We start from the raw sequence: 71,459 nt of genomic DNA on the forward strand, positions 1-71,459 counted from the left end.
ATCTCCTGCTCTGCATACCTGGCTCCAGCAATAGAGGATGGTATCTTGTGCTTTCTTATCTACGTTCATTCCCCCAGAGGCTATAGATGGAGCAGAAGGCTGTCCACTGCTCAGCAAGTATCAGGCTGTGCTATAGTTGCAATGACTGAGATTGAATCCTACGCTTCTGAGCTTCTCCTGGCTTCCTGCAAGTGCTAGGAGGAGATTCCTCTCATGCAAAATTGTGATGATTTTTCCCATTTCCCTGCTGGCACTGCTAGCTGACCTCCTCCCTGGAAATGTAGGTGAGTCTGTACATGAGGTGTAGATGCAAAATTGGGAGTCTCTTGTGCTCCAGACTAGCTGGGCTGAGAAAGCATCGCCTTCTCCCATGCCAGCAGCGAAGGAATTTGCCTTCCTCTGAAAGACAGACACTCCTCCGAGTGTATTTCCCCTAACTGGTTCCCTCTTGTCCCAAGAGCTCTAGGCAGCAGCGTTTTCCCAGTTTCTTGCCTATGACACAGGTCTAAAAGGTGTAAGATCAAGCTCTTGTGTTAGCAGAAAAAACCTGGGAAGAAATATGGGCGGGGGGGGAGTCCTGACTCTGAGCACATACATGAAAGTTCTGGGCATCAATCCAGAAGAGGGAACCAAAGAACTTGTAAGTCTGGGAGGGGCATCAAAGAAACCTGCAGCAGCCGTCTGTCAGAACAGGCGGAAGACTTAGACACCTCTAATAAAGACTCTTGGGTGTGAGTGTTGCCACCGGTGCCCGCACCTTTGGGGGCAGCTGCTTACCTTCACTCCTGCCAGCCGAGCTCCTGGCTGCCTCCAAAGAGTTCCTGTCCAGCTGTAGGTGTGCACTTCTGGGGTAGGGTGAAAGCAAGAGGAGCTGTTGGAGGGCAGGCTCTTACCTGCAGGGTCCTGGGGCAGGAGCCATCCTGAGCAGCCTGGCTTTGCAATTCCATGGAAACGGAGAAATCCTTTTGCACCCAGCCTCCAGGCACGCCACGCAGGGCTGCGCTGGGCCCTGCCTGGGTGGCACCCAGGAAAAAATCACCCCACCAGCCATTTCCCGATTTTTCTTTGCTTTGCCCAAGAGCCAGGAAAAGGATAAGAAGAAAATTAGCTGCAGGTATGATACGTTCCTACAAGCAGCTGGGAAGACCACTGGGGAGACAGACCTTGCCCTGCTTTTTTGCCTTACCAGCCACAATCCCTAGCAGAGTGCTTGCTGCAGGTAATGATAGCTTGCCCCAGAAGTGAAATAACGTGTTTCTCTTTCCCAGAATAAGGAGAAACTGTCTTTTTCTGTGGTGCCTAAGAAAGCTGCAGCCCCCAGGCCTCTTCATAGCCCGCGGCAGGCACAGCTGTGTCTCCCTAGGCACTTCTGACCTGAAGTTTCTCAACAGTTTGGCAGAGCCTGTGCTGGCACCTGGTTGGCATACAGGGCCCCAGGCAGTAGGTTTCCTGAACCTGCTCTTTTTTTTTTTTTTGGTGGACAAGGGATCACCTTCTGGCTGGGTGTGCAGGATGAAACTGCAAGAACGCTACAGGGTGTTTGCACAACATCACAGGGCATCATCTGCTCCTGCAGCCAGGATAGCTCATCTTCGAAGAGAAGGAGCTGTCAAGGCCGAGGAGTGCTGCTCCTGTTGCGTGCATCGACAAGGAGAGCTTGCCATCTGCTGGAAGGCGATCAGCATTGACAGGCAACAGTGTGGCAAGAGCTCTTGAGTGTAGGTAGGAACAGGAGAAAGGCCTGTGTCAGCAGTCCCTGGAGAGCTGGATGGCATTTGGGCTTGCAGAGAGAGCAGGAAGAGCATCCTCTGGGGGAAAGAAGCAGCGATCTCAGGCACATGAGGTATGACAAAATTCACTGCAGGGTTTTAACGTGCCACCACCCACCCTGAGCCCTCCTTGGAGGTACCCATCCCCATTGCAGAGGTATCAGAAGGGAACATGTGTTTGTGCAACTAATGCATCTTGGCCTGTTCATTAGTAGGACAGAGCGGAGAGCTGGTGTGGTGGCATCTCGCATCTCCGCCGCATGGTTTGCCAACGTGCCTGTCAAGATGTCTGTGTGCTGTTCATGGCTTCCCCCACCACTCCCTGCACTGCTGAGATACTTCCCTCCCCTTGACATATTCTCAGGATTCAGCCTTTTGTTACGCCACCAGCACATCTAGCCCCACTGCCATCAAGTACCCCGCTCCCGACCACATGAGCTCCCTGGAACACACAACCAGCTGGAGGGTTCTCAGTTTTCCCAATCAGATTTTATTAATGTCTAGGAGGATAAAAGCAGATCTTCAGCACAAGGGATTGAAGAGCTGGTCTACCAATAGATGGACGAAACCTTCCCTAGCTCTACAAGTATTGGTACCTCTGGGTATAAGTCCTACAAATACACTGTATAACATTGCATATGTTATCAAAAGCCACATGGACCTTGTTGGCCTGTTACCCCATTGCTGCACTGAATGAGATGGTGCACAACAGCAGCAGAACCAGGGAAAGCTCTGGGACGTTGTTCTCCTAGTGTGGCAACCACCATGGGAACCTGACAGCGTACAGACCAGGTTCTTGCCATTTTAATTCAAAAAGGTAAGAAATGACAGTGGCAGCACCAAATGACTTGAATTCCCTGTATTTCAGGGCCCAAACTCATATTAAGTATCCACCTATTTCTAGAAGGTGGCATTTTCACACAATCATTTTTTCCCTAGCAGAGCCAGGCTGCAAGCCTGCATGCAGTGAGCAATTTTGGCACAGCTGCAGAAAAACGGGGTGCAGGACCTTCTCCTGCTCTGGCTCAAGTTGCACAAGCATTTCCTCAGCAGCAGTATCATTTTAAGCAGCATTTGGTTCCAAGCACTTACTTCCAACCCTGCTGTACCTATTAGACCATCTGGTCCAAGCATTCATGTAGCTTTGTGATAAGGCAGACGGAGAAAATGAACCAGGTTAAAATGAACCCAGCAATATGCCCCCAAAAGAACAATGTCTCAGGAGAGTGAGCATGGGTGGTGGGAAGGGGTAGGAGGAAGCAGGAAAGCCCCTTTCTACAGTATGGATTCATAGAAACATAGAATAGCTTTGGTTGGAAGGGATCGTTAAAGGTCATCTAGTCCAACCCCCTGCAGTGAGCAGGGACACCTTCAACTACATCAGGTTGCTCAGAGACCCGTCCAACTCAACATTGAATGTTTCCAGGGATGAGGCTTCTACCACCTCTCTGGGCAACCTGTTCCGGTGTTTCACCACCCTCATCATAAAAAATGTCTTGCTTATCTCTAGTCTAAATCTACCCTCCTTTAGTTAAAACCATTGCTCCTTGTCCTATTGCAACACACCATGCTAAAAAGATGGCCCCCATCTTTCTTTTAGGCCCTCTTTAAGTACTGGAAGGCCACTATAAATTCTCTCTGGAGCCTTCTCTGCTCCAGGCTGAACAACCCCAACTCTCTCAGCCTGTCCTCATAGAAATGGTGCTCCATCCCCTTGATCATTTTTGAGGCCCTCCTCTGGACTCACTGAGTGTAGACTGGGAATCTGCACTCTGAAAAATATTGGAAGAAAAGTAGGAGAGACTGAAATAAAATGAGACAGAAGCAACAGGGAAAAGTAGTAGCCATAGTTTCTGATTTTTGTTTCAGATTGCTCCCATCAATCATTCTTCTCATTTAGAGGAAGGGTGGGAAAATTGCTTTGACCATGAAAATAGCTCTAAATCTCTCTTCCCAAGTTCAGCCCAGATCTTGAGCTCTACTATGAAATTCCTTGAACAAGGGCTTACTTAGACCATGTTGTGTTGTAAGTCAAGTTAGTGGAAACTATCAGCTGGGACTTGAGTTTAGGTTTGTCAGCAGCTCCAGGGATACTCCAGTGAAAGGACGTTATTTTCCAAGTCTGGTCAGAAGCAAATAGTCCCCCAGGAAAATAACAGGCTTCACAATTCCAGGTACGCTTCCAGATTGAATAGGCTCAAATGTATCTAGAGTGACTCTAACGTTTTCTTCAGCAAATGATGAGAAAGGCTAGGAAAAAATTCAGTCTATTAATCCTCTAGCGGCGTCTGCAAAATCAAACCTTTGATTAGTGTGAAGATCTTCAAAATCAGAAGAAACGCTACCACTACCGTGCCATGCTCCTTTCCTGAGCAGTCATGCCTGGCAGCCTCTTGCAGGGCTCCTTGGCTTTAATTTACACATAACTCCATCTAGTGGCCTAAAGGTTGCAGCATCCAAGAGTTTAAAACTCTGCCCTGGTACCAGCTGGAATTCAAACCTCTGCAGCAGTTTTGCCATCACCACTTTCGCCTCCATCTGTTAAGAAGAAAAGCAAACTCGTCGTCAATGACAGCAAACACAGCTTGGACTGCAGCTACTTAAAGTCAGTGTATTATGTTATGCTGCTTTGTCAATATAGAGATTTAAAAGTTAAATGTTACTCTGTTAACGCAGCTGGATGAGTTTGGGCAGGAAGAACAGAGTTACCTGGGGCTTCCTGGATTTGAAGACAACTGACAGGCACTAAGATGGGTCCTTGTGTTTATATGTTAACCCCGTTTTGGAAATCAGAGTGTAAAACCAAGATTTTGAGCATTGCTGCTTAGATGAACTCACAGCACAGACCCAAAGAGCTGGCCTCCTACTGTCCTTCTGAAATGCTCTCTGCCATGCTCATATACTTCATTAAATTGTTCCTCCCATCCATGCAGCCCCCTCCTCACCTTCTCAGTGCCAGTCCTGGCTTGTGCCCATCTGCCAGCTGACGTATTGCCTGCCTTGACTTTGCCAGCTGCAGCCACGAGATGGTCCCTAATAGCCCCTGCGCAGCCCCTGTCTGTCTGACCTCAGCTGGCAAAGGGATGTTGACTGTGATTCCCATCAAGGGATTTGGATTCAAGCAGGGTGACCCAGGACAGTGCAGAGGGAGAGCAGCCTGCTGCCCCCTCCCCTGCAGCCACCTTGGCTGCATGCATGCATCGGTGACATGGGCACCAGTTCAGTGCAGGTATGTCTGCTCACACGGTAGCCTTTAAGAGACATGCCCTGTCGTGGGCATGGTGGGGATCTTCCCTCTACAGGGAAGAGGGTCAGTACACTGTCAGTGCGGCCTGTGGTCCCCCGCCACCAGCCATGGCCAGCACACCCAGTGCTCGCTAATGAAGCATCATCATTCCAGGCCTCTGCTTACCTGTGCAAACACCTGCCCAATGCAGGATCGGGGTCCCAGAGAGAACGGAAAATAGCAGTAATATGGCCTGCAAAGAAAAATGTTCAAAACAGTCACTCTGACAGCTTTGTTGTAAAGAAACAAGCAAATATTTCATCACAGCAGCAAGGAAATGGTCTAAATACTTCCCACGTAGCTGACTTAAGACAGTCTCCAAATTAACATTTTTTTGCATCAGAGCAGCAATACGGCTCTGCAGCAAGTTTCCTCGTCATCTCTGCTTAATATATGGCTCAGCTCACAGAGCTGTTTTGATGTGTGCAAACCTTATTTCAACATCAAGCATACTCTTAATGCTTTCCAGCTTGTCAGGAGGATGTAACAATCCACCCAATTATTGGGCCTTTGGGAGCTCTGAACCATGTGAGTGCGGGGGTGTTTGGTTCAGGAGACCAGACTAACTTGAGGCTGAAGTAAAACCCCTAACTCACAAAACAGTTAGATGCAGGGATCAGCACCAACTGTTTAGGTCACTGGTCCCTCCTATGGCACTCTCAACTACTGATTAGACTTAGGATGTCTGACAGAAGATATCCCTCAGCCCCTTGTCCCCTCTCTAATGTTGAGACACTTCAAGCATCCTGGGGCCAGGGCTGCCAGGCATTAAATGTATTGCATTAAGGCAAATATTCAACCTGGTTTTGGGCCAAAGCTTTGACCTCAATATAAACATGAAATAACATTAGTATTGGTCTTTTTTGTAAGGTATCACGTGGTCTAAAGAACTTCTGAAAAAAAGCTGCACATTATTGCTTTCTATTTGCACTTGGATAAGCATTAAATATTACATATTTAATAACCTGGGAGTAAAACCAAACTCACTTAGGTGCATCTTTGCTAAATCGGTCTGGATTGAAAGTGAGTGGATCCTTGAAATACCTTTCCATCCTTCCCATTATGTAAGTGCTGAACTGTCAAGAAAGAGTTTATTTGTGTTAGTCAGGAGCAGCGGCTCACTCAAAATGCCTCTTTGTCACAGGTGCAAAACAGTAACTGCCTTCCACTCCCCAGGCAAAAATGACCCAGAGTCCAAATTTACACCCCAGTTTTGGCCAAAATTTCAGAGGGGCCAGTAGAAATAAGCCCAGGGATGATGTTGGCCCTCTGCTACACAGATCCATTACATTTGGATCGACTGCAGCCGCTAAAAGCTGCTAATGGTGGATGGGACTCACAACGAGTGATGTGTTTGCCGGAATTCTGACACCACTGATGACGTGCTCCTCCTCTATCCGGCGTACCGTCCCCGCGACAGGCGGGTACAGCCGCAGCGATTCCTTCAAAACCTGCGTCAGCAAAAAAGGACAAAAGGTCAGTTAGTTAATACAGTGTAGGAAGCAGAAATAAAATTAATTGCCTCCCTATAGCCTTTCACCTTGGCTAAATGGGAGCTTTTGACTTGTAGAACACATTCTGGTGGATTGGCCTTGGACTCCGTGGGCAAAATATATGGCTAAGACAGCTCCTTCAGGCCTGGCTCTTTCTTACAACTGGTAAAATACAGAGAAAAAGCAGCAAAATCCACAAGAGATCCCATGCATTGAACAGATCTAACACCTCAAGTCAGGTCAACAACTAAGTGAAAAAGTACTGGGAAGCAAATTCAAAGGGAATATGTAAGAGTGAAGTCTCATGCCCTTGATGAGCTGTTCTCTGCGCCGGCTGCCACAAGGATGGGTGGTTGCTCCCACCTCCTTCCCACTCTCAGCACTGCACTCCTGCTCCTGCCTTTGTCCTGCTTCTGTTGCTTGGGGAGCTGAGCCAGGTCAGTGCACCAAAATGACAAAAAACAACCTGGCAAAGGAAAATGAATAGGGAACAGTGAGGAAAAAATGGAATAAGACCATTTCTTTTGGTGGCAGTGAGCTGTAAGAATGGCTTACTTCATCAAAGGGAAACCTAATTAACAGTGCACATTAGCATCGCACTGCAAATGCAATTAACGGTGTGTACGCACGAGTGGATTAATGACAAAGAAGCATGGACAAAAGGATTCAGAATTGCCTCAGTGACAGGAGAGGAGTCCCATGGTCTCTCACACTCCAGTGATGGACTGGCTCTGACCAAGGGTGACTGTGATTTTTGGTTGTACAGATCCAACCTTGTTCTGTTAAACAAATGGTCTGCTTTGGCAGGCTCTCATGTGATCTGTCTTAAAACAGAAAGGCTTAGATACCTCATCCTAATTAGAGTGGTGTAATTGTGATGGTCTTTAGAGAAGCCTAAGGAAACCTGCTGATTTCTGTAATCACGCAGAGATGCCTTTTGTTTATAAGAAATACACCTTTGAAATCTATCCGCTGTCAAATCACAGTGGTTTGTGGAATGGAGTATGGCAAATGGTAAAACACCATCACCTACCTCAGTAGGGCAGAAAAGCAATCATGGCAGACTACTAAAATCACAGGGAAATTTAATCAGGAGAATAGCCTCTCCTGAGGGCTACTGGTGTCCCCCATCTTGTAAAAAAGGGCACACAACACAAACACTGGCAAGGTGCCAAGCCCTGGCTTTGCAGTTCATTACCAACTGGCATTTCTATACACAAGACCTCTTTTAGGACCAAACATTCCTGCCCCTCCCCCCCCCCCCCTCAAGTGACTGAAGAAGGTTTCAAGACTGAATAATAAAAAATTGAAATTACAAAAACTAGCCATTATTTTTCAATGTCCTCAAATCCCACTGCGTTTATGGTGCAGGGTGAGATCATGGCTCCAAATGCTTTAACAATAATCAAACAAAAACAAAGCTATGAGTTTGGGAAGTGTGTGGGATTCACACACAGTTTAGGCTTGAACTTGCAAACCCTTCATAAAATACGGCTATGGTTTCACTTAAACAGATAGGAATTAAGCAACTCCACTCTAGCTCCCAGCGTGGTAATAATTAAAGAAAGCACTGAAGGAATCGTGGGATTTTGGAAAGAAATTCAGAGATCATCCTTCCCAATGTAAGAGTCGGTCCGAAAACAGCATTGTCTCACAGCAAACAAACCATCATGAGTCCACTGAGTGGACCGTGACACCCAACAAGGCTGGGCTGCTGCAAATGGCTCACAGTACCTGCTTACTGACTCTCTGGGGACAAACACTGTTGGGATCAAATATCGACATCACTCTTAAAACTTTAAAAGTGTGGGGCTCCTCTCGGCAGTCCCACGAGATGGCTGGCGTGCTACCAAACAGCTCTGACTGGCATTTTACCTCATTCCTGCAGTACCTGCGATAAGTAAGTGAGTTTGCCAAGATCCTCATAGTCAATGTCTCTCTTGGCACCAAGAACTTCATCAACTTCAGCCTGAAGCCTGCAGTGAAATTAAAAAACATTAGTTGCAGACGCCCATTTCTTGCTAGGCAAGTCGACAAATTACGTTTTTTACTTTCCAGACACTGAGCTGGACTTTGACTCCCATCCTCAGGCAAAATGCCTACGGATTCCCAGCCAGCCTGCCTGAACTTGTGCCTCATATCAGGATGGAGCAACGAGCATACAGTGCAGCCAAATCAGGCAAGACTCAAAACCAGCTTTGTATAAAGGCTTTGAAAAAAATCACTTGGATGAAATTGAAGTAATTTATATTAAGCTTTTTTTTAAATTTTAAATATATTGGGACTATGAAACTGTTTATTTTGGAAGGGAGGCTAGAATTTATTGGGAATTCATCCTAGCTTTTTAATAATCCTTATAATTAAGTTCACCTTGAAATTAATAGCTGGATTTGCAAATTGGAGTGCACGTACCTTTCCAGTATTTCAGGATGCTGAGCCAGTGCCATTACTGTAAATGACAACTGATTGGCAGTGGTCTCGTGACCTAGCGACACCAAAAAACAGTTTAAAGGTTAGTATGAAATAACAACATCATACAAAGATGGTCTACTAGTGTAATTGTGAACAGGAAACTTTGGATGTCAGGCCTGAATGTTTAATTTCAAGTATGCTAGAAATTAAAGGAAACACTAAAAGGGATGTAATTTCTACATAAGGCACTTTCAAGAATGACAAGAACAAGACAGAGCTGGTAAAGATACAAGCTGTCTTGCTCAACTCAAAGTTGCAGTGGCTGCACACAGCACCTACCAGTTATGAGCTCCCCAACAGGAGGGCCAGTGAGGTTCAACATTTTCCTTGTCATATTATGGGACACACGGTTGTGCCGAGAAACAAGGATTTACTAGTTTTGAGGGAAACAGAGCTTCTAACATCCCTTGAAATGTCTGCTTTATGCGGATAGTTTTCATTTTTTCATGGATAAACATATGTATTATCATAAAGTATTACAGAAAACAGACCTGCAAAGATCTATTTTTCTTGCAGAAGAACAGTGTTTTGACCTCACCTTCTTAGGAATCTAAAACCTAGTGACTTGAAAGATCGATCTTTCTGTGTTGTTTACCCCACGTATCATCTCAGCCCCTACTTTTTCTGATAGGATTGACAGTGCCCTCTCCTACCCAGAACTGACTGATGTTCTTAAGGCAAGAATGGTGTTTAATCATGTGGGTGAGGTGGTGTGAAGACAGGTGGAATATGTTAAAGATGCTTTCACTGGGGTTTAGCAGGATCTGGGAGGAAGGGCCAGAACCCCATGAGGAATAGCCTTGCACCCCAGGAGGCAGTGCTGCCCTCTGCACCACAGGTTGGAAATCACTGGCCTGGCATTATTTGCTGTGTTGATATGACTAAAGGGGGATAACAAATCATTTGCCTATGAGAAAACTAAGAGTTCTTTTCAGACCTCCTGGTCCTATGCCAGTATAATACTGCTGTCCTCCAACCAAGTGACTCCTGGTTACAGCAGCGTCACATGGAGTGAGCAAGGACGTTAATCATGACCCTGTAGATGGCCCAAGAATGCGTACAGCTTCCCACATGACATATCCAAGCATTAAAACAGCTACCAACCCGCAATAAAGAAAGTGACAAAGTTATCCACAATGTTTTCATCATCTCTAGTTTCCTGCAGAGCTGTCAAGAGAGAAAAGCAAACGAGATTAGAAAACACTACCAAGCCCCATCTGGAACAGCCAGAATGCTCTGCCCTGTTTTGCACATCTTGTCTAAGGTGGCATCAGGAGGGGATGTTAAGCAGGCAACTCAGCAGTGACTTGCAACCAGTATTGGATCCAACACAAAGAAACAGGGAATTTTCAGAGCAACTCTCACTATCTTCAGCACGAAAAAGACATTAAAGCAGAATCAAAGTTCAGATCCCCCAACCAAACCTCCCAAAATCTCACGGCAAAACATGGCACAGAGAAATTCGCTCAAACAGCAACGTGTCCCCTACCATCTCCTTTCAGTATCTGCGTAAGAATATCCAGCGTGGCTTCCTTCCCATTCTGGATGGCCTCTCTCCTCCGGTCAATGCACTCCTTCGCCACACGCCGCAGTAGCCTCACACTCTCCTTGACCTCCTTTACTAGCTTCTGTTTCCCTAGCATGTACTGAATACAGAATTTCTTCAGTCATTTAATTCCTTTTGCTGGTAAAAACTATTGCCAGTGTTATTTTTCAAACGAGCACCTTGTTTTCTACTAAATTACATTTGTCACAAATACATCTGCTCTCCATGGAACAAAGTTAATGTCCCCAGGGTGAAGGGTTTGTGCTGAAATGAGAAATATTTCAAATCTATGCATGCTGATGTCCTGCCTTGTCAAAGCTGATGTTTTGGGCACTATGAGCAAAATTCCTCACCTCTCCGCAGAAAGAAACTGCAGCATGCAATACAGAATCTCACCTCTGGGCCCAAAAAGGAAAACAGGAGCTCTAAAAGCCTGGATTACAGCTTTCATGAGAAACTGTGGAATGACTTTGAACTTAAATATTTCATATGACATCCATAATTTCCTAGTATACGAATTTGGGTCAAAATTTTTTTTTTTTTATGGTAAGAATGTTCAAATTTCTTCCACCTTGAGTGAAGGCTGCCATCCTTCTTGGACATATGGCAAAAATCTCAATTTTTGCAGCAATGGGTGTGAAAGTGTAAACTATATGAGAAGGCAACACATGCAAGGGGGAACAGAAAGCAGAAACGAAGCATTAAATGTTAATATTAATTTTGCAAGTGTTTTAAAGCACTAATGAATTTTATCTTGACGCATGTTGGAAGGAAAGAGCTACTGATGAATGTTTCTCCATCGTATATGGACCTCACACAGCTCCAGCCCACTAACTCCTGCAGGAGCAGAGGCTTCAGCTGGACGTGAGAGGACTGAAGTGGGGATCGTACAGACCTGCACGAAGGGGATGCGCGTCTTGGTTATTCCCTCCAAAGCCATAGTCACAGCATGTGGGAGAGGTGTCTGGTCATCGCTCAGCGCGTTTAATTCTAAGCCAAAGGCTACCTAAAGAGCAGGAAAGAAAAATGCAACTCACTGCATCCTCCTGGCTCCCTGGGGTGAAAGGGCAGGACAACCTTACACCGCTGCCTTTTCCCCTACAAATACTTCAGGCTAGATCCTCTCTTGCAGGAGGCTGCAAGGGAAGGGTAATGTCTACATGATGCTTCCTCCTTATTTGGGGATATTAATAATTTACCATTACTCTCCATTCATCCCAAACTGTTTTGCATAGAGAAGGGAAAAGCCAGCCTCCGGCAGACCTCATGGTGACATATCACGGTAATAATACAACATCCACTGGTGTGCCCCTTTGGCATGGAGGGGTGGGAAGTACGAGGCTGTAAGGGCTTTTGCAAAGGGCCCTCATCCTGCAGACCACACCTAGGCCGTCCAGACCCTTCCCTAACTGCCCCTTCCTATGGCTCAGTCTGAGTGGAATTGGCACAACTAGTCCTTCAGCTCTTCTGGCACTCCTGGGTAAAGGTCTTGTTCCCTGGGCTCCAGCTCCTGATGCTGTCCTGCTGCTGGTACCTGTTACTTCCATTTCTTCCTGCCAGTTGCAGAGGAAACAAGAAAGCGGGCAGCTGGTACCTTTGCAATGACATCCATAGTCACCCGGTTCATCATCGTCAGCATGCTAAACTCTGTCTTTCCATCTGCCTTCTCCTCTAGCTTCTCCATCAGCTCCTCTGCTTTTTCATTAAAAGTTTCCATCAGACCAATCAGGTAGCTGAACAATCAATAAAAATGAGTAGTGGGAGCTCTGGAAAGGACATCTTTGCTCATGCAAAATTACCTACATTATTTTCCACAGAAATCTGTAAAGAATTTTTTAATTTATAATGGATTTGCCTTAATAGTTTAAAAAGCAAACAGATAAAATGAGCTAAATTCTTCTCATAGCAGTACTGCTCCATCCTGCCATGTAAACAACGGCTGTCGTGGCAAAGGGCTTCGGCCTGTGCATGCCAAAGCAAAGGGATTTTATCTTCAGACCTGAAATGCAATGCAGCAAGGCACACACAAGCAAACCAGACCAACCCCCTGCTTATCAATCACACCGTATCTCCCATAGGGAATCACTCAGGTGAATGATGAGGCTTGCCCATGTCAAATCCCTGAGGTCTGTCTTCTGACAGGATAAGGCAGCCAGCACCACACGCCTGGATATACAACCCTGGGACCTTTCTGCCCTCGCTGAGCTCATATGGGTGTCACTGCCCCATGGGAAGTCTGGTCAAATTATACTTGTCATGGAAGCAGTATGTTGGACTCCAAGTAAAACGTGATTTTGGCACTAAATGGGTTTTTCTCTTTCTAAATGTCAAATAATGGATCAATGACAAGGAGAATCATGAAAATACAGCAGAAATAACAGCTAGATCATCCCAGAGATATTTGCCTTACGTTCGGCTGAAAGCTGGATCCATAATCTTCCGCTGCTTGTGCCAATGCTCATGGTTGCAAACAGTTACCAAGCCGTTCCCTAGAAACCTAGCATTTAGGAAAACAAGGAAAGGAACCGTTTTCAGCAAGGGAGCCAGCCGAACCCCGTGTAGTCACAAAGATAACTCTTCCACATCTACTTTTTTGTATTTTTCCCACATGTAGGGAGCACTGTGCTGCTTTGAGTACACAGTCGTTGCATCACTGTGGACAATGACTGAACTGCAGATACGTTTTGTCTGGTAGGTGTGGACTGCTGAGTCCAATAAGATGCTAGTTCGTTACAGCTGTTACGCAAATAATTAAGCAACTGGATTATTACATTTTTAAAAGCTTCCAGCTAACAGAGAAAAACACCCTTCTTTGTTATTGAACTTCGGAGCTGGAAACTCCCATGCATTAATTAATAATTCAGTGCTCTAAAATCTAAGTTAGAAGTTTGATGATGTTCTTGAGAAAACTATTCTGAGACTAACAGCCACAGGGGAAAAAAACCCCATACATATGATCCAGGTAAAAAAAAAAAATCCAACATAACATCCTCCTTGACTGGGAAGACATTTGACTTGACACATAACTTAATAGCTACATACTGCTTTTAATGGAATTAGTCATTAAACCCCACACTAAGGTAAATGGTCTGAGTCAGAGTAAGTGTCCTGCCTATGACGTTATTAATCTTCCACTTATTTGCAGATCATAACGGCTTCAGATGGGTTTCACCTACCTCTCACCAAATATGTTGAACATGCGATCATACACCAGCCGATCCTTTGGGTACTGTGGTGACATCAAGAACTCCTAAAATCAAATCTCCGTTCAGTGAATATGGAGTGCAATCCATTTCCCAGACAAAATGTAGAAAGCCACTCACACTTTCACTCTTTTCCTCCTGTAGCAATAGTCTGAAGACTAGATGAATTATTTGGTGTGCCCTGATTCCCCAGTTCCCATGCTGCTAGCTTGTTTTGCACGCCTCTAGCACTTTTTGCCCAATGACCTGAAATCTCACTCTGGTTATTGCAAAGACTTAAGAGGAAGAAATTCAGTCCCTTGTGCCTTGCTCATTTGAGATATTAAGCTCTTGCAGAGTCTGCTTTTCAGAAATGGTGGATGCTCACTTTATCTGCTGTTTAAATAAAGGTAACAAAGTAAATCAACCGGTCAAGGAAGCAAATAAATCAGGACAGCCCAGAAAGCAGAGCACCTCATCCTCCTAACCTGGCCACAACCACCCTCTCCGCAGACACAGACTGGCTGCACCGTGCTGCCCTGTACATCAGGCACCACCTCTCTCTTTCTAGAGCGATGGGCTGATCTCCACTGTTGATTTGGCTTTATTTTGCAGTACCTTCACTCCTTCAGGACTCAGAATCAGTACTGAGACTCTGTGAAAGGCATTAAGCCGTATAACAGGTCCGTATTTCTCTGCCCTACAAGGAGAGAAGGGGAAAAAAAAAAAAAAATTATGGTACAAGCCACCAACATGTAACAGTTCAGACCTAAAACCCTCAAGAGACCAAAGCAGCGTGTACTGGGAACTACTGCAGTCCACAGCGAATAAAGCCATTAAGAGAAAGATCAATCTCTCTCTCCAGCTCCTCTACTGACCTTTTGAATGATGCTACATATGTAATTCAGGGCCTCTGTGCCTTGATTTCCCAATTCATGCTACAGGGCTACCCCATTCCATGTTATTAATGCGTCTCCACTTACCACTGCAGGAAGAGATCATGCATAAACTCCTGTTTCATCATCATTCTCCATAAGATCGGCAGATGTCCAAATAAAAAGCTGCAGAAAACGAAGGTTAAGTGTCACGAGGATGCCAACATAGGGTTTTGTATGGATTGCAATCTTCATTGCTCAGTGACACAATATAAGCGTTGCTCATGTTTTCCTCCTTGTAAGGACAGATAAAAATAACCCCTAGCTGTGCCAACGCCCAGCCCTCACGTGGGTAAGCTGAGGACAAGGGTCAGGCTGGCACACTTGTGCAGCCACGAAGACCAGTGCAGAGATGCAGGAGAAAGTACTTTTTGCTGCTGTATTACAGGAGATGTTTGCATCTGGGTGGGAGCTCCCAGTGAACTTTGCTCTTTGCCTAGATGACTGAATCTCAACTGCAACTATTACATTTCTGTTAACGCATTACACACTTGCATTAAATATTCTTTAATACATGCTCAGCCCTGATAAGCGTAACTTTGGTTGCCAATGGAGTTAAACTGAGTAAAATTAGGAGCAGTCTCCTTCTGTCTAAAGTGATATAACCCCAAATGCTGAAAAAAAAAAAAAAAGAGGACTCTCTAGAAGGACAATCACTGGTTAATTTGGAAATTGCAGAAATGAATAAAAACGGTTAACTTCTCAAATACAATAGCTGTATTAAAAAGTTAGAGATCAATTCCTTCCTTTGGCTGCGAGTGGCCAATTCCCACTGGCTTTGCATACATCTGAAGGAAGATTTGGCCAAGCTCCTCTCTAAATGAAACAAGCTGCACTCGAGATCTGTTTTCTATTTGAGAGACAGACAGCCATGCTATCGTCCTTTTCAGTATAAACAAGCCATAGGGAGAAAACAGGCTCTTATTTTTATTTCTGTTGGAACCGAGAGGTGCTTAAAATAGCAAGCAATCAACAAAGTTACCCAACATCTACAGAAACTTTTAATCCTTCACTGGTTTGATTCCTCCGTTGTAACTGGGCTCTAAAAAGTTGTGAAAGCCCCAGATACGACAGATAAGTCCTTTGTTAGCTAAAGCTCCAGAAACTGCTCTCTGCAGCATCTGATGCAAGGTCCCACTCATGGCTCCTCTTGCATGACACATGAATCCTCAGAGGTATTTTTCATCCCCTGTCCGATCCCTACCCAATTAAGTCAGGTCTTACAACAGACCTAGAACATTCATCTGCTAATGAGAAGTCCCGATTACTTACTGCATGACACGAAAAAAACTAAGCGAGGGCTCAGTTTGGGATATATAACTATGTGATATTATCATCTGAAAACACGTATTTGCAAAGAAATCCCTTTTGCCCATTTCTTGCTACTAAGTCTTTAATACGAAGCAAACTTTTGAAGAGACAACCTCCTCTCTTCACAGGTGAGCCATTCACACAGTAAAAACAACACAAAGCCAGTAGGACTCACTTTTCCAGCCCGTCTTGCGCAAGTATCCTTTAGAAATGTGTTGTGCTAGTTCTGATAAAACAAATCAGCCCAGAAAATCAAGGGTGTTAATGTAATCTTGTCATCATGCAGCCAGTCAGACCTTACACAAAGTCTGCGGTTTTGATAAGACCCTGTTGTATTTCATCCTAAAATAAGGCTTTCTTAAGATTTTATCGAAGGGAAAGAGCCAAGGACAAAGGAAAGTCGTGCATCTGGAACAGAATAACACCTTGAGGCTATGGACTGTCTGGGGAGCAGATCTGTTGACCACTGCCTGCGGGCTAGTCCTGGTGGGCAGCAAGCTGGACACAAGCAGCCTTTGCTTCCGGTGCTGCTCTTCTCCAGTTTACCAGAGACAGTCTCAGCTGAGAAGCGCTTAGATTTGGATGAATCCCATTTCAGAGCAATTTGGGTTGGCAAGGACCTCTGGAGACCACCAATCCAGCCCCATGTTCCAGGCCAGTCAATGTCAGGGCTTTGCTCAGTTGCCGGTGCCAGTGTTTGAGCACCCTCATGATAGAAGGTGTTTTGCCTCACACCTAACTGGGATTTCCCTTGAGAAAAATTGTTCCCACTATCCTTTGGCCTTCATTTTGCAACTCCAAGGAGAGTCTGGCTCTATCTTCTCACCAGGTAGCCGATACCAGCCAGGGGATCCCCTCTGCCCTTCAGCCGCAGCTTCTCCACCTAAAGCAAGCCCAGCCCTCAGCCTCACAGGCATGCTGGCTGCCCTCCACTGGATTTACCCCAGTCTGTCAATGTCTTTCTTGTACTGGGGAGATCACCACCATGCACAGCACCTGACTTTAACTTCTTTTTGTTGTTGTTGTTGTCGTCATTTTGTTATATAAATGACTTTTCAGAGCTGGAGGTATTTGATTTTCCTCACCTTGAACGTTTAGGAGAGGACATGTTTGTGCAACAGGTACTGCAATGGGGGTTTTGGACTGTCCCTGGCAATTTATACTTTTGAAAAGCTATTAGGTACTTCGGTTTGCATGACATACAAGGTTCCACTTAGACATATCAGTACTAGAAACCTTCCTGGGAAGTATTCTAGGCTGATCACCAACATCAAACCTCAAATGCTGAAGAAGGGACAGAAAAGCAGCCACAGGGTTCCTCAAGCTGCCATTACTCTAGGGTGTTACTTCACAGCTCAAAAAGATACCTAAGGATAACCGGGTTCAGGTATAACAAGATCCATCCTCTCCCTAATCTTAGTATGTGAGCCTGACTACACAAGTAGGCTGAAATGTGGAATTAGGCAGCCAGGCTTGGTGCCCCTGTAGACTTGTTTGGGTAAGAGAGTGCTGGTGTGGTGTCTGTTCCTGTAGCATGTTATGGAGTGCACGTGCACCCAAAGGTAAGGTCGAATGGGAAGCCCACACACGCCTGCAAGAACCACATCTCCTTGTGACAGCACTGCCACTGCCTTGCCAGCAGCCTTCTCACTGCCCTTTATCACTTATGACATTGTGGGTTTTTTTTTGTCAGAAACCAAACGCCTAGCCCATGAGGGAGAGCAGGGAAGGTGCCTGGTGGAGTTAGCGCCTCTTGGAGCTGTACGGGATGGCAGGCTGCACCAATCCAGTGCAGAAAGCCCCTCCTGCATGGCTGGTGCTGCTTGTCAGGTCCCTCTTTGCCATCACAAGCTCTAAAGGGCAACTCTAAACAGCGCATTTCATGACGAGTAACTCTAAACTGCTTGTTTCATGGTGCTGTGGCCACCTGGAGAGACTAGCCGGGCAGAAGTAGGTCAGCACATCCCATCCCACCAGTCCAAGCCAGCCAGGCTGTGCTGCAGGGCAGGGCAAAGCCTGACAGTGCCAGCCTCTCCGGGGAGACAGGCCCGTATGCATGGTGCTCCAAGCTAGGGTGACCTCCTTGCCCTTGCCCCCATCAGCAAGGTCTCATCTCAGCCCATCCCGTCGTCCTGTCGGGTCACCCTGCAGAGACACAGGCTGGAGTGTTCACTTTCTGCTCTGACGTTTTCTCACGGCTCCAGCATGGCAGCGAGGGCAGCCGGGGTGCAAGGTCCACGGCTCTGCCCAGCCACGGGAACGGGCATCGGGGCTAAGGCTCAGGGGTGGGAACGGCTCTGAAAACCCCACCCCAGGCGCCCACCTCCTCACCCCGGCCCCGCCTTGCCTGCCCCTTACCTCTCCCGCGGGGCGCCGGGGATGTGTTCGTACTTCGCGTGGATGTACCTCACGTAGCAGCAGTAGAGGCCGATGGCCAGGAGGAAGAGGGCCAGCAGCAGCCCCCCCGCCACCCCCAGCGCCTCCATCGCCAGCGGGCGGCCGCCTACCAGCACCGCCCCTCTCCCCGGGCAGCGGGCGGCCGGGGCGGGTCGGGAGAGCGCCCGGCTGCGGAGAGAGCAGGCCCGGGGCCCGGAGAATGCCCGGCTGCGGGGAGAGCCGCGGCGGGGAGAGAACGCCTGCCGGCGGGGAGGGCGGGGCGGCGGCGGCAGGAGAGCGCCGGGGGCGGCGAGGACCGGCCCCGCTTAAAGAGCCCGGCGGCAGCGAGGCGGCCGGGGGCGGAGCGGGGAGTCCCGCTGCAGGGCCGAATACAGCCACGCAGGCTGACTGCCTGGCAGGAGGCTGCATCTATCTATCTATCTCTGTCTATCTAGGGTGTGCGTGTTTCTGCGTGTACGTATGCTTTCCTGGGTGGAGGTGGAGCTTTGCCACCAGTGCGTGCGGAGGTCAGGAAGGGTTTTGCTCCTTCAGATGTTTGTTTACAGAAGTGTTTTAAGTAAGACTCGTCACTGAAGGCGTTTAGACAAACGAAGGTGTCACTAGACAAGGAAAACGGAGGCTTTGTGATGGCTTTTAACTGTTTAAAATACAAGACGCAAAGGGAATATACTGTTGATGCCTGTAGGAACCAATAGATGAAGATTTTTGGAGCAGTCTGCTTTGGGGCCTGTGTTATACAACATACTCGTTCATCATACAAACATGGGAATGTGAGATGATACAGTTTTATTCAAAACAAGCAATCTAAAGCTGACTGCCACAAGTTGCATAAGGAACGCAGGACACAAGGGACCAAGGCATAAAATGGTGGAAATTCATTGCTAATAAATTAGAAGTAATGCGTGGGGAAAGATAAACTATGTATATACATCCAACCCAGTTACATATATTCAGTGGTGGCACCTGTTCAGGAAACATCAGCTTAATGCTGGGTACAGACTAAGGAAGCAAGCAGAGCACTGGAGGTGATTAGAAATGGGAGAGTGAGCAAAGCAAGATGCCTGACTGTGATACAGTGTTTGGACATTGCCTTATGTAAATGTTTTCTAGGGATTCTTTGTACTTTTAGCTTTATAAACCATACATAGGCTCAAGAGTGAAACTTTGTGTAAAAAACAAAGTAACAACCGCCAGGACTTGCAGTGGAGGGTGCACAGAATGCTTCTTATCTTGAGATACCAGCTTCAAGGACTTGAGCTAACGGAGCAGCCAAGGATGTCTGAAGGCTGGCAAAGTGTTTCTGCAAGAACAACAACTCCAGCTGCGCCCTGAAGTGAATGAGTAGAGGCACTTACCCAAACGAACACGGACGACCACTTGAGACCCCTGCATATGTGGAGTATAGTTTTGCAATGCTATTGAGATGCAAATAGGGTAGAAAGGTGGAGTATGACAAGTAGTGATGTGTGTGGCACATAATTGAGATATGCAAATTCTAGTACATAAATATGCTAAGGTTTCTGTTTAGCTTTGCACTTGATTTGGGAACTTTCCCCGAGTGTCTGATTCTGCACAATGTCTCCTTCCTAAATGTAGTTTCATTTCTGCATTTTGGGAGTTTGGCTGAAACGAGAACAACTATATTAGCATATAGAGGACTCTATAAATCTAGAGCACACCCACTGTGTACAAATACTGTACATGCTCTTCCTCCCAGCTCAGCAGAGGTGTGGAAATAGAGACAGAAGAGATAAGCCTCTAGATTGGATAAAGCCTGACTGAAGGCGGTTATGATAGGGGTCTGGAAAACCATCATTGGTTTGGAGAGGAAAAGGGCAAACTAATCATTACTTTGTGTAATTCAAGAACAAGGAGATGCCCACTAAAGTGATCCAGCAGCAGGTCTACAAAAGGAAGAGATTTTTCACAAGTTGTTAAATGGAGAAAATAATTGCAACAGGCTGTTGTGGAGGCTAAATGAATAAATTGTCTCACAAGGAGCCAGGGAGAGTGATGAGAGCCCCTTCCCTGTGCTGCAGCCCCTGCCTGCTGTATTCCTGTGCACACTCCACCCCTTCAAAGGTGTCCTGGTTTGTCTGGGTTAGCATCCCAGCCCAGCCATGCCAGGCAGGCCATTAGCGGTTTCCAGTCAGCCAGGGCAGCTGACCTGAGTTAGCTACAGGTTAGCTACCCCATAGTGTCATGGTCATTATAAAGGGAGAAGGTTTGCTAAGAAGAGGAGAGCTCTTGTGGGGTTTCTGTTTGAGGTTCTTCCTCTGGCTTCTCCCAAGGACTGCTTTCTGGTCCATCGTGGCAACTGTAATTCTTTTGGCTAAGTACATCTCTGTTGGTCTTGGTGGTGTTTTCATTAAATTTGTTGCACTTCTACCTATGGGTCTGCTCTTTTCCTGATTCATCTTCCCTGGCTGGTGAGGGTTCATCAGGTGATAAAGCGACTGCTACAGTTGAGCCCTGGGTGCAGGCGAAGTGTAGACAGACGGTTGCCCACCTTGCATGCAGGGTGGCGGACGCTCTTGTCCACCGTCCCTGTAGCTCTGACTGCGGTTGTCGGGGATAGCCTGACTGAGGAAGATGAAATTGACCTCGACAGCATCCCAGTATACCCGTGAGAAGATAAAAGAAGTGGATGAAGAATGTTGTAAACAGGTCTGAGGAAGTAATAAGAGACTGAGCAAGAAGAGACTAAACAAGTGAATACCACAGAGCAGAAATTTGGCAAGTGAACAGTAGATGAAGTGGGAAATACAGTAGGAGCTCCAGCCAATCAGTATGTGAATAGAGGCGAATGGACAGAGCTATTGAGCGAATCATTTTAGCAGCCTTAGTGCATGAACCGGTGGACAGATAAGAAAGGTTATAAAAGGGTATGTTTTTTCTGCTGAGCCATCTCGGCCATCTTGGCTTTTTGTAACTTAATAAAGGCTGCCTTCTTACATATATTTTTGTCGGTGTTGGTACCTACCGCGACATGTGGCAAAGGAAGGAGGAGCAGGACGCCCTGCTGCCCTTTAAAGAAGAGTGGCATACCACCTGCCTGGCAGGCTTTCACCATATAAGCTTTACTCAACTGGCTGGAGACAGGATACTAAACTACCTGGATTTTTATCATGTTTATTTGGCTGCCTGTGGGCCTCTGACATTTCTCAGCACCATATGAGGCTGCTGCAGGACTTTTCATCCCCACTGTTTCCAGTAGGGTCCCTTTCTCCTACTCCCCTCCCACAGCAGCTCCCATATGGCCATGCCTCCCTGCAGCAGGAGGGAGAGGATGTACCTTGCGGCACCCTCTGGTTTTGTCCATCTGATGCAGCAGTCATCTGCCAGGAACCCGCAAGAGTCAGCTCGCTTCAGTTTCCAAATGAAAGTAATGGCTGTGCTAAAAGGCCAAAATCTGCAGGTTTTCCTAGGTTTTCTTGTGTAATTTCTGCTTGCATTTGAGACTAGCAGGTCAGAGAGAGAAGGGAACGCTATTGAAGCAACAACAGCACATGCTGGTATAAGGTGAGAGATTTTTATCTGTATTACATTTTTGTTTCAAACTGTAAATAATTTTGAATGAGCTATTAATGACAGAGAGGCAGCAGGGAGTCAATGGGAATTTAGGGAGCACCTGTTGCAGCTGTGACTCTGTGTCTTATTTATGCTGCTTTCCTATGTGGATTCGTGTCCACTTACTCCTCACTAGCAACTAGTGGCTAATATCTACTGGCCAACTTTGACTAAACTTGCCGTGGAAACACAGATCACAAAATGCTCGAAAACAATGCAGGTGAAAGATGTTGCACTGGCTTTACAGTGTGAGAAAGGCTAAGGAAAAAATTAGTATTGCAGACTTTTGAGAAAGACAGGGATTTTCTTTTGAAGTCCCCAGGAACTGGCACCTCTGCTGGCAGGCATGGCCAAAGCCTGCCTGCGTTTGCGTTTCTCGGCCTGGGCAAGGCAGGAGTTGGGTGCTGTCAGCCCAGGGAGGCAGAAGGACCAGAGGCTTGTCATCAAACTGCAAAAGCCTGTTAGGAGCTGCTCGGCAGACGGGAGGAAGGACACCTGATATGAGAACAAATATACCTGATCACTTCATCCCTGGACTTCCAGCCTGATGATGGGCAGGACTGTTCCACTGGGCACGCTTGGTGGCCATCATCGTTTCCCTGGCTTCAAATCACATAGCAGAAGAGTTTGGTGGTAATGCCACATTGCAACCTCAGAGAAACACTGGCTTGTGATAACGGTCAAATGGCACAAAATGTTAGAAACCATTTGTTAGTATAGAATGGAGCAAAAGCTGGTTGTCTCTTTTAAAATACTGTTTGGATTTCTGTTACATTTAATATTAACATTGATTTTTCTTGAACCAGTGGTTTGAAATAATTGCAACAAGCCTGGAATGATTTTCCCTTCTGTTTTGGGTACATGTTTTCAGATAGATATTTTTTTTAATCGGGAAATTACATTGTCGTTATATTCCCAAAGACCAACAACATTATCTAACTACTGTTTCTGTTTATCTTAATTGAAACTAGATTATTTAATTTTTTTGCCTGTTAAGACTAGGGTTTTATGACTTCTTGTTCTCAGAAGAAAAGCTAACATTCTTTCCCATTTGTTCAGGCAACATATATCATGATCTTAATGATATGAATACCTATCACTAGGAAAGATACAGCTAATCACAAGAATAGCATCACCCCAGAGAAAGTGCTTAAAAATTAAAGCTAGCTAATGAAACCATGTCTTTAAAGCCACTCAGTGTACTTCCTGACGAAACATTGATTTTCTGAGTTTCATCAATGTCTTTTTCAGCATACTTCAAGAATAGATTGTAACTATCTGTAAACTGTTCTTTTATTTGAAATGACGCTCAGAATAATTCCTGTGGAAAATTCCTGCTTGTACCTTGTTTGTGAGCAGCTCACAGGGAGGTGATAAAATATTTGACATTTTATGTATTTTGATGGGATAGAGAGGCCATGTAATATAGTTCTGATCCCAGTCTAGAACAGGCAAGCTGTCAGAATAAATCTCACGTAGATGTAATTACCAGCTGATAACTCCCCTTTCCTAAGTATTCAGCCCGGGTAGGATGCAGAAATTACCTTGTATTTCAGGCTTTAAAGATAAGCTTTAATAAAACCTGTTGTTTGTATTCTTACAAGCTTAATAATAACTTTTGTTTGTATTCTCACGTGTATTCTATACGTGTTTCTTGACTGAAGGACGTGATACCAAGGGGCCGCACTGTTATGTTTATTATCTACCTGGGAGCCACACGCTGCACTATGCAGGGAGGAGCATAGGCTTGGGCACGCTGAACTTCTCCGTCTGTCACCTTTCTGCTGGGGACTGAACTGCCATCGTGTGGGCATTCTGCCAACTTGCACATTCCCATGAACACGAAGAGCAAGAGAGACTTGAGAACCAAACAGAAGAGCAGAGAGCTGGGAACCATTAACTGGTGTGAAGTTGCAAGGTGAATTTGAAAAATTGGTGGGACATAGCATTAGTCCAAACTCCTGCTCTCTTTTTCTTGTCTTTTCATAGCTATTTAGGTTAGAAAATATTTACTGCTTTCTCGAAAGAGGTCCAGCATAGTATAGGCTGTAAGTGAGGGCAGCAAGAAGCACAGCAAAGGTATCAGTTCTGCTGGGAAATGCCTTCTGCAGCACGCAGTTAGCCAGAGGTCTGGGTGTCCTGGGGCAGTCTGAATTTACTGATAAAATACAGTTCTAAATAAAGAGCTTTTAATTTATTGTTAAATGTCTCCATCTGTTGTGTGCTACTGGTTAAGTGCAGATGGTGATTAAATTAGTACCTCTCCCGGAGAGTTTATAGTCTAAAATGTCACACCCCCACCTAAAGGTCCATGTGGAGCTAGTGGGGGTCTGGGTTTAGCATAGTCCATCACCAGCAGAAATGCAAACTTCAGGACTGGTTTTACTAGGTACCTCCTCCTTTCCTAGGCAGAAACACTGTCCAGGTGGAATCCAAGGATCGACTGCTGTTTAGGGATTTCAGTCCTTCTGCCCGGCTCTGGCAGCTCTGCCACTTGTGGGCCTTTGCACAGGAAGGGCTGTGTCCTACACGTTCAGTGGTTCTGTATGCAGTGTGCCTTCACCTTCCTCCATTTGATCATCTCATGTAGTCACTGCACTGTAGCAAATAATAATTACCTTTTAATAGTGCAAAAGATAAAGTTCTCCACTCCAAGGACTGGAAAGTACTGAAAATTTATATTCTCAAGCTTCTGTATGATTGCAGCTCAGCTTACCATTGAATCGAACATAGCCTGAGAATTCAGATAGATTTGTATTTTGCATATCTTTGAACCCACAATTAGAACACCACAGATTGTTATCCAACTTAGAGCAACACTGAGTGAGGAATATAACCAGATTTCAAAATATTTGTTGAAGTACACCTCCAAACCCCGCCTTATTCTGATGGCCAAGTAAGAATATCTGATCTACCCGTTTTTTTACTATTATGACAGCCAATGTGAAAAGTAGTCGGTGAAAATACCCTATTTTCAATCCACCTATTAATAAAACGAAAAGAAAAATGTTACTTCTGTTAAATACGTACATAACTTCCCTCAGCGTAGGTGTACACATATATCGGTATAAAATATAATGTAATAGGCCAATTCTGCTGTTATTTGTATCAGTGTGAATAATAATTGAACCCCTCCAAGCTAAAGCTACTGAGGGCAGTTACAATGTTTTTGGAAACAGAAAATGACCCATTATTTTAATCTAATTATCAAGGAACAGGAAATTGAAAAGTGGCATCGAGTTAGTAACAAAAACTTGACCTTCTGTCTGATGCTGGGAAAATCCGTTTCCTGAGTGCAGAGTCCAAAGTTGCAAACCTGCTGAGGAAGATGAGAGCATCTTCACTGCTGAACCAGCAAAGTCTGCTGGGGAGCGAGGTCTGCTGCTGGGCCAGGCTGGAGAACATCTCCAGCTGGCAGAACTGTGTGAGATGAGACTGCATGACAGCATGCTGTGGCGTGTCATAAGCTATGGCACGCAGGAAGAAGCAGATGAAAAACTGAAGTGAGATCTTTCTTCTGTGATAAACTTTGAAGGATAATTTCCTTTCCCACTGCTCTTCCAAAATAAAACCTTGGGTGATGCAAGATCTTCTCAACTTGCCTATGCAGATCTGCAGACACCCTGGAAGACCTTCACAGTTTGAGACTTTCCCCACTATCCTGTTCATGGCACAAGCCTCTGGGATCACAGCTTCCAAAACAGCCTCTGCTGCTTTCTCCAGAAGCTCTTTTCTCTTTAAGGTGTCTTTAAGTATCATACTGAAAAGCTGGGCACAACACAAATTATCTCAAATCTTGGTTTAAAGAATTGCTACATGTATAGAAATTAAATACGTTGTGGGCTGCAACTCATCTGGCACGTCCCTAAAACCACAATACAGTGTACAGAGTAAAAGTAAAGGGGGAAAAAAGGTGAGCAGTCCAAATACTAGTGTTACATTCACTGTGTTCAAAAGCAGGTGCAAAAAATAAAATAAAGACATAATTTTGTCTCCCTATAATTTTGATCAGCTCCAAAGAGATTTTTACTTCTGTATCATCCAGAAAAACAAATTATCGAAAGGCCTATGTGGTCTTGCAAAGAGCAGCTCAGTCCTTTAGAAAAACCAGCCACCTTAGGTTTAGATTTCATAAAGGCTTCATCTACGCTAGTAAATTAAACAGTAAATCCTTGGTTATCAGGTCAACTGATACTGACTCCTGACCTAGCTCAGGGTGATCTGGGAGGGTGCAGGTTAGCACAGGCGAGAGGTGCGCTGAGGGCTGCCCTGAAGATTTAACTGCAAAGCTTGTGGCCTTCAGTACCAAGAAATATTTCCTGGTGTCCCTTCATTGACTAGGCCAAAAATGTCCTTCATTTGGGGGTTCTGACAACCAAATCTGCTCCAAGCTTTTCTGGCTTTGGGGCATCACATCCCAATTGATCAGGATAAAGGCTTTTGCTGTTTCATTCTGCAAGGGTGTGTGGAAACAGGGTCCCTCGTGGGAAGCACTGGACCTTGACACCTTTCAAGAGCCACCTTGCTCAAGCTTGACACATGCTGCCGTACTGCTGCCTCCTGTCTACTCCTGGCAGAAGTGGACAGGAAAACTCTCAGAAAAAGTAACTGCTCATAATAAACTAACTGACCTACAACCAGACCTTTTGCCACCTGTTAAGCAACATTGGATACAGGACCCAATCATCCCTTTGCAAAACAAAATCTACAGTGGGGTTAGATGTTGCTTACCCAACACTGCCAAATACAGGCCCTTGCAGTGATTTTCACCCTTGTCTGGTTGTCACCCAGCTCATATATACTGAGGTCCATAAGGACTGGATGAAGAAAGCTGATCCTCCTCAGTCAGTAAGATTTTCCAGCATGGAGTGGGCAAATAATTGGCAAGATGGTTAATAATAACGAAAACAGTCCAAGGTTTTAGTCATTGCCAACAGCTAATGACCCTGAGGAAAAAGCTACTTGATGTCAGTGCTTACAGCTGGCTGAGCACTAGAGACTTTTTTCTCCTTAAAAATAGCATCCCTATTTACCACATTATTGTTGAGGAATGATTGCTGTTTCCATTGTAGCTGCTTTTCTGACTACGTTAAAACATTGCTCAAGCTGTGTAGCCGTGCCTGTGCCCCAGGGTAAAGTCTAGACACAAAAAGCTTGGGAAAATCGTATACAAGGCATCAAGGTATTGACACGTGTCAAATGTGTTTGATTATTTATTTGTTTACAAAAAATATGAATGCTTAAAACTTATATTTGGAATGCAGTTATAGTTATCAAATGATGCTTACATCTCTTTTCATATAGAAAAATGTATGCTTATGTCTGGAAGTATCTAAGCGGACCAATGCATCTCACATGCCAAGCTGACCTTTTAAAGAGATTTATTGGCATCTTTCTGAGAGGAAAAGCAGGCTTGGATATTGATATGTTGTGACTGGTTTTCTCTGCACTTCTGAGTTCCTATGTTGATCACAACTGAACAGTGCCGGGCTGAGCTCACATACAGAGGGACGGATTTGTAATGGGGAACACCCCGCCCCCAACCATTTCGGTGCTAACAGGTTAAAGAAGAGGCAGGCTCTGCTTGGTGCACTCCTGGGAGTGTTTTGCTGGGTTTGGGCTGTGGGGCAGTGGTACACGAGGTTTCTCCTGGCCGTGCTGAGGCCCAGCATGAAGGTATGACTGGTGAGAGGCGGGAAGAGGCTGGTAAGGGAGATGAAGGCGGGAGAAACACCATGGCAGCATGTGAAGTTGGGCCCTGGGGCTCATCTTTGCCCCCAGTGCCAGTGTCGCCTACAGTGCTACCACTGAGCTTTCTGAACTCGAGCCATGGCTTCACTGTTATTTAATTACAGGCCACTGTGCTTAGTAATGTGATATATGTGCCTCATGCTATTCATAACCTGCAACCTGACCCGGAGAAGCTGGGCAGAGCCCAAGCTCCCCCAATGTGGGGGATGGCCTCATGGCATGGTCCATCCAGGGCTCAGCACCCAGAAGGGTTTTGCCAACATTAGAGTGAGCATCCCCCACTGCAACACCCTACCTATTTCACTGTCTCTCCATTGCTTTCGCAGCAATCTCTGAAGTTTTTCTTCAGGTATTTGTGAGAGGATTTGTCTATCAGATGCCTTGGAAAGAACATGGTAAGTTCAAATGATTTTGGCCTGAAGATAATGTCTATACCATGGACTGCAACGCAGTGTCATGGTGCTTGGGCTGACTGCTGGGTACCAGAAACAATGTAAGTGAAAAAAAAAAAACCAAACGAGATCTGCACAGAGCTACTTTGCCTTGGAAGTAGAGAAAAAGAGGTAACAAGGCTGGGTCTACACTGTTCTCTTAGAGATATGCTGGGTCCTCCATGTGATGCAGCTGTGCTAACATAAGGAAAGGAAAAATGTCTAAGGAAAGATACAGATGTTCCAGTCTCAGTCACAGAGGTGAATCAGGAGAGAAAGCAATAAACCATACTGCTACTAGACTAAAAGTCTGGGTCTGCCACATAACACACGCAGAAGAGCAGCTGCACTGTGGTAACCAGCATTATTCTGGGCTATTTTAAGACCTTTATCCTGAATCAGCATTCAGGTGGTATACCGGCATGTTCAAATGTAGCAGCAGGGTTCATTAGTTCAGATAAAGCTTAATTTGTGTGACATCCTGGTATATAAATGAATTTTAAAATGAAGAAAAAAGGTATCAATAAGAATCCTATTAAACAGCAGATGATATATCAGGTATTTAAATGCATATGTATTCCTGTGCTTTGAATAGTATAGGCTCATTATTTAAATACCAGGGAACTAGACTGACAAATATCAGGATTTAGAACAGATATGTTTTAAGCTTGGAAGGGACCACAATGGTCAGAAATATCTTCCCAGCAGCCTAACAGCGTACTGAGCTGGCACGCACTTACTTGAATGCTTTCCCAACTCAGTGTAGGCTGGGAGAAAGGATAAGGGGGAAAAAAAACCCCTTATTTGCAAGTCTTGTCTCTTCCTCTGCCGGTAAGTACCTGTGAAGCCAGTGGCACCCACATAATGCCAGCAGCAACACCAGGGTGTACAGCTCTGTGTTTGCCATCAGCTGAGCCATGGCACAGCTCGCTTTTACCGACAGCTGCTCCTTGTGGGCTGGTTCCATATGCCTTTAGCTGTCACTAGAGACTGTGTGCCACGGAGGGACTGCCAGCCAGGCCTTGGTGGCAGTCACCACCAGCAATATGCAAGATGTAAGTGGCCTCTGCTTATGCTCAGGAGGTTCAAATGGGCTAAAGCAGTGTAGGGTACCTAATAGTTAAATTAGAAAAAGAATACTTAAGTACCTGGAAAATGATGGTGAAATTCCTGTCTGATTGGTCTATGGCAGACATCCTTGAACCATCCCAACTCCTTTTCTTGTGTAGGTCTTTTTTCTACCCAGAAGTTTTTAAGCGTAACTATGACCAAGAGCCTCCTTAAAATCTCACAGCTAGAGCTAGCTGAAATCTGGCCAAGGAGCCAAAAGAAGTGGAAGAAGAATTTGGAAGAAGATTACATCTCCTCTTTCCATTTTCTTCCAGCCCTCTAGTCCCATCAGCTCAACAGGTGCCAACACTTTTAACAGAATAATTTACAAAGGACTCTTGTTCCCTGAATGTTTTGATGTGCCTGAAGTGAATTTCTGCACTTTAAACAAATGCATTTGCACCTTCACTGCAAAGGTGAAAAAGCCTAGGAAAAGCCCAAGGACAGTCTGGTTTCCAATGGCATTTGTAGGTTTTTCCAATGAAGTAAGAGTAGCATTTTGCAAAAGGCAGTTTATACACCTCTTCTCCCCTTTATACTTAATAAGAACTAGTGAGACAGTGCTATTTTTCTGATCATCTGCTTTTGTATAGTAAAGGAATTCTTTAATATAAAACAGTATCTAATGGGTATATCAGCAAGTTCAGGAAAAATATTTAAAACAAATTCATTTACCATATACATCAATATTTTAGGCTTAAAAGAGCACTGTCATCTACTAACTGGGGAATTAAAGTAAACATCCATAGTAAGAGCTTTAGACACAAGGTTTTGCTTGTGAACTTTTCTGGATGCACTTGTCATTTTACATTTGTTTCATTTTGTCTTTCTCATGTTCTTGTCTGAGCAGTGAGACAAAACCTATCCTGATTACATCAGGAAAAACTTAACCAGGCAAAATGCTATCAAGTGCAAAGGAGAACAAAAGAGGAAAATATGTGTTTCCAATCACCACTCAGGTGAAAAACACATTTTAGACAAAATGGGGTTTGTTGTGCTTTTTTTTTAATATCCTTTAAAAAGGAGTAAATATTACAGCATTATTACCCCAGTACATTACCTCTTTTCTAGTCATTCACACCTGTGAAAACTGAATGCAAAAACGTGGCTTCACAACATTTGGGAAGTGGAGAAACATGTACAAAGTATCTTCAGAGTTAAACTGGATAAAAATCCACTTCACGTGAAAAAGGCCAGATTGTTTTTTCACTTAATTTACTAGTGTAAATTGCAGAAATATTTTCCAGGCACTATGCAGTGACTTTTTCTAATTTATCTGATTTTGCTTAGATGCAGTTATCTCTGATAAGGAGCAGGCTTATACCAATAAAAACCATTACAGAAGAATAATTTTCCTTTAAACTACTGCATGGAAAGTCAAAATAAAATAATTCTACTTTTGTATTCTGCAAAGAAAGGCACAGATTTATGCATACTTAGAAACCACCACTCAGAGCTGCAGGTGGCAAAGCAAGTCAAACAATGCAAACACTTCCATAAGAGCAAAACATGGTCATTTTTAAATTTATTTTTCAGAAAATGTTGTGAAGCACAGAATAGCTGTATTTTGAAGAGGGAAAGGGCAACAGGATGCAAGTCTTTTCTAATCTATAGTGGCTGGTGTTTGGGGTTTTCTTCTTATAAAAAAACCTCCATACAAATGCAGTCCCTGGCCACAACATACTCAAGTGACTGCTTCATTTTACTTTTTCTTTCCCTCCAAGGCAGATACATGGGATGAACATGAAGCAAACTGCAAGATTACTTCGAACAGACGCAGCATCCTCAAGGCAGAGCACACCCTCCTCAATACTGACACGGGTTTAGAGGGTTGTGCAAGAAAGGGGCGTGCTCCTAGTCCCTCGGCTGCCTTCCCCAGCTCCTCTGTCATCAGTCGGCCACATCCTCCTGGCTGCACACCACGCCAGCGTCCTCCTCATGGGAGCAGTTGTGCGTGCCAACATCGGCATGGGCACACTCCAGCAGCGTCTTCTCCTGCCCGAAGCACTGGACATCGTCCAGGAGAATGCGAAGGGAGGTCCCTTCCCCGAATTCTGCCTTCTTGCTGGCCCGCACCGCATAGGGGAAGCCCAGCTGGCGGCACACCACGGCGGCGGCGGGCGAGCTCCAGCCGTCGTCGCACACCGTGCCCCACTCGCCGTCGATGTAAACCTCCACCCGGCCCTGGCTCCGGCCGCGGCCCTGCTGCTCCATCAGCCGCACGGCGCCGTTTCGCAGCGGTGGGGCTGTGCTGGGGGGTTTCTTCTTCCTGCGCTGCCCCCTCTTCTCTCCTCCCTTCCTGGGCTTGGGGGCCCTGCCGCTGGGCGCTGGTGTGGCGGGCGTCCTGCTTCGGTTCCCTGGTGGCGGCGGGGCTTGGCCCACCCAGTCCACCCCAGCCGGTGTGCGGGGGGTTTTGGAGTCTGGCCTGCCTCCCCGTGGGGCCTCGGTCGTGGTCTTCAGCCGGGGACGTGGCGTTGGTGTTTTCACAATAAACTCTATTGGGGGAAAAACCCAGGAAAACATGAGTGTCACTCTATGGACAACACTTAAAGACAACTATACGAAACCAGCACTGAGTTTTGACTTATTTAACTTGTTTCTTGGAATTCACTTACTTGATCCTGTTGAGAAGCGACAACGCTCCTGGTGGGCGACTATTTCCTGAGCAAAGAATGTTGCCTGCTTTTAGTTAGCCGAGAGGACTGCAGGGCTCAATGCCAACAAGAAAGCCTCTGCCAAGAAGGAAACTCCAAGCAGTTCATTGGCAAAACTTCAGTCTGGCCATTAAAGGGTGGGAGCTCGAGTTTCATGGTCAGAATAGGAGTTCCCCACCATACCCCTCTTCCCCGCTGAAAGCATTTTAGACAGGCACTATTTCTGCTCTTCTCTTCATTACTAACGATTGGATCGTTACCAGACTGAGAGCGCCGGCCTCCCCACTGGGCCAGATGCTTTATTCAGAAGAGCTGAAATCAGGAACATTCAAAATCAATTCTCTCTGGCAACTGGAATATGTAAAAGGGACAGAGTTGCCAGGACAACATATAAAACAGGATTTGGGGTTAGGTTTTTTCTTCCTTATGAAAAAAAATAAAAGAGCCTTGAACTCCAAAGAGCTGAAAATTCTTTGCTGTCACAGTTTCCAGGCTTTACTGGACTTGCTTATTCACATGTGCTCTATTTTTAGCTTAAAAACAAGTTTTCACTTGTCAGAAGGAAGCGATTCAGAATTGCTCAGAATAACAATCAACTGAGCTGGGACAGTGTCACAGACATTTGCAAAGACATCCCAACTTTTTGAACTATATCCTAAATTTATCCATTCTCATTTATCATTTGCTTTGTAGTATAGAGATGAGGAAAAATATGACTGTCTTATTTGTGCTTAATATCTATTGTCCCCAAAAGACAAACCCTCGCAGTGGTCCAGTTTTTCCAAATGATGCTCTCTGGACAGGAACGGTATTTGTGGCATGAAAATATCTCCCGTCTTTGGAAGCTGAGGTTCTGAAGGCAAGAAATAGATACGAAAGCCTTATCTGTGCACACCTCAGTTGCTGGAGCATGATCAGGCAAAGCACTTAAAAATCCTGGAACTCATATAATGATATGTAGGACTGCGTGAACGCTAACGGTCACCTGGGAGTGCTTTTTACCTCACTGAATCAAGTTGTTATTATATATTACTCTTCGTCAAGCTATTTATTAAATACACCTCTTACAAATGCACTCATCCAGCTAATGCAAGCTGCATGCCTTGGCAATTCTGTTACATTCACACTAAACACTAACCAAAAATATTTACAGCTACAAGTCCTTGTTTGCATGCTTCTGAATCAAAGTCTTCATGCTTGGTTTTCACCTAAAAATGAATGTATTTCTTGAGACACTTAGCAGAATCCCTCCCACTGTTTCTTTTATGATGAAAACTAACTTGTAAACAAACCCAAAAGATTTAGTTATGTGTATAGTTTAAAAATCTGAAATTTGGACTTGCATAGAGAATAATGCATAAGCAGCAACAGAGACAAAACTGGTTGAATATGAATCAAGTTACTAATGTTTGGAAACTACGTGCAGAAGAATGTTTCTGAAGGCATGCTGAGTGCTCAGGCATGTCAACAGTTAATAATTATCCTTAGATCTTGTTCCACCTTAAAGACACTATTGCAAGGTGCTGAGTGCCCTCCTTCCTCCCTGAAGTCAAAGCTGTAGGAACTGTCAATGACTCAAATGCAGTGTAACATGATTAATGTAATTAAAAATTAAATAAAAGTATTCTGACATTTGAGTTCCTACAGTAATATTAACTTCATGACGAAGTTGTTAGAGTACTACCTAGGTATTTACATGTGTAAACAAAATGTGCAGGGAAAAAGAAAGGTGATGCTGCCTCATCTAATTTTGAGATCCTAATAGTTTATTTAGGTTTTTGCACTTAAATAGTACTTGGCTTGCTGCAGACTCAGCTACATCCTTGACTACTCCAGCCTTAGCAGTACAATACTTCATTCAGTACGAAGCAATCAAAAAGCCCTGGAGGGTTTGGATAAGCCTGAATGGATGATCAGGCTGATTCTTTTGGGATTGTTTTCTCATCCCATATTCTCCTACTTACAACTACCAATGACTCAGCCTCAGCTTGCTCAATGAGCTTTTTCCCAACCATTTTGCCATAGTATCCTTCAGCTCCTGAAGTGCTCCTCGCTACCTGAAGGCACTGCAAAAAATCACTTACCATTGAAAAGCACTGTGGAGCACAGGATCTCAGTACAGAAACAGTTACAGGGAAACCAAGTTGGTGGTAATGAAACAGGTTCCAAGTAGCATGGAAAAGGGAAAAGGTACAGGGGCAGAAGCTACAGAGAAGATTTCACAAGGCCTGGAGAGGAGAAATACCATATGCCTTATTTGAACCAACTATTCAGATCCAAAACAGCTGGTAAGAATCAATTTTGAGGATACTCTCAAGAGTGAAGTTCTGGGTGGTCTCCACGCATACAAAGATAGTACGAGCCTGGAGTTTGTATTTACTGCCAGCTAACACGCACCAATAAAAAGCAGCAGTGACACTTACTCTCCTTTGGCACAAACTGGATGCGCTTGCTTTTTACTTTCACCGGCGACGGCTCAACTCGGCATTTTCCTGGTGGTGCTCTCCTGCAAAAAAAGGAACACATACAGTGCACAATTAATTCCTTTCTCCTGGCATCATGAGCCTTTGCTTCTCATTGTTTTTCTATGAATGTAATGCTCATTGGAAAAAAAAGAAATGTCTGTTTAAATGATCCAAGTAATCTTTTACAGTAGAAAACATAATTAAACAATCACATATCTGCATTGATCAAAGTCCAAATATTCTCAAGGCAGTGGAGTCCTCTGGCTATGTTTCCACTTGCCATTGCTGAATCCATTAAGGAAATAAAACAATGCCAGGTTCAAGCATTACAGAAAGAGATTAATAAAACTGAAAATAAAAATTACAGAACCAGACAGTGTATGTTGAACATTTGACATAAAGGTCACGTATATGCAAGCTTTCAGGCTGTCTTCAGAGAAGCAAAATAACACACTATTATTCATACCTAAAGCCCAAACAAAAGACTAACTACTACAAAAGTAGTACCAAAAATGCATTAGTTTCAAACAAGAGCTCTATGTCTCCTACAGAGGCTGCCTCTTAGTACGGTGCATTATTTTGACACAAATTTGTTTGCTGTGGAGGTATATCTCACTTCTGAGAAGTTACATCCAGTTCATCATCATTTTTTCCGATGACGACAGCTGTCCTGATAATCCACAGACTTCTTCGGAGGTTTTAAAACTGGTTAAAAAATGCATGATGTTAGCCTTTGTAATTAGGATTGTTTGCATTTGCATTTCTGTGGAAGGCAAAGAGCTTCTTTCTCAACTTCCAACACAGGGATGTTCCCTACTTTATGAATTTTTCTGTGATTTTTTTCTGTACTCTACACATGAAAGAAACTTCTTTTTAAACTTAAACTTACGACTTGCTTTTGACTTCTGCTTTCTTTATTTTTGCAAAGGTTGCGTAATGCCAGCCGCTTAATACACAGTTTACAGGAACTCTTCCACTGCGTTAGATAATGGAAAATGCTCCTGACAGAGGAGAGTCAGAAGAAAACATGCGTCAGCTCAGGGGGCTGTTTAACTTTGGGGTCTGGCTCCAACACAAAACCAGACAAGTGGTTTGGTTCAAAATGCTCAGATAGCTAAAGCTGTAAATTTAATTCATTTAAAAAAAAAAAAAAAAAGCTACAAAAGGTCTCACTCTACATGTTTGGCTGAAAGCAGTCTGGTGTTTAGCCAATAATAGTAACACTTAAAAAACAGGAAGATGGAAAAAACAGCTGTAAGTCTTCCCATAAAACACAGTTATCCCCTGCCTTGCCCAGTCTCAGATACACACACGTGGGGTCCAGAAGGTGTAACAATGGTCTTAGTTCCTTGTCCAAGCCATTTGCCTCCTTGAAACACAAAAAAGAATGTACTTTTTTGACATTCATTTCTGGTTTGCCTGAGAAAGCACTGCAGGTTACACTGGATCAGCTTTGGCTGCAGCTGCCTGGGCATGGGGCTCTTATGGAAGATGCAGATGGCTACAGGGGGTGGAGGGGAACTGAGAATAAACACCTTGAGAAAAACTGCCTCCTTTTGAGCAGGAATCTAGAGAAACTTTGCCTGAGAAAGACAAGCCACCCATAAAATACTCCTTTACCTTTCAGGAACAAATCTCCCAACCCACATAACACCAACAGGCCCCATAACAAGTTGGTGGTCACCAGGCAGCATAGACTCCCACAACTGCAGGAACAAAGCAGACCCACAATGGGTTGTTCCAGCTGTTCCTTGATCAAGCTCCACAGAAGGGCCCGCACGGGAGAAGAGCTAGTTAGTCAGTCAACATCACTCATCACATCCACAACTGGACACACTGCACCATGCTTAGGCTTTCCAACAGGAACATCTCATACCTAGAGGTGTCCACCACTTTGTACACTACTCCATGGGGAGCCGTGGCGCTTGGTATGCCAGTAGACATGAAGTAAAGCTCCCCTGGGAAAAAAAAAACAAACACAGCTATGAAAACTCTCCATGGAGCTTCTGTCCTGTACAGCATGAGGGCATTAACTCTACATCACAGGTCAGAGAGCATCAGGAAAGCTGTGACCGACATAGAGATCTGGTTATCGGAGGAAAAAATGCAGGTTTGTGTTTGGGTTTTTAAGGAGCACTCATCTGCAGTCCAGTGGCATAAAATACTCTTAGTGAGTGGGAGCTTTTACATATTGTCTTGAAATACTATTTTGACAAATTTCCACTGCATGTTCAGCTGCCCAGACTTTAGCTGTCATCTCAGTCTGATCTGTGTCCTTCAACTTCACTAACGCAAAATGGTCAAACCCTGAATTCCCTTTGTCGAAACAAAATGAAAGGAAATTAAGACTGTTCACACCATCTCCTGCTCTTTTGGATAAAGCACTCCTTGGGGTGAATTACAGAATAAGATTTTGCTTTTGCTTTCTCTAGCACACTCACAAAGTGAGACGTATCTCATGAGAAAGGCATTTGGGTTGGTTGCAGCTCTGTCAGGTCACATGGGATAGGGCTCAACCAGAGGCCAGACAATTTCCATCACCATGTATTTGATGCATTTTCTCTTAACTGCATTTCTATCCCTCTCCTCCTGTTGCGCAGGGGAGGCTGGAATAAGCAGTCCCTCCAGCACTCTTCTTTCTCTTTTGCTAGCTCAAGTGCTTGAGCAGTGCAATGAAAACGATTGGAGAGAAAAAAATAAATTTGCAATATTTCAAAAAAAAGGAAAGAAAAAGAAGATAAAGAGGTAATGGTGATCTGCTTAGTGAGTAAGGCAGATTTCTTTGGGCATCCTATGCATACCCCAAGAGGAAGGAGCAGAGGGGTCAGAGTGGGCAAAGGAAGGTGCAGGCAGTTGGTGGCAGCTGGTGCTGGCTGCTGAGCCTCCCTCCTCCTCCCCGCTCTCCTGCGCTGCCGCAGGCCAAGCTTCTCTGGATGCTCCCAGGGCAGAAACCAGGCTCCTCTGGCCACTCCTGGCTGGCTTCTTCCTTTTTCTAGTGGGCTCCATGAACCACAGACCAGAGGCAGCCCCGATCGAAACAGGGGTGGGAAACACCTGGCACTGAGTCTTGTGGTGCAGCGATGTGTGCTCCATATCCCACCCCTCTTTCCTGGAAATTAGCGGGCAGCAATACGGACGCACAGGCTGCGAAGCACACGGTCTATTACACGGGCACCCCATAGACATACCACAGTGCCTGGGGTGTCCCCGACACGTTCAGCTGCCAAAGGCCAGGGCTGCTGGCTTTATAATGGCTGTGCTATAAGCCAAAAATATAGGTGTCCCCACAGCATAAACACATTCACTGCACCAGCTGGATTAACATTCGTCAGAGCAAGAACCCCCAAATCCAAATGCTTCTGTAAAGAAAAGCTTGTTAAAATAAACTGTGTGATGAACTTGTACAAAACCAGATTCCCTGCTCACCAGAAAGGTGCAAGAGCAGACTACACTGCAGATAAGGCCAGCTCACTGTGCTGTTACCAACAGATTTCTTTCCATTATAATAAAGCAAACACAAGGCAAATAACTACCTCTGAGAACAGACTCCAGCCCAAATTTCCACCCAGCTCTATTGTACCAGAAGAAAGGCAGCAGCATTTCACCCCGCTTTGCACAGGCTCTGTCCACAAGCTCAGGACAAGAGAGATGCCACTCCCCAAGTGCATGAGCAAGGGCTGCAATTAACAGCTTGATACTGCGCTTGGTAGCCCTCTGAATTGGCATAAAGCTGATTTAAACTAAGTTATTCTGATTTTAGGGTAAGATACCCTTTTCGCCTGCACTGCAAAACAGCTCTACCTTCCCTGAACATTAAACATTACAGAAAATGGATTTTAACTCCAAAAGGGCTTAAAATTCCAAAGTCAAACTTTTGAGCTAATACTTAATTTGGATGATTTGCATTTACATGATGAAATTTGCATTTATATGACATGCAATGCATGTTGCATTTGTGCAACATCCATACCTGACACAATCTGCAGGAAAAACAGATGTTTAAAACCGGGGCATTCCAGAAGTAGGTGCTTGTGACCACGAGTCAGGACCTCCCCACAATGGGGCAGACACAAACCCCTGCATTGCCAAGTCGCACGTGAGTCTACTTAGCAATGGGGCTAAACATCACCGGGCTCATCCTCTCCCTGTCCCCAGCCAGGGGCTGCACACTCTGTCTGCCCTGCCGTAGGGCTGCGCAATAAACCATACATACCCTTATACAAAGGGAGCAACCCCCAGCTTTCACTCTAAGACTCATTTCCTCCTTTTCAAATTGCAGCAGCTCCCTCCTAGAAAGCAAAATGTCTCCAGTCTTAAAACATAATTATGCAAAGCTCCACTGAGACTACATCCTTCAGTCCTATGCAAGCCAAAATCCCAGCTGGCACTAATAAAACATGGACTTAAGCAACCTTCTGCTGATGCCTCACTCAAGACATAACAATAGGGCTTTCATTCTCCTTCACCTTGAGAGATACAAATATTCCAGGCCAGGATGAGCAGGTTCATAATTACTATTCATTACATCTGCCTCCCTGTATCCATTAATAACACCAACAGCCTTCGTGACTAGCCAAGAGCATAGACTTGCTCTCACTTGGGTTCTCAGCCTCTCAGGGCCTGCATTCCCCGTGGCATGGCCCTGTGAAGAATGAAGATTCTTTTCTACGCTGTGGATTATTGTATTTGACCCCACTGTTCCCCGTCTCTCCCGAGGGCAGGTGTGCGGGCAGCAGCACATCCAGCCTCAGCCCTGCAGGAACTGCCTCTCCAATTCCCCCTGCCAGCACTGCGCAGCACACTGGCCTCGAAATTGGGATTATAACTTTGGTTTGGTATTTGGGAGATGCTGGGAATCTCACACACCAGCATTTTAAAGACTGGCAGACTCATGCTCTGCCTCCCCACCACCCACTGCCTCTCAAGAGGTCTCTCTGCCCCCTTCTCTAGTGTTTTACTTTGAAGAGAAACCACAAGCATGCCATTCAGTGTGACATAAAGTTAAAAGATTACCTGCTTCATCTTCAGCAAAGGAGATAATATATTGGTAATAGTTATTGATAAGCCCAGGGAACATGCACGTTTGTCCCGTCCCCATGCAGATTTCACTGTACTGCCATTCTCCAGTAGCATGATCCTCCTTCAAAGACATCAGGCGTCTGCGAGGCAAAAGAACACTTCCATAACACAACCAAGAAGACGATTTAAGAACATTAATGAGGACACCTGAAAGGATGTTTAATGCTTCCTACCCGCACTAGCTGCAATAGGAACCTCAGCTCCTCTGAAAAATGAAGGATTGTCAGTATTAAAACAAATACATCATACACTGCCCGTAACACCTTGTCTTTCGAGGGCAACACAAGCACATGAAAAAACAACAGGGGAGGGTTTATGGGATGTCAGACTACCTAGGGAGGGACCCGCCAGAGACACAGAGTGCCTGGCTTCACTGCAGCTCTGCAGCCTCTCTCCAGCACCTGGGGCAGGGGCTGCATGCAAGAGGCCTGGGAGATCCAGATGCAGCAAAGGCAGAGAATGTGGGGGGAAAACAAGGCAGTCTCATGCCTGCCTCGTCACAGGTTTGCAGCAGACTCACTGCCGGACAGCATTTTTTTTTTTTCTTTCAATATCTTCAGCGTCTGGAAATACTGCATCAGAGTGGTTTCTTGGAGTTTTTTTAGGATGTATTCAAATGCTTTTTTACACCACTTCCAGAATGTTAAATGAACATCATATCATTGCCCCTTTATTTGTACTGGCATGATATGAATCAGCAGCATTGAGGGCTGCTGGAATGCAAAGATTGCATTCCTGCACGGCACCGTGGAATAAACATTATATAAAACATGCCACACGAGCCCTCTGTAATGAGCAGCCAGGCTCTGTGCAGCGCTTGCAACCAGCAAGTAGCAGCATGTCCTCGGTTGTTAGACTGCATGAGCTCTCACAGGCAGGTGTAGTATCGCTGGAGTATCTGAAGTGTTTACTTACCCACTCATAAAATCGCCAAATATGTACAGGCCATTCAAGTTCGGAGACTCGCAACCCCGATAGACATAGCCTCCTGTAACAGATTTCCCCATTTTGTGTGGATATGCGTAAATTGGAAGTACGTCATCTGTAGAGGAGAAAAGATCTGTGATTTGCCTTGTTTTACACATGATGCAGAATAGCTGTTTATCTAGATAGTTCTGAGACTAGCATGATACAATCAGGTTCACTTGAGCATCTTAATTAATGAAGTGCTGATGGAGTCATCTTTAGTTTGATTTTCACCTTTGACAGCCCTGCCTTGGTGGCTGTGCTAACCAAGGACAAGCTAGCTCAGCGAGACTGGTCAGTGTTTCACTCCCAATATAAGCTGAATCCCTGATAAGCCTGAGTGCGCTCTATCACCCAGGCACCTCACCGTTCTCCTGAGCCCTTCTCCTCCTGCTACAACCCAGCTCTGTTAGTGTCGCTTCTGGACTGTTTATACACAGCCTGGACGGTTTTGCTATGAATTTTTAGGTTACTCTTAGAGTCATTGCACCCATGCAGGAGGTGTTTGCTCAATGCAGCTGTGTTTCAGTGGTGAAAAGGGAAAATAAGAGATGGGTAACTCCAGACTGCAGGCACTGATGAAAAGATATGTCAGATGTCAGGGCAAATAGCTTCTGCTTCTCTGAGACAGGGGAGCTTAACCTGAAAGGGCCATCAAATATTTATGGTATGGCACAGACAAAATGTAGTACCGGCGTATTCATTGTAAAATATAAATTAAAACAGAGCAAGATGCCCTGATTTTGACGGTTCCCATTATGCTTCCTGCCCTTCCTTTTGAAACTCCTGGGTCACAGGTATCTGGGTGGTACTCACCCCTCCTCATCCTCACTGCCTTTCTCCCTGACCATGTAGCAGATGCCTCGAGTAGCAAAGTCAGCAGCTCTGCCAGTGAGGAACTTGCGCCAGGGGCATTCCAGCTAAAGCACGTTTTTTCTACACTTCAGCTGCACTTACCATTTTAAAGGGGCTGTGACATTTCACTGTTCTAACAAAAGGATCTCAGAAATTGTTCCGAATCCCTGGAGACCTCAGTGAAGTGCCTGCCATGAACGCTCGCTCATGCAGGTGCTGTCACCCACAAGAGCACTAAATGGCCTCTCTGACATACTGCTTCAGCAAGGGGAGTACAAAAAATCTGCTCCCTGCTCTCACAATTTTTATAAAAAACACTTAATCACTACCACTGTACTTGTAGTAAGTTAATAAAAGGAAGGAAGTTAAACTAAGTTAATAAAAGGAAGGAAGTTAAACAACACCACATAGAACATAGCAGAGAAAAAAGACAGAATCGTGGCTAGTGTAAATCAGTGCCAGCCCACTGCCCCCCTGGATCTCTGGGGAGATAATGCACCAGCAGAAGATGTGGTCCACATCAGACCTTGCAACACAACACACTCTGACTTCGCACGTGCACTGGAACTTAGCCAGCCAGCAAATAGTCTGAATCCACGTTTGAAAAGTTAAAAAAAAAAAAAAAGTTTTCCTTTTTGGCGTAGCTTACAGAAACAAAAACACTCAGTACATTCAGTTACCCGCAAAGCAGGCTGTGTGCACAGTGGTTACCCAGCTTACACAATATGTTTCTTTTGTTTTTTTTTTTTTTAATATAAGGACACTACTTGTGAGTTATGGAGGAAAATACAATTGCTCCAAACTCTTCTCGCTTTTGATGGAAAGCTTATTTTACGTAGAAAAGATGAAATTGTCCCCCTAAATCACAGAATCACCAAGCAATTTGACTAACAACACAGATTGCCTAGAAAAACAACAGCTAGCACGTTTCACTTTCCTCCTAACACAAAACTGGCAACATGGACTTTCAATATTTATCCCTGAGTCAGTTCCCTTCTAGACTGAGACAATATAGATTTACATCTCGAAAATGTGTGTTTTCCACCAGGCAGCCAGGCTTTGAAGGCAGGAATTAAAAATGATGGTGCAGAAAACTGCACAGTGGGAGACGCAGGTAGTTTAGAGAGCACATCTATTTACCCATTGAAGAATTGGCGCAAAGTTTTTTATCGTAACAGCTGAACCCTTCCCTTGCCCTCCAACCATAATTTTTCCCCTTCTCGACGATGTCGATTTCTTCATATTTATTCTGCCCCACGTCTCCGCAGAAGAGCCGCCCTTTCCCTTCCTTGGTGTGAGGTTCACCCCTATCAAAAGAGCAGCGCCACATATTTCTCACTCCGTACGCATAGATTTCGGGGCGAGCCTTAGGGTCGTTAAGAAAAGGGTTGTCAGGAGGGATTCGGTACAGAGGCCCATGGTCATTGTTGTTCACATCGATCCGCAGCACTTTGCCCAGCAGGGTTGATCTGTATTGGGAGAAGAAAGGAAAGAAAAAAAAAAAAAGAAATAAAAGTAGACCTTGGTTAAGCACCAGAGATGGGGCTTTTGGAAAGTCTAGGGTTTCATTCTTTCCGTTTTGCAAAGACAAGTCTTTCAATATCTCTGAAAAAAACCACCATTTCAAGAAGATTTCATTTGCCTTGGGCCACCGAACTGCCTTCAGGTGGCACTGACTTCCCATGACCCACCACCCCGCGGACGCATGCTGGTGCCTTGGAGCTGCCGTAGCGATGGCTCCGCTCTTACTTGTTCTGGGCATTTCCAAAGGTCCCAAAAGGATCGCCAGCCATGCCTCCATCTCCAGTAAATATATAGAGATACCCATCATCTCCAAAGAGCAGCTCTCCTCCGTTGTGGTTGGAAGCGGGTTCTTCTATTTCCAGGATTATCCTAAGCAAAAACAGGGAGCAGTTTTTACCCACTGCACAAGGCCTAAGCAAAGGGCAGAGCAACTCAAAGTCACTCCAATGCTGCTCTTGACACATGGATACAACTACAGATCAGTTTTGATGCAAATTCCTCCATATCCATGTTACTGAATTTTGCTTGGGCATAGCTGATTTTCTAACCTTAAATAATTCCAATGTATTTTCCACGTTACAGAAACACCAACTTGTGTAATAACGAAAATCTGGGAAAGCACATGGCAGAATATACTTTTAAATAATTATACTTTTCCTCTGATTCTTCCTTCCTCCTTGTTAAACTTCTTTTTTTAATTATTATTTTTTTTTAAGAAAAGGCATCTCAGCTTAAATCCAATTGTAAACTGCAAAAGAAACGACTCCAGTCCATCTGTGCACCTGTACAGCACTTGGCACAATCCTGACAGGAGCTTTCAAGGCAAACCTAAAACTTTATCAACATTAAGGAATAGCTAAATTCTTAAAGAGAGAAGAATCCGTAAATGATAATCACACACAGAGGACTTCATGAGTTTAAAGAATGGTTAAAAGCAGCCTTACAAACAAACTAATATTTTTAAAAGGTTATTCAAAGCAGTACCAACACCTTTACCTTAATTTTAAAATCAAACTCTCTCTTCTGTTTATTTTATGCACCTGGCATCCCTTTCATAGTAAGAAAAGGGTGAAATACATAAAGTGTAACTTGATAGAAAGGTAAAGCCACAAATACACACAGTGGAGGTTCTCAGGTATAATAATTGGAGTTTATTTTACTCCAGCTTCTAAAAAAGTCCCGATTTCATGCTGAGAGTGCCTCTTAATAGCTGCAAAAACAAATTATAACAATCACTTATACAACCTCATTTTTAGCCAGGTTTTTTCCCTTATGAAAGTACTGATAGTTACAGTCATGATCAGATTGTAAATTGCGGGAGGGAATCCATCTATGTATTTATGTCACCTGCTGTTAAATGTCACCACCTCTGAGATAAGGTAACTGTGCATGAGCACAGACTCCAGCCAGCAGAAGGAGCAAGGGAGGATCCTCTATGGACCCAAAGGTGAATCCTCCTCAACTTCCCAAAGAAGATGGAAAAAACCAAAACACATTGAACAAGAATCTGCGGACAAACAGACATACGCCTTCCTGCTAAGGCAATGCACACCCCGTGTTGGCCTGAGCTCCCTCCTGGGCAGCACCTCAAGATGAAGTCAATGGGACCTGTGCCTACGCAAGCACAACTTGACCACAATTTTGTTTTCTTAAGCTTTTGCCATACTAACATCAGCTAAATAAGCACAGAAAACACTACAAACATAGATCCTGAGGATTTTTAAACAAGACAGCTCACGGGCCCTGACATCTGCAGGTTTAAGCTCCTGATTCGCTCTCCTGAGGACCACGTTTCAATTCCTGTTAGCCGTCATCTACAGTGCTGCTTACACTGAATTGGTGTAATTGCTTTATAAACCAGCATCCGCTTTCTATCATTAGCCTACATGCATTTTTGAGCTAGAATTATCCACTACTAAGTATTTGGAAAGCCCACATATAATCCATGTAATAAAGCAAAAATCTGAAAATTAGTAATATTCAAGAGTCTATTAAAACACTGGTTCTATTATGCGGTTCTGTACCAGGTTGTAAACCTATAGACTGTCTCCACAAACAAACCTCTAATTATTAGTAGCGATTATATGAGTGGTAATGGTTTTAAGCTAGAAAAGGGTAGATTTAGGTTGGATATTAGGAAAAAGTTCTTTAATATGAGGGTGCTGGATCACTGGAACAAGTTGCCCAGAGAGGTAGTGGAAGCCCCATCCCTGGAGACATTCAAGGTCAGGCTTGATGGGGCTCTGAGCAACCTGACCTAGTTAGAGATGTCCCTGCTTATTCTAGGGGGGTCGGACTAGATGAGCTTTAGAGGTCCCTTCCAACCCAATACATTCTATGGTTCCGTGATCTGTGCATATTGATGTGGATCAACTGCAGGATCAGACTCAAACAAATGTAATTTCCAATCAAAACACACTCAGTAATAGCACAGTGGTTTGCATTTAATTTGGTATTAAATTTGTAATATCACAAGGCTGAGCTGTCATTCAGATAAAGAAATGTGGGGCCAAATCCATCTTCGGCCCAGTATCACTGAGTTTGTATGTAATGATTTTGGAAACCTTTGGTTTCGGAATGAATTTCACTCATGCTTTGCAGAAGTCTATTCTAAAAGGTAATAATTACAATACCAAAAAACACCAACCAAAAACCAAACCCCAAAATGCTACTGTAAATAATGTTTCATCAATGTTCAGTTAAACCTTCTGGCATGCCAGAACTGAGAAATGTAAATGTTTTATCCCTGAGCACTTGCAGTTCATCCATGGACCACAGGCATATTCTCTGTCTCAGTATGCTAGACATGGCCTTGGACTAACTTGCTACCACACTGGAATGGAAGAACGCTATTAAGCTAAGTGAGTCTCATTCATTAATAGCCTTTAAAAACACATAAGCTGCCCTCTGAGATCTTAAATACATTTGCCAGAGAAACGTGTGTACAATACCTTTCAGAACCATGGTCCAAAGCATTCATGTCAGCAGAAGAAATTCTGAACTCACTGATTCGGATTCTCTCTTCGTAACGAACTTCAATTGAATAGTAGACATACACTTTACCATTAAATTTGAAGTTAGGATGGAAGACAATACCTAGAAAACCTCTCTCATCTCCTTCCCAAGGCGAGGTAAGTACGGCTTCACTGATGTTCAGAAATGGCTTTTCGAGCCTGGATCGATCGGGGAGGTAGGTCCACACCAGGCCAACCTGCTCCGCAATGAAGAACCTGTGGGTGCCATCGTTGGCGTGCACCATCGCAACGGGATTGCGCAGCCCATTGGCGACCTCCACGAGGCAGAGCTGGAGACAGCCCTCTGCATTGGCGGTCACTAACCCCAGGTTTTGGTTAAGGTTCTGGTTAGCCAGCAGGTGTGGAAAACAGTAGTCTGTGTCCTCCAAGGACAGGTAGCGGCAGAATTTTGCCATGTTGTTCTCCAGTGCGATTAACTCTTGGTCTGTAGAGAGATAGCGAAAAATGGAGCGGCATTTTTGCCACACTTGCAGGCAATAGTCTTGGCAAAGTCCTGGTATCGTCCGCACGGGGGTGGAGGGATCCTCAGCGTCATACAAGTGAGCTGCATACGGAGAGCATTCCTAGAGGGAAAGAGAAAGAGCCTCAAGCTATTTCTTGGATCAGATTTGAAATAGCAGAGCAGCAATACTCATTGGAGAAATTTCACCTTAATTACAACATATGTTGTGGTTTATTCAGAAGATACAGTAACAGAGGAAAAGATCTCAGAAAGGGGGTTTATTTCAGCATTCATGGAAACAGTCTTCAGTATCCCTGGTGAAAGCTGGCTTCCTCATGCTGTTATTCATTTATTACAACTGTAGCACTAAAGAAAAGCAGCGATGATGCATATCTTGCTACATCATCCTAGTAGACTGTACTACGAAAAAAAAGAGACTTTCTATCTTGGATGCTCTGACTTCATCTATGAAATAACCAGCAGATTCACCACAGCATGGCAGTGAAATCAAGGAGTTAGCTAAAAAGATTCAGGTCTTGCATCTCCAGGCCGAGAAGGGAATGGGGAAGGTCATCAGAGCAAAAGCCTATGGCTTCCATACTTTGTCATCTGACAATCCAGACACACACCTCAAACACAGACACGATCTACAGGTGGGAAGGAGCAGGATGAGAAAGTGTAGTAGCAGAGGAGAGAGACATTCCTCACACTGTGCAGTACACCCAGCCTTGGCATGCTATCACGGCATACACCACCCTTGCTCAGGTCCAGCTGCGTTTGCTGGTGGATCTTTGCCTCCAGGCAGTTTATATACCTGACTAGAAGTGGTGAAATAAATCTCATGATCATGACATTGGTCACCAAGTTCTGCGGCGGATGCTCAGGCTCCAGGACTTCAGACAGTGAGCACCAAACGGCCATAATCCAGGCAAGGTCCACTGGCACTGGCTGCAGCACAACCCTCATTTATGGAGGGTGCAGCCTTGGAAATCTACCAAAGGATTGAATCAAGGTCACATAGTTCATTGTATTCTCTGCATAAGAACTCCAGGCACATTTTACTTATGTAAAAAGCCACTGCAATCCAGTAGAACTGTCTGTAAATTACAAAATTACAAAGTAGACTCCATTCTGCTTTGCAAGGGCTCTTCCTTGTAATACACACACAATATTTTCCAGTTGTAATACATCTTCCCAACAAGCATCTCAAAAGTGCGCTCCAAATATCATAACATGACTCAGTGGAGGCTCAGTTATTTTCACAGGGCAGATAAATAACTGAGACAAGAAAGGTACGAAGAGAAACCATCCTTCCTGAAAAAAATCTGCATTTTTTAATTCTTAGATGGCATTTCTTCCAAGCAAAATCAGCTTAGTGAAAAAAAAAAAATAAACCGGGAGCTGTTTCTAAATCTATAGGGAGCTATTTCTTAATGCAGACTGCAGCAGTATTCGATAGCTGAAAAGATATAACATCTGAGATACTGAAGTATTTAAATTAGTTGATAAGTACACACAATATTTATTTTTTTTTTCCCATTATATACCATAATAAACTGAGAGGCCATATAACAAATCATTAGTGTACAATAAGCTTTCCTCCTGGAATGTCAAGCCATTCATCGCAAAATGAAGGTTATTACGCCTTCAAATGAGCAGCAATTAATGCGGTAAAAAGGAGATTGTGCGTGACACAAAACACTGAAATTACACGGGCAGATTTGGCGGTGGCTCTCGGCTCGGTTACACGAGGTGTGCCAGGGACGGAAAGACCCAGCGCACTTGCCAATGGAGTTGTTATGGATGAAAATTTGGCCTTAGAAAACAAACTGAAAGGAGACAGAAAGGGAACTTGAAGGCAGGGCTGGACAGGAGCTCAGTCTGTTGCTGCCTACGGAGGTTTCACACTCAGAGAGAGGAGGCCCCCCCGCTTGAGTCCCGGGGTGTACCTGCTTCTCTGAAAGCCTCTTCCAAAGCAAACAATGATCTTATGCATTGTAAAGCAATGTCCTGGCTTCAGCATCAGCATCAAAAATAGCACAGAGGTATGGTATCCCTGGCCTTTTGCTGCTGCAGGCTGTTGACCCCAACCTCAGGTGTGCTTGAATAGCAGTTGTGGATGTCACTTCTTCACTCCTTGCCACGTTCCTGGTGGCATACGGCTATTTACAGCAGCATTACACCGGCAGTGATGTTCAGAGAGCTGTCACTACCCAGACAGTACCCAAGCATGTGTCTAGGGTATTTTTCAGACACATATGGAATATTTTCCAACTTCAGTTCCACAAGAGACGGAGTCTGACGCCTGATCCTGAATTTCTCCGCTTCTGAACCAAACGTTGTGGTCCTTCACCCTTTACATTGTCTTGTCACATTCACTAACTCAAAACACCAAGAAACTACACACTTGGATACAGCCCAGTATCACTAATAGATCTAAATTCTCATTTCCAAATGACATGGTCTTCATTCATTTTAAACTGTGATATCGTCCAAAGACCAAGGAAACTAACAGGCAGAGTGATCAGTAACTTCAGTAGGGCTGGAAGAAGCTTGCACCATGAAATTAACTCATCAGAAATAAAACAAGTAACATCAAGACAAGCCAGCCAAATCCATCCTATCTGATCCAGGAATTCAGACGCAGCTGTTTATCTGAGGAATTGCAACAGTCTGAATCTGGACCAACACCCACATCGAACAATGGCTTATTTACTGCTGCTATCAGCCCGGGGGAAGCAACGGGACTCCTGGGGAAAGTGTCTAACTTTCATGTAATCCCTGACATCCCCTGTCCACCCCCATCTGGAAACTCAAGCCTTTCAGCAAGCTGTTCCCCGAGAAGCAGAACAAGGCATCTGCTCTCCCGCAGTTTGGAGTCCTGTATCCCACTGCACAAATCTACACGTGTCCCCTGAGACCTGCTGCCCTCATCAACTTACCCTTCGGTGTGGAGGCTGTGGGGCAGGCATAGGGATGTCCCACGACAGCCCTCCTCCCTCATGGCCAAAGGCATCCTCTCAGCCTGCTTCTGGGTGGGAGAAAGCCTGTTTTTGGGGCTGGGAAGGATTTTTCTGCTTTTCCACAAGGAACAGAAACAGCACCATGTAGCAAATCACAATTTAAGAGAAGGTAGGAATCCTCACCACAAGTACAAGCTGAGACACTTGTCAAAATAATTTGATCACATTTGAGAAAAATCACGAATCACGAGCAGGAAGAGACAGAAGTGTTCTGAGTAAGTCACGGAAACCCATTTATTAATTCAGATTTAGGATATAAATTGTATATATAATGGATTAATGGAAGCAAGAGTGTTCTGGAGCACTTGCAATGCCTGAACTTCCATTTCGTGCTTGCGTGGCCAGAGGTGGTGGTTTGTAGCCGCATCTGGGCTGATGATGCACTGAGCTCATCAGAGCATTTCAGTGAATCATTTTTCCCACACTGAATTATTTCAGTGCTTCTGAACAAATTTTCAACAGTCGGGTTTCTGATGTACGCAGGAGACTTACTTATCACTTCCAGAGGCAGAAGGAGTGCTTAGCAGGCACTGCTAACTGGTTTCCTATCTGCAAATGGACTTTTGGACAACGCCTGTTTCAGGAATATGTTAAAAGGTTTTTTTGCTTCCAGTACAACGTGAGATGAAATAAAAGTCAAATCTCTAGAAACTGATGTGGAAAAGGGTTGTCTTTGTCTTCACGCTTTCAGGAACACAAGAGGTACCCTGCAAAATGCTAAGAGCAGGATTTCTGAAAAGCCACTTTGATCCCATCCGAGCAGAGCAGACGAGACTCCACTGTCTAAATTAATTTAAGATTTACACTTGCATAGCACAGAGCTGCCACTGCTCTGTCTCAGGGGCATTTTCATACATACAAGGCCACCGCTGATGATGGGGTCAGACGCTTTGCTCTGCGCAGACTGTGATCATCCTGTTATCATATCAGGCCACAGAACATCAGCACTGACTGGAAATTTCCCCCGTGCAGGATGGCCACCACAGAGGTTTCTAGGCCACATCCTCAGGCATTACTCTGCACCCACCGTCAGGACTGTTAGCACCTGGCACATGCTAAAAGCATCTCAGGATGCTGTAACCCAGTACAAAAACCCACCTGATCCCATGAGTTGGGTGTACCAAGGAGCATGTTTTGTGCAGGCAGGTCCCTTCCTGAGTGTCTTCATCAGTTCCAGCGATCTAACCCTGGGAGCGTGAGGGGAGTCTGCAAATTTTAACTGCCCACATACTCATCTCAGAGCGCTGCTGCTCATAAATCAAAGCAGACCAACATCCCTATTCCTCTTTCAGACACCTGTCAAAGGACACAAAGTCCACTGGGACATCTGATGATGGGCAGTCACTCCTGACAGTGCCTGGGAGCATATGCCTAGGCTGCTGCACTAATCCCTGATGCAGCCATATGTGGGCCAAGGCACTGGGCCCAGGCGCTAATGCCACGGCTGATGCTCCTGTGGGGTGGTCCACGTAGCTCTGTCTGGGCCTGGGAACTAACGCCACAGCTCACACATCCCTGGGCTGTCCAAAGCCCCCTGTGCTGACGCAGCCCTGCATGGGTGGATGCAGTCATTCCTGGGCTGATGTGACCGTGTCATGGCTCGTGCACACCTGTGAAGTCCGAAGTACCAGTGCCTGGACCACCGCACCCCCCACAGACCACTGCACCCACGCCTGGGCTGCAGCATCCATCCCCGGGCTCTGATGCAGCCTAGCACGGGTGGATGGGACCCACGCCTGGGCGACAGCACCGTGACGGGGGGCTGAAGCACCCACGCCTGGGCCAAAGCACTCTGCGGGGCCAAAGCACGGTGCAGGGGCTGAATCCCCCTTTGTGGCTGACGCCCCCCGTGCAGCTGATGACCCTGTGCGGCTGCAGCCCCCTGTGCGGCCGGAGCCCCCCGTGCAGCAGAAGCCCTCGGTGCAGCAGAAGCCCCCGGGGGCCCCGGGCGGTAGGCGGGCCGGCGGGCCGGGACGCCTCACCTGGCAGAGCAGGTCCTGCAGGTGCCCGGCGCAGGCGGCGTAGGTGGGCCCGTCGAGGCGGGCGCTGAGGCGGTAGAAGCGCTGGAGCAAGGCGCGGTCGCGGCGCGGGTCGCAGCAGCCGAAATCGGCGTAGCGGCGGCAGAAGGCGAGGCCCCGCGGCGGCCGGAACGGCGGCTTGAAGTCCAGGCACTGCGGGTGCGGCCGCCCCGGCCCCGGGGCCAGCGCCGCCGCCAGCAGCAGCGCCAGCGCCGCCCGCAGCCGCGCCATGGCCGCCTCCGCGGGCGCGGAGGGCGGCGGCACCGCGCAGCGCTGCTCTCCGCGGGCGAGCCGGCGGCGGCGGCCGGTGGGGCGGGGCGGCGGGCAAGGGCTGCCGCCCGGCCCGGCTACACGGAGAGGCTCGGCCGGCCCCGCCGCCCCGCTCCCCCCCGCGGCAGAGGGGGCGCGGAGAGCGGCCGCCCCGCCGCGCCCGCCCGCCCCGAGGCCCCGGGTCGCGGGCGCCGGAGTGGCAGCGCCGGGCTCTTGGGGACGGGGCTTCGCTGGCAGCAGGCCGGCGTGCCGGCGGTGGGTTTGGGAAGGCGTTTGCCGTCCGGGTGCGCCCAGCCGGCAGCCTGGGAGGTGGCGGGCTGTGCGGCCAGCGCCGGGGTCGTGCTGGGGATAGAGCGCTGCAGCGGGTCGCGCTGGAACCAGGCCCCTTAGGCTGACTCCTGACGGGTTGGCTGCTGGGCTCTGTTGCCGATCTTTTGTATGACCGACGTTTGAGAGATCAGAGCACTCCGAGTTTAGAAGGCTGACGGGCACACTTAAAACCAAGAAAATTTAGCTTCGGCACATCTAGTGCTTCGGCATTCTTCGGCATCCCTTGGCAACCTCATCCTGGGATGTGATTCCGATTAGATTCAGCTCTGAGGCTGGAAAGGAGAGGTCTGGTGTAGTCTTTACACCGTGTGGCCCTAGATAGCGGAGGTGACATTCTCCTTTATGAAGATACTCCTCCCCTTCGGGATGGTACTCCATCCACGTACTCCCTACCCAAATGAAATAAAATTGCTGCTGATACTTTCCTTACCTTAAAGTGCTTCATGGCATATCCCGGGAAAATGTTTACTCCCAATGGTGGTTTTTTGCACATCATGTATCATGAACATGAGGAAAAACTTCTTTACAGTGAGGGTGGCAGAGCACTGGAACAGGCTGCTGAGAGAGGCTGTGGAGTCTCGTTCCCCGGAGGTAGTCAAAATCCGCTTGGATGCAATCATGTGCGACCTGCTGTAGGTGAACATGCTTTAGCAAGAGGGTTGGACTAGATGATCTGCAGAGGTCCCTTCCAACCCCTACCATTCTGTGATTCTGTGATTCTGTGATATGTGATGTTACCAGCTAGTAAGATCAAGTCCCAAGTAGATGGCATTTTTTTGCTGTTAAATGCAGCTAGCCACAGTGTGTTATGTATTTCAATATTAACAGACAGACTGCCCATAAAACACAAAGAATGGAGAGTTCATGCTGATATGCTATTTTTGACTCCTGCCTTGAGACCAAAGAACTGCTGTACAGTGCATATGGACTGTAAAATCACTGCATGGCTTGGAACATCCTGTCAGGAGACCATATGTGTTACAGCATTTAATATGAGTTTGTTTTTCTCTCCATATGCTTATGTAACTGCTGCTAAGGTCACTAAAAACTTTGCATATGTGCAGGCAACCAGAATACCTGATGATCTCACTTGAGAGTTCTCTGCCCTTTTTTTTTTTTGGTCATTTAAAACCGCTTTTTCATGGATGACCTTGGTGAGCGCATTGGAAAGCGCGTGATCTAACCGCTGCCCCTGAAAACTTTTCATGGCATGCAAAAAACAAATATGTAGTTATGCAATCCTGTATTTGTGTAAAAACAACCAGTGTAAATGCATCTCCCTCTTCATCCCAGTTGATGTATTATTCCTGTGGTTGGCACTGGCTGTTGTCTCAGCTTCTGTGATGATTTTCAACCATTGTTAACTAACATTGCAACTATACTTAATATACAAAGAATGGATCACAGGAACCAAACATATTCTGTGATAATGAGATTTATGCTATAGCCTCTTGATTTGCTATTACAGCTCTTGATTAGTTTGGCATCCATGCCACATTTCAGAAATGAAAGGAAAATTAAATGCTGTGCATATTTAGCAGTGAGTTGTAGAACAAGAACTGTGTATTTGATCTGCTCATCATTGCAAAGTGGCATAAAATACCTTTGGGAAGTCCTCTGTGTGCATTTATAGTACATGCCCCCATGCCAGAACTCTCAGTGTTTTGTTCATTCAGGCAGGGCAATTTTTTGGTTACCCCTCAGGCTGGGGACCGCACAGCAATTCATGGGCAAGGCACTGCTGAAACAGAGACCATAGCTGCCTTGGCCTCAATAGCAAGCTAGTTCTGTTGAGGATGCCTTGTTTTATATCTTCTTGTGAGCTGTGTTTCAAGGCTTCCCAGGCCACAGGAGCTCATGGGCTGGGTTTGAGGGATTGTGCTGTGATGGGTAGGAGCACACAGCTCAGGCTTTTCTTTCCAACCCTGCCTGGAAACTTGCTGCATGATCATTCCCAAATTCCTATATTTTCTGCCTGGATTCTCCCATTGTAAAATGAGGATAGTCCGTGCTTATCTACCACCCCATGACAATCTTTCAAGATGTAGTTTATTGATATTTTTAATCGCTCTTTTGTTATTCTTCACGAGTTCTCTGTCGAGCCATCGCTAGAGACTAAACTCAGGAGGGGAACTATGCCCTCGACCTGAAGTGCTAAATTTAAAGTTGCCCTTGTTGCTACCTGAGGGCAATAACATGCATCTGTGAAGCCATTACAGAATGGGGATAGGGTTTGATGTAGGCAGTATTCACCAAGATCAAATGGTAGTTTGAGAACTTGACACTGAGGAGGTTTCGTATGAAAATGACTCATTTTTAATTTGAATAATTTGAACACTTGTCCTTGTCCTCAATGACCTGAATCAATCAATTGAATATTTTGTGCTGTGTATCAGCTATTGAAAACATGCCTTTTTGGTTTTGTTTTTTTTCGGGGGGGGGTGTTTTTTGGTTTTTTTTTTTCGTTATGATATTGAATTGCTCCTACTCCCACCGAAGTCCATAGGAATTTTACCAGTTAACTTCAACTAATTCTCAAAACCAGCATTTGTATTGACGGATAAAATTGAAGAAGCCATGTGTGAAAATGCAGTATTTGCTTGCAAGCAACACAACATTAAGGCAGAAAAAGCCTACATTTTAAAAATGCCAATCAAATTGGGGTACCACACCTGAAATCCTTAAGACAATTAAAGCAACCCATAGTTGTAGATACTCCGCAGCTCAAAAAGGGTCTTATATCCTTCAAGCTGAGCTCCTTGAATATGCAACTTCCAGATTTTTTTCACTCTTTCTGCATATGTTAGAATTTGCTAGCATTCATGGGACAGAGGGAATGTGGGCACGTTGCTTAGGAATGTGATCAAATCGCATTTGATCAAATGACCTACGTTTGGCCCAGTGTCTGGAACTCTTTCCTCAAGTGCAGTTCAGGTCAACGGCGAGGACTCTAATGCTCTGAGATCTAATAGCCAAAGGACATACTGCTCCTACCCAAGCCAACTGTCAACACCATCCCTAAAAACGTATCAGCCAGGAATTAAATACAGAGCTATAACTCTTCGTAGAGGAAATTAGGCTTTGTTTTCTCATTACATATCTGATCGCAAACGCCTTCTGTTCCTCATTTGTCTTCTAAATGTTTTATTTTACTGATGGACATACCGAGAACAGATGATTATTATGAGAACAAAAGAAAGAAGATGCGTATGTGTGTGTTCACAGCGTATACGCACAAACCCACAGATGCGAGCAAGGTAACACCTGCCTTTCAGAGAACAGAATCCATGCTAGGCAGCGTGGAAGTGATCTGCTGGCATGGAGACTGCTCATTCACACAGCTTTTAGTATTCTACGTGAACAATAGGAAAAAATATATTAAGCCTTTGGAAAGATGCAAGAAATATAGTTTTATAACACAGTCAAAATCAAAGGGGCATCTCCTCATTTAAGGTGTTTTGTCAAGGAACACAAGTGTGCGCTGAGCAGTAGCTGAAGTCACGCTGGCTGCAATAGGCCTACCTACACATTTTGATATTAAAGAAATGTTTAATGCAAGAAACCCAAGGAGCCAGCCCAGTGCAGGCAATATCACATGCTATATTGAGAATACTGTCAGAGGATTCGATAAGCAGAAATCCTGCTGCCTCTAAACGTGCTGGGATGACTCAGATGTGGAATGAAACGTATGGCTGCAGTGCTGAAGCCCTAATTTATCTCCTGGTAATGGAACCATGCGAGTCCCTCATATCCTTTAATCCTGTTGTGATGAAGTGCCTCCTCCTGCTTCAGCAATACCCTCTGGTACACGTTGCTGGGCTCTGTGTCGTATGTCACAGCAAGCATTTGTGCAAAACACTGGGGCAGCCCTGCAGACGGTGTAAATCAGCAGAGCTTAACCGTAGCACATCCAGGATTCCCATATAGGTGGCACACTGCTAAATGCTTTTCCTGTCCTTCTTATGCTCATTTTATACACAGGCAGGATGTAAACGTCACAGTTTTACAGCAATCAGATAACTCCTTTGCTTCTTTTGCTTCGTAACTCGCTACCATAGAGATTGTAACGCAAGAGCCCTGAAGAGACCATATGGGCAGTAAACATTCGTTATGTGTTGCACGTACAGAAAGAACATATTTTCTTAACAGCTCACACAACAGCAGATCATGCAGAAATGATTTTTTTAAATTACTACTATTTTCCATGCAGTATCAGACATAGAACAATAAGTAACAACCCTTGAATGTGTTCTGTCTACTTTACAGTACATGGATCTTTTCCCCTTTTTGGTCCAAGAGAAATAATAAAGGCATTAAAATGTACATTTCTTTTCAGAAAGTGTTGTATTGATTTTATGTAACATCTGAATGCTTTGTGTTGTAAATTACATATAACCATATAATTTGTCTGTAATCAGAAACAGACCAAAAGACTTGCTCAGTGAATTGTACAAACGAGCCTTTCCTCATCAGTGATCCAAGGCGTAATAAAATACCCTGCTTTTTTAGTTCCCTCTGAGAGGTGAAAAGGCTCACTTACAGAAGCAAGTATATTCCACTGCAAGAAAACGTGATTAATTGTAGCTTGAGCCCATACTGAAAAGGAAAAATCCAGTTTGGAACCATGCCTTTGTCCCAGGATCATTCAGTCCCATCTGTAGTTTGGAGAGAACATGGTGGGGTTTTTATTAGCAACCACAAAAATGTTACTTTGATGGAAGAAACCTAGCAGCAGCCAGTGCTGCCATTACTCCACCCCAATTGAAGGACAAGGAACTAATAAACAGGTTGTTCAGATATTTTCTAATAGCTGAAAATGCAAGTCATAGTCAATAAAAGCAAGCTGTGGCTCAAAAAATTCTTCCCCAAAGTAATCAGGTCTTGCAGCAAAAGAGAATAGATGCTAGTCTAGAAAGAGAGATTGCAAATTTAGTATATCTGAAACCTTTCTGACTGAGCAACGAGGTGCCTAGCATGGGCAATTCTACCAAGTCCACAGACAAGTGTTTCATAAAAGACGTATCTGGAGACAATCTTTCAGGAAGGACAAAAGAGGAAGGAAAAAAGAAGTTATAGAAGTCCATGTGGACAACCTAGCGGACACTCTTCTGGAGAGACAGGGATCATGGAAGTGCAGACTATGCATAGCGTAGGACCCCCTGAGAATCCTGACCCAAATTGGCAGCTCTGGGGTGGTTATGTCTCTTACATAGCTGCCGCAGTACTAACAGGCAGCTGGTAACCACACTGCCCCTGGTTTCCAGTCAAATCCAGTGTCTTCATGAAATATGCAAGGAACTACATTTTCTGCTGAGGGAATATGCAATTTTTCTCTTCATTTAGAGAAGTATGGCATTTAAAGAGGGCCAAGGGGATCATACTCCTCCATTCACTGATTTGGTGCTATTTCTTTCACATTCTCTGGGCAAAGTTGAGAAGAAATGTGTGTGATCATTTACCTCTCCAAAGCTGAGGAGGGTTTTGGCCCCAGAACTTCTATCTGCCACCGTGGGGTATCATCAAGCATCTTTCCCAGTAACAGCAGGTTCCATAGTGGTCTGGGGACATTGCAGAGCTGGACTGATTGGCTTCAGAGGGGCTCATAGCATCACTCAAAACCTGCTCTAGGTGCAGTAAATGGAAACTAGAGGGAAGTTCTGAACAGGTTCATATTGCTTCCCTTTCTGTTGGCTGTTCTGCCCCGCAGAAAAGGCTGTAATGGAGCAACAGTACTGCAGACCGTTAAATTATCTCATAGCCTAACTCTGGTGGAAGTTCATGATGAAAAGCCTTTTGCAATGAGTCCCAAGCGGATTAGGTGCCTGCCTCCCACTGGTCTCCACGTGGGCTGTGTCTGATGTGCTTCGGCATCTTTGGCATTCCCACTGTCCGTACGTGCCTCTAGACCTTTGCAAATCCAGCTTGAAACTCTTATTAACTTAAATTATAGGATTAAACCCTAAGTTTTAAAAGAATGGTGTTTTAAGACACTTAGGAGTTATTTTGCCATAATCAGGAAGTCTCATATTCTGTGTATCAGTTACGATTTATGAGTCAACCTGACATAGCTCAAAATGCTAAAACAGATGTGGCTCTTGCAAAGAAATGCAGCAATGTAGCAGTGAAAGCCAAAAAGGCACAACTGCATCAACAGTCCAAGGCTCAGGCACAAACTCTAGGTGTTGTACAGATTTTTTTTTTTGCAGACTTTTCTAAGATCTGTTAGAAATAACTATAAATTGAGAGCTATATTTATGTGATGTTTAATTCATGAGCAATAGTATCTGTTGCTACAGGAGTATGTGTGTTTAAAGTAGTTTCTACCCTTGGCTCTTCCCTGCCCTCCCCCTTGGCTGCAGCATATTCAGTGGGAGCCTGATGGCTGTCAGGCATCAACAGTTTTGGCCATTGCAGGCAGGAAAGAGCAAAGCTCAGGAGCAAAGGGATTTTCCCCAGCAGTGACCTGCCACAAGCCCTGAACAGGTCATATCTGGGAAGTGGTGATCTGATCACCTCCCACAGCCCCAGCTGCAAAGCAAGGGCGAGGTCAGGTAAGGAGGTCTTGAACTAACTCAAGCTAATATATGTCAAAATTAACAGCCTGAATTACACACAGAGCTAACTAGGAGGTCACTGGAGATCACACAGCATTGCTATTTCTGACTGCCCTTGGGGCATGCTGCAGTAACCCAAGCTAGATTGAGCAGAGCCTGGTTCACTGTGCCAACATCTGGGTCAGGAGCAGAAGGAAATCCCCTCTAAGCAAGCGTCAGTGGTGAAAAAAGCAGTGCTTCTCCTGGTGCTTTGGCTATTCATCAGCTGCGGAGGATCCGGTGCCATTTCTAAATGCTGACCCTGTTTTATGCAACCCAGGCAATGCTCCATGAAATAGCCACTATTTATGCCTTGACTGAGAACAGCTTCTCAGGGGCCCTCAGCTCTTTACTACTCGTGAATGCTTTTGTTTGAGGAGCAGAGAAGGTGGCCTTGCGGGGTCACTCCAAGCCCAAGGCAAGCCTTGGGGTGCTCCAGGATGGTTTGTCTCCGGACTCCACTGGAGGAGATGGTTTGCCTGTTGGGATAATGCAAATCTTGTAGCCACATTGAGCTTTTGAGCTTTCCATGCATGAAGCTCTGCCAGGGTACAAGCACTTCTGTCAGAAGATTCTCAGCCAGGTTGTGGAGATGCCCAGCAATTCATAACCTGTTACCAGATGGATATTTTCTGTATCTGATGTGGCAGAGCTAAATGGATGGATCTGTGTCAAGTATCAGTGCTTTTTGCAACATGTGTACAGTGTTTTGGTCTCTGGTAGATCTAAATCCAGGTTTCACCTCTTAGTCTTTGCCTGAAATCTAGTTCAGTAACACGTAGAAGCTGTTACTGTATGAATAGCTGCCATGTGAGCTGTATCCAATGGTATCTTCATTAGCCTCAGTTCTAGCTTGCTGCAGACGGGAAACTGGCTTGTCCATATCACCATCCTCACAAGAAAGTGCCCACAGTTTGCCTTCTCCCCTTCCATGTCTGTTCATCCAAGTGTACAGCATTGACAGCTTTCTTCTCTGGAAGCTCTGAGAGATTTCCTGAATACCTCGACTAAAGATCCTATCTAAGAAGCAAAATGTTGTCTGCATCTATACTTCATGTTGCATGACTCCATCTCCTGGCAACCAGGGGTAAATAAATCGAGCTGCTATTTGTGACTCTCAGGATCACTTTGGGACTTTTCCTGTTACATGGAGCATGTGTGTCCCCTGCTGTGCCAGTGACATCCTGAGGATGTAAATGGGAGGTCTCCACAGGGCTTGGATGCCTCCAGTGTCAGATCCAGCCCCCCATGGTCAGGCCAGCCTGACGTGGTCAAAGCTTTCTCTATTGCAACTGCTGTACACAAATTAGGGCTATTTACCCCATACCTGCACAGATCTTACCTTTGATGCTTTAAGGAAGGTTGAGTTCAGCCAGTGGTGACAGGATGGTCTGGAGATTTGAATTCAATTCCCTTATAATGAGACCACCATGTATTAAAGGTGCTTGTGACAAGCAAGGCAGGAGCTTGGAGTATGTAGTCTAATTTCGATGATTAGTCTCTTCTTGCCCGTTTCCATCAGTAAAAAGGGGAGAGAGTCCTTCTCTACTGCACAGCAGTCTAACATTGTACCAGTGCAAGCCATCAAAACATCCAGAAGTTCTCTTTTCATCTTCTCAAATGAAGATTTTAGTCATTTTGGACAAGAACCTCTTATAAGATTTTAAAATACAAGTAACAGAAACAAATATTGATAATCATGAAAATAGAGAAGCGGTAACTTATGCAGCAGTTCACTACCATGATGTGAAAGGCTCCTAGAAATGGAAGAATTCCTCCTTCACAGTGATGACTCTTGCCCTTTAAAAAACAGCCAGATGAGACTCTTTCTACCCACAGGGCTCTCTTGCAGTGACAGCTACATTAACCTTTGCTGACAAGCACTTCTCTTTGCTTGTAAAATCAGCTTAGTGAGTGCAAAATTCTTCCAGACTTTAAAATGGTCACTATCAAATGGAGATATGCTCCGTGCAAAACAAAAATCCTTGTGCCTTACAATTACTTGTGTGTTGTTATCACTGCTCTGAGATCGCTGGGTGGGTTGATACAGGATGATGCCTGGGCATCTGTCTGCTTTGGCTAATACTGCAGAATAGATGTGAATGTAGTAAAGGACACTGGGTTTTTGCTGCATTTCTCTCCCTGGGCATTTTTCTGTGCTTATCACCACATTGTCTGCACAATGAGCAACACAGCAGAGGAGCAGTAATATATGCTTGGATTATCTGTCTGTTGCTGTTAGAGCAATGCTTCAAAATTGCAGATAAAGCCAGCACGCTCCCTCCTGTGCGCAGGCTCATGTGCACATGAACACACGCTCCTTTCCTGTCATCCTATTTCCCTCTATTAATTTCACATCTTTCTTGCTTATACATCTGAGCCATCCTTTACATGCGAGAAACTCGTCCTGTGCAAAGGGAATTCTTCTGGGCTTGGGCGAAAGGAGGCTCCGCCAGTCTCCTCCCGTCCTGTCACAGCACGAAGCCTTTGAAACTGGGTCACACGAGCTCTGCCACCTTGGCAAAGTCAAGCTTTTAGATCACCTAGGGCCATTTCAAAGACTTTGTAGCCCTATGGACTGAATTTAAACAATGCAGTGGATACAATTTTGATGCAGTCAGTAATTCCATAATATTTCTATGGCATTTATAATTGCTGACTAGAAATCCCCTGGACTAGGACCTTAGAATAAAATGCCAGCCAGGCTCCCAATCTGCCCCATCCCTGTCAAAATCTGTTGTATCCAGGAGACTAGATTTCAACAAGGTACAGGAATCCAGTATATCACTGAAAAGATAAAAAATGCTTAGGATAGGATAGGATAGGATAGGATAGGATAGGATAGGATAGGATAGGATAGGATAGGATAGGATAGGAAAGAGAAAGAGAAAAAGAGAAAGAGAAAGAGAAAAAGAGAAAAAGAGAAAGAGAAAGAAACTAAACGAAAAAAGAAATGGAAAGGAAAGGAAAGGAAAGGAAAGGAAAGGAAAGGAAAGGAAAGGAAAGGAAAGGAAAGGAAAGGAAAGGAAAGGAAAGGAAAGGAAAGGAAAGGAAAGGAAAGGAAAGGAAAAAAAGAAAAGAAAAGAAAAGAAAAGGAAAGGAAAGGAAAGAAAAGAAAAGAAAAGAAAAGAAAAGAAAAGAAAAGAAAAGAAAAGAAAAGAAAAGAAAAGAAAAGAGAAGAAAAAAGAAAAGGAAAGAAAAGAAAAGAAAAGGAAAGAAAAGGAAAGAAAAGGAAAGAAAAGAAAAGAAAAGAAAAGAAAAGAAAAGAAAAGAAAAGAAAAGAAAAGAAAAGAAAAGAAAAGAAAAGAAAAGGAAAGAAAAGGAAAGAAAAGGAAAGAAAAGAAAAGAAAAGAAAAGAAAAGAAAAGAAAAGAAAAGAAAAGAAAAGAAAAGAAAAGAAAAGAAAAGAAAAGAAAAGAAAAGAAAAGAAAAGAAAAGAAAAGAAAAGAAAAGAAAAGAAAAGAAGCATTAATATGCTTGAAATTACCTTTCTGAGTAGTTGGTTAATTTTGCAGTGTAAATAGAACACATTGTTATACTGTCTTTCCTTGAAGGCTCCACTGCCAATCCATGACATTTATTACAAAACTACTGATCTCAGAGATGCAGACCTGGCTTTCAAACCTGCCTTTTCACTGTATTTGGTAGGACTGGAATTGCCAAAGTCAAATAAATGGTGGTTAAAGCATTAAAGTAAAATATGAAATTGTGTTTGGGAAATATGCAACCTTCTGCTGCAGAAGCAATGGGAAATGACTTAGTGCAAGCACAGACGCAAATCAACTGAAGTTACTTTTCTAATAGATTCCAAATTTAGTTGTTATTATTTGCATTATTCTGGGATGTTGGACTTGTGTTTGTAGAGATGCAAAGGTAGCTGTTAAATCAGGTAAAGAATGCTGAATTTCTAAGGAGCTCATTGTGTGTATTCAGTAATATCAGGTGAAATTTTGGAGCTGACTTGGTCTTCTACGTGATAAAATCTAATTATACAGCACAGTTCATTAGGAAAGAGGTCCACGAACTCTTGCTGAAACTGAGTGCCTTGTGAAATATCTTTATGAAAATTTGTTTCATGGTGCTTAGAGGGAAAATGATTTTCTGTCTTCTGTAAACCCACATGAAGGACTGCCAACATCTTGTTTAACACAGGTATAATTCCATTATTTTGACATTGAACAAGAAAAGAAATCCAAAATAAATATAGCTGTGAGAATTCAGACCCATTTTCTGTTGATCACGGAGGCACAATCTTCACTCATGTAAGTCAATGGCAGCACAGCTCCTGACTTCGTTTGGGCCAGGATTTCAGCCAGGATAGTTTGTCCTCTGAGCTTTAAAGTAAGAAAGTTTAAAATAACCCTCTAAGAAAGGAAAAGACCATGGATAATGCAGCCAGGGTGCATCACTCAAATGGAATCTGCAGCTGTACACTACAGACAGCTCATAAACCCAAGCTTCTGTCTCCAAAAACAGCACAGTCATTTGGATAGTGAGCTCCTTGGGACTGAAAGCAATTTGTTGGGTGCCTGTTCAGCCCCAGTTCCCAGGGATGAATCCCAGGTTCTACTGCAACGCCTTCAAATTTTAAATCTAATTGCAGCATACAGGAAGGAGGTTATGAAAGAGAAGATTAAAGAAGGTATAAACTAGGACTTAGGAAGAGTTTTTACAATGTATGTGCAATGATGAGCTGCATTTAAGTGGAATGAATGACATGGCTGACGTACTCCTAGAAAGCATTACAGGAACACTGGCGGTTCACACAGGTGGGGGGCCCATGGGCTCAGGAGAAAATGCTCTAGGTGCTGCAGGCTGGTGGTGCAAGCAAGCCCAGAGTTGCCTCCCCAGCCTGACTGGCAGCTCTGCTGATTAAGCCATCAGAGATGGGATTCAGAAGTAAACTTGCTTGTCCCTGGGTCAGCAGACACTGGGAGGAGTGGGAGATAACCCTTCCCAGGGCATTCAAGGCTGAGTTTGCAGAAGGGAGCACTGAGGAAGATAACAGCTTTTTAAAATTAATCAGCAGGAACAAAGAAAAAAGCATTAATTCAACAAACAGAGTCAAGACACAGATCCCACATGACTCCTTGGCTGCTGCTGTGAGCGGCCTCTCCGGCTGCCACCGTTCTGTGGTGATGGAGGGGGCAGAGAGGCTCAGCCTGCAGCCCCAGGCTCCTCCATGCACTGGTTCTACCAGCTGGGGTGCAGTTGGCCCCTTGCACTTTGCTGGGACTGTGGTGTTGGAGACTTTGTGTGTCTCAGTACAAGCCAGCTCAGGTCTGGCTAGATTTGCTAGCTCCAGCTTGCCATTAGCCAGGCCAGAGCCAGGCTTGCTCCAACAGAGACCCAGGGATCTACACTGTACTCTGCAGCACTCCATTACCCATCTTCTTCCCTTTTCTGTGGTATCCCAGCCCCACAAGCCCAAATGCTGAAGGTCTGGCTGCAGAGAACATGGAGCTAAGCACTGATGTGCTGCTGGTGCCAGCAGACAGCCTGACCTCTCCTTCGTGAATTTGCAGGCCAAAGATGCAGGAAAGGCTGGCACCTTGGAGGAATGTCACTGACAAGATTATAGACCCCTGGTTTGGGACACTGAGATGCTTCTTTCATTAACAGACTATTTATGGATAGGAATCCAAATGATTCCAGTTAATGAAGTTAATGAGACCTTAAACTTGTGCAAGTCTTTTTTTTTTTTTTTTTTCCTGGGATCTCTGCCCATTTAGCAACCTAGCATTAACAACACGGGTAGTGGTGATCAGCTACAGGCTCTAAGATTTCTTCCTAAACAGTACATCCCTTTACTAGGAAAAGAGATCATTTAAAAGGCATATAGCACTCCTGTGCCCCCTGGATACCTGTCCACTCCCCTCAACCTTAAGATAAATACCAGCTGTTCTGCTGCCAGAGGTTCCCAAGCCTCTTGGCCACTCTGTGTCCATCTTGCTCAGACTCCAACACCTTCTGGCTGGAACCTAATTTTATTTTGTACCTTGTCAAATTTTGAGCTGTTTTTTTTTTTTTTTTGTTCAACACCAACAAATAAATCTGATAATTGGCTCAGACAGCAATTACTCTGGAGATTTTTTTATTTGATTTTGGTTGGTTTGCACCTAAATTGCTATGAATAATAAAACTGCAGTTCAATTTCTCAGCTTTAACAGACGCATCCAGCCACAGTTTCGGCTATGAATAAAACTAATCAAAGCATGTAAAGAAACCACGGTGTCAGAACAGTTCAGAAAAGGGTCACTAATAATCTAAAACTGTGGCCAGAATGTCTGGATTTTAAAGTCTGAAAGAGCCATGGGAAGATAAGGCTATTTTTTTCTACACTTAAACACTTAAATTCACACGTAGAAATGTTCCCAGTTCAATTTCTGCAACTCTTGTGGCTATCCACAGTTTTTGGAAACAAACTAACAAAGCCTCCAATGGGTACTTGGGAAGCAGGGTGATTATTATTCAAATCTGATCCAAGATCTAAAAGAATTTCTAATTTATCATACCAAGGTTTTCTGATGAGTAGTCATGAGGGAAATTTCAAAGGTCAGGAGAAATGAAAAGCAGATTTAAATTCAAATTAATCAGAGGGAGACTCTAGTCTGGCTTACACTTACATGGCTAAACATTCACCGTGGGCTATCTATCACTCCAAAACATGGAAATATAATCTAGTGCTGAATTTCAGAGCAGTGAACAAAATGTAAACCATAGAAAAAAAGCTGTGATTGAAGGTGAAAACCAGACAGTGGCTACTGGGGAGTGATGGGGCAGGGAAACCTCTGAGTGTACTCGGCCAATCCATATCATATGCTGGGGCAGTCTGAAAGCTACTCTAATTGATGCCATTGTTAGTCATTAACCTCTAGATAGACTTCCACGGTCTGACTCTTGACTTGCTCTTTTTCTGGGATTTGCCTCTCTTGCAGGGTGGGGAGGGATCCCTAAGGAGCTGCTGCCACAGCCTCAGGGGTGGCTGTGCCATGGCACAGAGACCATAATGCTGCCCTGGTCTGAGGCTTAGGGATTTTATATGTAAGCTGTAGAAAGTTTGGAAAGTTTTGGTCAAAAGTTCATCAGGCACATAGAAGATCTGGTAGATGTGTTTGCTTTATTTAATCCTTATGTTTGCCCATTAAATAATTCAGAAGATGTTATATTAAACAGACTTCAGAGAAAAGTGATGGAAGTGCATTTGCTGAAGCAAGAGCTTGTATAATGAGGCATTCCATAAAAGAAGCTGGACTTTTAAAGTCAGAATGGATTAAGGGCATGAATTCATGTCTCCCATGAGAACTTATTACTTATAAACTTGAAGGACATTCAGAGACCTTCAGAAAGAAGCAGCTCTCATGCTTGAGTTTAATTTTAATATCATTGCAGTTGTAAATAAATTGTTTTTATAGTTGTTTCAATGTACATGAGTAAGAATTTTATCTGATCACCCAAGCAGCAGTATGGGTTTTTTGTAAAGAATGAGGAATTTATTAGGGATTATTTTACGCACTACTGAAGACAAAAAAAATTGTAGCTATAAAAATCATGCCTTTCTTTTAAGACTGCAAAGAAGATAGTTTAAAAGTATACCAAATAAATCACTTTGAAAAAAGCCAAAGATATTGTTCCCTATCTGTGCTGTTGTAACATAATCAGCTTGGACACTGATAATAACCTCATCAGGTTCATGGCTGATTTCACGTTCTCATACAGTAATAATCCTATTATGATCACTCTAACTACAGTGTTGCCAAGGCTGCAGGAAAATGGTAATTTGCCTTAAAGTAGTACCTTCAGTAGCATGTAAAAGAAAGAAATCCAAACTGTAAACTTTCCCATTAGTCCACAGTTGCAGGTGAGGGTCTTGTTCCCCAAACCTGGCTGCTGGCGCAGCCGGGGCGGTGAGGATGAGGACGAGGATGAGGAGATGGGATGCAGGGCCTTGTGCTGCCAGCACTGCATGCTGGCCTGTCCTTTAGGATTTTTTTCAGAGCCTATTTGCAAAGCGAGCTTCAGTGTGCCTCTTCTCCTGATGTGCCTTTAGGTAACACAGACCCTCATCTCACCCTGCTCTATTTCCCTTTTCCCCTCATTTTCACAGAGAATTCAGCTTTCCTTTGGCCATCCCAGTGATGGAGAAGTCACCCTCTTTAGCTGTGAGGAAGCATAGTCACTTTGGCCATCCCAGTGATGGAGAAGTCACCCTCTTTAGCTGTGATGAAGCATAGTCAGCAACTTAGAAACAAGAGTCCTGCACTTAGCTCCCACTAACAAGACAAAAAAACCAAGGACTGTATAAAAGGTCACTCTGCTTTCACTCCTCTTTGATTTTTCTATAGCAGAAATAACGTCTCCCCTAGTTTTTCAGGAAAAGTTTATTTTAAAAGTACTTTTGAGCAGTTCAACATTATTCCTGAATTGGACACGAGCTACCCCTGTTACAGGTGTGTGCAAAATATGATAGAATAGAATATTTCAGTTGAAAAGGACCTACAACGATCATCTAGCCCATCTAGGCTGCCCCTATATGCTGGACTGCTTTTTCCTGGCTCAGGGGCAGCAGGCTTTTAAATATCACCAATCAACCATGCCTGCTGCCAGTGAGATGCTTCCCTGCAATTCTTCAGCAAGGCTTGACCACTCATATGTGGCAGGTGAGAGACGACACTGATCTGAGGCTTGGATCTCATTTGATGAATTCTGCTAATGAAGTAACATGGAGCTGGGCAACAGCTTTCATCAGTTGTCCAGTTTTTTCCTGCAGTAACTGCGATATGTTAGTTTCATACCTGAAGTTATGCAGCATTGTAAGACAGGGTCCAAGAAGGGGAAATATTAAGCTGTCTTAAGCACCAGGTTGCCCTCTCATCATAATTTTAGTATTAAATAATGATGTAATGAGTCAACACAATGTTTTTAATCTAAAAAATCTGATCTCATTTATCAACTGCAAACTAATTTCACCTTTTCCCACATATGAATTTAAGATTCATTTAAGACCGATCATGCTGGGAGTGAAAGCAAGTCCTGATCTTACTTAGCCAAAGGAATAGTTGCAGTGCACTTAAGCCTAAGCTGCATTTCTTGCCATATCAAGCCTTTTGTGTTTCAGTTGTCAAATGTAAATATATAAAAGTAGCAGTTCTGAGATTTTTAAACCTCTAGTGGTTTGGGGTTTTTTTGTTGTTCTTGTTTTTTAAAATAAAACTATTAGCCTGATATTTAAGGCACTTTAACGATGTGATCAAAAAAAGTCTCCTTAGCTTGTGTTCTCTGTCTGGCTGCTGTAGATACAGATCAGCCATCTCTTGCCTTATACAGAAGACTTCTGATGGGCACGGACAATTTCCCTCAGATTAAAGCAGTAGACTTTTAGAGTTTTAGCACTATCATAGCAAAGAGCAGGAGCAATAAAGAGAGTGTGAAGTTGTTGAAAAGGGTAGGCTTGGTACCTCCAGAGGCTTAACCCTTCTGTTTATCCCAGGGGTAGTGAAGGGAAGGGGCAGTTTAGCATAAAACATTTTTCCTCTGTCAGTGCACCCCACTCCTGGCTTGGACCATACTTCCAAGCTCATCCTGGTGACTAAGTAATTCATGCCTCACTATACTAAATCACTGTCAGGGTTGAGGCTGGTAATTGGGTTCTCTCTGTGGTGTTGAAATGCAGACACCTGTTAATGAGAAAGTTGACCAAGGACACCAACCCAATTAACACCAGCTATTAGGCAGTTGCCAAGCGGCAATGACTCTCAGTCACTGCCTATCTCGCCTGGGTTTGAACCAGTAACCCAGAGACAAAGGGCTTCTATCTCATTATTGCCAGTCCCTTAAGCCATCCCATTCCCTCGCAGCAGATGTCTATTGCGTTAGTGACAAAAAGAGGTAATCATGTGTCTAAAAACCTGCACTGGAAGAAGTTTGTAAAGGCACATCTGTCAGCACCTAAAAGCACAGTCCTGAACCCGGAAAGTGCTGGGGCAGGCTGACTGGTGACAGGGACATACTGCAGGCTCTATCCCCTGTGCGGGCTTCTGCAGTCCTGCATCCATTTTTGGACTTGATGATCTCAAAGGTCTTTTCCAACCTGAATGATTCTGTGATCCCTTTGCATACCAGTGCTCAGTGTACTTCCAAATGGGAAAGGGGCTTCAAGTCCCTACTGTATTTTATTATTTTTATTATATTTTATTTATCTTTTATAATATCTTTTGTATATTCTTATTAAGACCACTGTGTGCGGCCTTTTAAAATAGCTGGGGGACAGAGGAAGGGGCACCAAATTATAGACAGGTATAAAACCCATTCCAGTTAGCCAAGCTGCTCTCATTTATCCCAAGAAAGGATTCAGCTCACCTAGTGAAAATAAAATGACTAGGCTTATCTGTCTATTATATCTGATAAGTACAAGGACCACAAAATAATCTGCCTCTAAGAAGGTACATAAAAATATCAGCAGCCAAACGCACTTCGGTTTCGGCTTCAATTTATTAGGCGTCTGATCCAGCTAGTATGCAGCAGCAAGCACTAGCCAGGCTGTCTTTACATGCCCTGAAACAGCATACTCCTGGGATAGAAATGGTAATAAACCATTACTTGAGGAAACTACATGTAAAAATAGCTCTTGCAGCTTCCTCTCTCCCTTCCCCCAGCTTTCAACCTGGCGATGCTGAGCTCTGCCTATGGAACCAAACAGCTCCTGCCTTGGTAGGGATGCTGCTTCCAGCAGGGCTGGTGCTCAGTGGCAGGCAGGGTCCCCTCCCAGGCCCCATGGTGGCTTTTCCAGTCTGTCAGGTCAGGTAAGTGAAGCCAAGAACAAAGGCATGACTGTGTGCAGGAAGGGGAAGGGGCAGCAGCAGTGACCTGTAGCTCCCGCAGCCCGCCTTGCCTTTGCCCTGGCCCCCAGCAGTGAAGAGGGAACTTTGCTCAGGGGTTAAAGCTAAGGAGATGCCACTGATGTCGGTGATGAGGTGTAAGTGAGAAGAGGAGTTGTCATGTCTCTGAAAGCTGCTGCTGCTGCTGCTTCTTCTTCCCATTTGTACGACAGTCACTTCTTTGGTCCCCAGTTGCAGACTCCAGTGCATGCAGGGTAACAGTGCTGACTGCAGAAAGGCTTCCTCCCCTGATCAGCAAGTCTCTCAAGGACACCAGGCTTTCGTCTAGGAACTATTTACTCTTGATTATCTGCGCAAGAGCAGCAGCAGCAATCCTTTTGTACAGTAAACTGTGCAAGACGTTGATATGCTCAGCGATCAAGGGCATAGGAAAGGGACGTGCAGCTCTTGTGCCGTCACAGATATCACACAGACGTGGTTCTGGCAGCAGCCTGCAGCAGACAGGCTCGAGATGAGCAAACACCAAGTGGCTAAAGGGGCTGTCCCATGCACGGGAGGATCAGGAGAGGCTCTGATCACTGCTTTCTGCTCCCCAGGCACTGGGCTGACTGCTGGGGGGATACTTCCCTGGCTCCCTGTAGTGGAGTTAGACCTAATCTAGACCTCTGCCCTAAACCGTCTGCTGGGGGAACTTCCCTCTCTTTTTTTTTCCCATCTCTCTCGTTCTTTTCATTACTTAGCCAGGGTTTGCACAGAAATGTGCCTCCCAGTTCACGTAACCTGAAAACTCCCTTTCCCACAGCCTCTCTCCTTCACTGTCCTCTGCAGGTCCCTCAACAGAAGCCCCATGTACAGCAGTAACTACTGTTTTTCTTGACGCAGAGAAACTAATTGATTGGGACTGTTTCTATAATCAAATATCCAAAGTGAGACTTATTAAAATAAGTATTGTTAAGATAGAGCTTTGGAAGCTTTATAGACAGACTAGATCCAATCTTTTGCTGGTGGCAATGTGTGCTATTCCCTTGTTGGCACCACACCATTTGCCACCACCCTGACATATTTTCTGCCCTTGAGCCACTGGTTGAAGGCCAGCCCAGCTCAGTGGCAGACCAGTAATGTCAGTCAGCAGAGAGCAGAAGTCCACAGGGCCCAGCTGGAAGCACCAGGAGTGTTGTTCAAACCACTGCACCTTTTAGCAGGCTGGTGACCAGACCAGAGCAACCTCACCCGTAGGGCTGGTCCTCCCGGGTGATGCTGTTGGTGATCCCAACAGTGAGGCTGACCTAAAGGACATGGGGTTAAACTGCAGGGAGCACATGGGTGTAAAAAATTTGCTTTGATTTGCTCTATTCAGCTGGAACTTTGGTTTCCGGAGTTGTCAATTCTGGAAACTTTCCTGAGCATTACATTCACTTCTAATGAAGGCAAAGTGGGGAGTATGGCAAATAAGCTCAAATGTGCAAGCAGAACTGATCAATTAAGCCTGGTACATCCTGCATGCTATCAAAATCAATGTACATCATGATTTAAAGCAGTATCTGCAGAGCAAAACATGAGTTGTACCCAAAATATGAATCCTCAGGTTTGTCTGCTTGGAAAATGAAGGGAAGAGTCTAAAAATAAGATCATAAAGATGCGGAACTTTGCTGCTCTGGCTGCTCTGCGCTAGAATGGTTCCTGGGTCTGACAGATTATCTCCGCACCGTTAAAAATGATCAGAGCCCTAAGGCAATTAATTCCTCACTTACAGAGTTTTACTTCTGCAGCAACGAGATTTGCCATGGACAACAATGTGGGTCAGCAAGAGGGGAGGGTTTGGAGCAGAGGTAAACAACCGCCTGGCAGAGAATGAGCGGCGAATACAAAGGCACGGCAACCTGCTAGCTGGAGGGAAGAGCCCAAGCCAGACCGGTGCTGCTGTGACCCACTGAGCTGGAGGGAGAGGCAATAGCAAGTGGCATCATGCCGGTGACAGGGGTGCAGGAAATTTAACGACAAGCAGTGCCATGCTGGGGAAGACACTCAGCCTCGCTATGGCAATCCCATCACCCCGCCACCACCTGGGCTTCCCCCAGGCTCCAGTGGGGAGATCATGGCATCCTGCCTCCGCTT

General features: G+C 44.9%; 2 protein-coding genes across 2 annotated transcripts; both read right to left on the reverse strand.

Moving 5' to 3' along the window:
• Nucleotides 1-2,289: 2,289 nt before the first annotated feature.
• CYP46A1 (cytochrome P450 family 46 subfamily A member 1) lies at nucleotides 2,290-18,480 on the reverse strand. Its single transcript, XM_086462312.1, has 15 exons — nucleotides 18,353-18,480; nucleotides 14,732-14,809; nucleotides 14,367-14,448; nucleotides 13,743-13,816; nucleotides 12,977-13,063; nucleotides 12,161-12,299; nucleotides 11,462-11,572; nucleotides 10,510-10,666; nucleotides 10,125-10,187; nucleotides 8,961-9,033; nucleotides 8,440-8,524; nucleotides 6,396-6,506; nucleotides 6,043-6,131; nucleotides 5,182-5,248; nucleotides 2,290-4,307 (listed from the first exon to the last, which is right to left on the reverse strand). The coding sequence occupies exons 1-15, from the start codon at nucleotides 18,478-18,480 to the stop codon at nucleotides 4,146-4,148; spliced, it is 1,506 nt and encodes a 501-aa protein (XP_086318438.1). The 3' UTR covers nucleotides 2,290-4,145.
• A 12,663-nt stretch (nucleotides 18,481-31,143) lies between these two features.
• HHIPL1 (HHIP like 1) lies at nucleotides 31,144-51,545 on the reverse strand. The gene is made up of 9 exons (XM_086463152.1): nucleotides 51,279-51,545; nucleotides 45,748-46,394; nucleotides 43,022-43,165; nucleotides 42,413-42,741; nucleotides 40,367-40,493; nucleotides 39,386-39,531; nucleotides 36,249-36,330; nucleotides 34,331-34,413; nucleotides 31,144-31,748 (listed from the first exon to the last, which is right to left on the reverse strand). The coding sequence occupies exons 1-9, from the start codon at nucleotides 51,543-51,545 to the stop codon at nucleotides 31,144-31,146; spliced, it is 2,430 nt and encodes an 809-aa protein (XP_086319278.1).
• Between the last annotated feature and the right edge of the window lie 19,914 nt (nucleotides 51,546-71,459).

This window comes from Leptosomus discolor, chromosome 3 (assembly GCF_034619465.1).
Source record: "Leptosomus discolor isolate bLepDis1 chromosome 3, bLepDis1.hap2, whole genome shotgun sequence".
In the NCBI taxonomy this organism is placed as follows: domain Eukaryota; kingdom Metazoa; phylum Chordata; class Aves; order Leptosomiformes; family Leptosomidae; genus Leptosomus; species Leptosomus discolor.

Coding starts and splice junctions, on each gene's coding strand:
- CYP46A1 (XM_086462312.1), bottom strand. CDS start 18,480: ATGGAGGCGCTGGGGGTGGCGGGGGGGCTGCTGCTGGCCCTCTTCCTC. Junction 8,525..8,960: donor CATCCTGAAATACTGGAAAG/GTACGTGCACTC, acceptor ATTTCACTGCAG/GCTTCAGGCTGAAGTTGATG. Junction 5,249..6,042: donor TTTAGCAAAGATGCACCTAA/GTGAGTTTGGTT, acceptor TTTTCTTTGCAG/GCCATATTACTGCTATTTTC.
- HHIPL1 (XM_086463152.1), bottom strand. CDS start 51,545: ATGGCGCGGCTGCGGGCGGCGCTGGCGCTGCTGCTGGCGGCGGCGCTG. Junction 36,331..39,385: donor CTTTGCTGAAGATGAAGCAG/GTAATCTTTTAA, acceptor TTTTTTTCCCAG/GGGAGCTTTACTTCATGTCT. Junction 34,414..36,248: donor AAAGTGGTGGACACCTCTAG/GTATGAGATGTT, acceptor CTTTTTTTGCAG/GAGAGCACCACCAGGAAAAT.